The 60,948-nt window shown below is 34.7% G+C and overlaps 5 protein-coding genes across 11 annotated transcripts; 2 read left to right on the forward strand and 3 right to left on the reverse strand.

Moving 5' to 3' along the window:
* Positions 1 to 436: 436 nt before the first annotated feature.
* LOC132044800 (pentatricopeptide repeat-containing protein At3g04760, chloroplastic) lies at positions 437 to 2,845 on the forward strand. Its single transcript, XM_059435323.1, has one exon. The coding sequence runs from the start codon at positions 717 to 719 to the stop codon at positions 2,472 to 2,474; it is 1,758 nt and encodes a 585-aa protein (XP_059291306.1). The 5' UTR covers positions 437 to 716; the 3' UTR covers positions 2,475 to 2,845.
* A 1,545-nt stretch (positions 2,846 to 4,390) lies between these two features.
* On the reverse strand, positions 4,391 to 9,772 carry LOC132044799 (pentatricopeptide repeat-containing protein At1g08610). Its single transcript, XM_059435322.1, has 2 exons — positions 9,657 to 9,772; positions 4,391 to 6,771 (listed from the first exon to the last, which is right to left on the reverse strand). The coding sequence occupies exon 2, from the start codon at positions 6,608 to 6,610 to the stop codon at positions 4,877 to 4,879; it is 1,734 nt and encodes a 577-aa protein (XP_059291305.1). The 5' UTR covers positions 6,611 to 6,771; positions 9,657 to 9,772; the 3' UTR covers positions 4,391 to 4,876.
* Positions 9,773 to 11,448: 1,676 nt separating this feature from the next.
* On the reverse strand, positions 11,449 to 17,200 carry LOC132044809 (uncharacterized). Its single transcript, XM_059435335.1, has 4 exons — positions 17,011 to 17,200; positions 14,161 to 14,258; positions 12,310 to 12,406; positions 11,449 to 11,662 (listed from the first exon to the last, which is right to left on the reverse strand). The coding sequence occupies exons 1-4, from the start codon at positions 17,150 to 17,152 to the stop codon at positions 11,616 to 11,618; spliced, it is 384 nt and encodes a 127-aa protein (XP_059291318.1). The 5' UTR covers positions 17,153 to 17,200; the 3' UTR covers positions 11,449 to 11,615.
* Positions 17,201 to 29,043: 11,843 nt separating this feature from the next.
* Positions 29,044 to 45,301, reverse strand: LOC132044795 (uncharacterized). The gene is made up of 6 exons (XM_059435319.1): positions 44,948 to 45,301; positions 42,942 to 43,119; positions 31,216 to 31,313; positions 30,438 to 30,534; positions 29,759 to 29,844; positions 29,044 to 29,523 (listed from the first exon to the last, which is right to left on the reverse strand). The coding sequence occupies exons 1-6, from the start codon at positions 45,185 to 45,187 to the stop codon at positions 29,470 to 29,472; spliced, it is 753 nt and encodes a 250-aa protein (XP_059291302.1). The 5' UTR covers positions 45,188 to 45,301; the 3' UTR covers positions 29,044 to 29,469.
* Positions 45,302 to 49,366: 4,065 nt separating this feature from the next.
* LOC132044793 (lysine-specific demethylase JMJ18) lies at positions 49,367 to 58,023 on the forward strand. 7 transcript variants are annotated; one of them, XM_059435316.1, is made up of 13 exons: positions 49,367 to 49,498; positions 50,507 to 50,549; positions 51,448 to 51,746; positions 51,818 to 51,889; positions 52,233 to 52,310; positions 52,451 to 52,939; positions 53,055 to 53,276; positions 53,901 to 54,062; positions 54,392 to 54,760; positions 55,081 to 56,407; positions 56,493 to 56,596; positions 57,073 to 57,270; positions 57,458 to 58,023. In XM_059435316.1, the coding sequence occupies exons 3-13, from the start codon at positions 51,456 to 51,458 to the stop codon at positions 57,746 to 57,748; spliced, it is 3,603 nt and encodes a 1,200-aa protein (XP_059291299.1). In that variant the 5' UTR covers positions 49,367 to 49,498; positions 50,507 to 50,549; positions 51,448 to 51,455; the 3' UTR covers positions 57,749 to 58,023. The 7 variants fall into 7 exon arrangements, with proteins under 7 accessions (XP_059291299.1, XP_059291297.1, XP_059291298.1 ...); XM_059435314.1 differs by lacking the exon at positions 49,367 to 49,498 and adding an exon at positions 49,670 to 49,889; XM_059435315.1 differs by lacking the exon at positions 49,367 to 49,498 and adding an exon at positions 49,670 to 49,836.
* The last annotated feature ends 2,925 nt before the right edge of the window (positions 58,024 to 60,948 follow it).

Here is a 60,948-nt window from a genome sequence, read left to right on the forward strand (position 1 = left end):
TCTTGCGCCCCTAGCTTCGTCCATCTAATTAGTGGCAGAGCTAAGAGTTTCACCAAGGGAATTTAAAATCAAAGAAGTAAACACAAAAATAACTAAGGAAATTCAACATCTACCATATGAAAAAATAAATTTGATTTTTAATATACAATGTAATTTTGGCAAAGGATGTTTAGATGAACGCCCTTGCACCCCTACTCTGTGTCTAATAATGTGTAACTTTTTACATTATCGGTGCATATAAGTTAAGTCATTTTTTTCCCAATTATTTCAAGAACTAGACCTTATAGTCAACTTCAAAAAGTGCAAGCCACAAACTAGACCGGCCCGGTTTATCCAATGGCTTAACAAGTTAGTAACCTTATCTGAACTATGTTATCCAATAAGAATCTACAACTAGATTTCTGGGATGCACAAAAGAAAAAAGAAAAAAAAATTCCCAACCACTTTAGTTCAACTGCCAACTTTCTAGTACCTCATAATTTCATGGCTCGTGTTACAAACAAGAATAACGGGTACTTCTTTCTATTTTTTTTAATTCAGTTCCAGATGATTTCTCTATTACACTGAGGGATCCGAAAGTCAGTGAGGATTTATATAGCCGACTTCAACTTGTTGGTATTAAGGTGTAGTTGTTGTTGCATTGAGGGGTTGGGAAGTCAGTGAGAATTCGTTTAACCGACCCCAATTTGTTTGAGATTGAGGCGTAGCATTTGTCAATGAACACTGAAATGCTACCTAATACTAACCAAATGACTAGGGCCATCTTTCCTCAATTGCCCTTTTTATCCAATAACTTGAAGCCAACATCTCAATCTCAAAAGCACAATTTTGTTGTTAGATGTAGTAGCAATGGCCACAGTAAAATAAAGCATAGAAATAACCAAAGGGTCAAAGTTTCTACTGAAAATAGACAAGCCCATGTACAGTCCAATGATATGAAAGTTCTAAATTGGTCATGTAAAGTAGGCAAGTATGATGAAACCTTGTATCTTCTTGAATGCAAAATGAAGAGTGGTTATAAACCTGATGTCATTCTCTGTACAAAACTCATTAAGGGATTCTGCAACTCAAAAAAATCGGACAAAGCGGAGAAAGTTATGCAGATTTTGGAGAAATCTGGTGAACCAGATGTGTTTGCATATAATGCACTTATAAGTGGATTCTGCAAAATGAACAAAATTGAAGCAGCTAATAAGGTGTTGAATCGGATGAAAGCCCGAGGCTTTCCTCTGGATGCTGTTACTTATAATATCTTGATAGGTAGTCTTTGTGATAGAGGGAAACTAGGATCAGCATTGAAGTTGTTGGATCAGTTAAAAGAAGAAAACAATTGTAAGCCTACGGTTATTACATACACAATCTTGATAGAGGCAACGATTCTTGAAGGTGGGATTCATGAAGCAATGAAACTTCTCGATGAGATGTTATCGAGAGGGCTTCAACCCGATATGTACACTTATAACGCGATTATCAGGGGAATGTGCAGAGAAAAAATGATGGATCAAGCCCACGAGTTTGTTAGGAGCTTGCCATCCAAGGGTTGCAGACCGGACGTGATTTCTTATAATATTTTGTTAAGGGCATTATTGCATAAGGGGAAATGGAGTGATGGAGAGAAGCTAGTGAATGAGATGTTTTCCGCGGGATGTGAACCAAATGTGGTTACTTATAGTATCTTGATGAGTGCTTTATGTAGAGATGGGAAATTAGATGAAGCGATCAACTTGTTGAAGATAATGATGGATAAGGGATTAACACCGGATACATTCACTTATGATCCTTTAATATCTGCATTTTGCAAAGGAGGGAGATTAGATTTGGCTATTAAGTTCTTGGATTATATGATTTCCAACGGTTGCTTGCCTGATATAGTGAACTACAACACTATACTTTCTACAATGTGTAAGAAGGGTAAAGCCGATGAGGCCATGGAAGTATTTGAGAAGCTCGGGGAAATAGGTTGTCCTCCGGATGTGAGTACTTACAATACATTGATGAGCGCGTTATGGAATAATGGAGGGAGAGCTCGGGCTTTGAGATTGGTTTCGGAGATGATAGAAAAAGGGATTGATCCTGATGAGATTACTTATAATTCATTGATATCATGTTTATGTAGAGATGGGATGGTGGATGAGGCACTTGATTTGTTAGGAGATATGGAGGATAATGGTTTTCCACCTACTGTTATCACTTATAACATTCTCCTTCTTGGATTATGCAAAGCTCATAGAGTTGATGAGGCAATTGAAGTGCTAGGTGAAATGGTTAAAAAGGGGCGTCAACCAAATGAAACGACTTATATTCTACTAATCGAAGGTATTGGTTTTTCGGGATGGAGAGTTCAAGCAATGGAGCTGGCTAGTGCAATTTATCAAAAGAATGCTATCTCGAAAGAATCACTTCAACGTTTGAGAAAAACATTTCCTGTACCTGATGTTTATAAAGATATTACTCTCTCAGAAACCAGTAAGTAGCTTCCTGAATCTGTTACTGATATTTATAAGAAGCCATTTGTTCTTTAAGATCAGAAGTTTCAGTTATCCTTGTGTCTTTTGTGGTGGAAGTCTTCTGGTCAAGTACTCAAGACTTTGCGTTCAACAAAATCTGGAAAGAAGTTTTGTAACTCAGGTACCATAGGGCAGATTATATGATCTGCTAGTTTAAGAAGTAGTGGGAAGACATTTAGCGGTTTCATATACTTTTCTCTGTATCGTTCAAATTTTATCAGAAGTCCATAGAGGGACAGGTTTTATATCAATGTTCAATACTTGTACTTTACTGACAGTCCAAGCAATGTTCAATACTTGTACATGAATGACAGTAATAAAGATCTCACGCTTCTGTATGTGCACACTTTACATTGTATTCCTAGACTAACAACTATGTATTCTTGAAATCCCGCTCAACAAATTGCATCGCCAACCTGATTGTCTTCTTTTCATTTTCTGTTGGGATACATTTGGTATTGAATATATTGATGTTAGCAAACCGTGGTTTACTGTTGGGTGCCCTTTCAATGGCCAATGACAAAATTGAAATCTCAAAATACGTGTTAAGTAGTTTAAGAGGTAGTCGCATCAGGTGTTTATATCAAACCAATGATTGTAAGACATGTGTTGCATATATACTTTTAAACACTTGACCATGATTAAGTGATATGCATCTCACTTTGATTTGTTGACTCTTAAGATTAATTGTTTAATTAGGTGCAAAACCCGGATAAGTATTTACTGTTTTAATATCTATCTCCAAAAGAAAAAGGCCCTCATATACATGCGTGCCAAAATTCTTGTGTTCTTTGACAACAATCATAGCATCTATTGTAACCAATATTGCTTGATCATCTATTCTGGAAGTTGGCAGCATAAAACAAACTTTATTATCAAATATGGTTTTGCTTGGACGGATGATGAAACCTTTGCTCAACTTTTTTTTTCTTCTGTTCTAACCAAATTGGTAGAAGATGAAGCAGCCGCATTGAAGTTCCCCCCTCCTGTTTGAAGCAGCCGCATTGAAGTTCCCCCCTCCTGTTTCTTTCCCAATTGATAACATTGATCACTCCAAAATACTCAAAAGTTCACAGCCAATTGTATCTGTAACGTAGTAGAAAAGTTTGAACTTCAAACAATGAAAATATCGCACAAGCTGTGTGTTAGAGAGATAGAATAAATTACACAGGTATCTTTCATTTCCAAGTTAAAAATCTTAAACAGTACGCGTTCTTGCCATCTAGCAAATGAGATCTTCTTGATGCATTAGCACAAAACTGCTCCCAAGTTTAAACAAGCATTGACGAAAATCATAAGAATAACAACAAATACTACTACGCCTAAATCCCAAAAAAAATGGAATCAGTTATAAGCATCCCCACTTCTTCATTTAAGCTTGTTACAACAAAACTCAAGCTAGAATATAGTGCTAAAACAGTCCACACAGGCCTTTATCTGTGTCAGAGATGAATGAGTTGAACCGCAAATTTCTACTTGTACTCCAGTTTGGTATATGTGGAACAAGGCAGTCAGTGAACATCCAAGTTTCTCATAAGCAAAATTAGTCGAAACCATCTTCTCTACATTACAAAATTATATATAAGATAATTAACCGTCCTCCAACGAATCAAACTCTCTGGAAAATAAATGCAGGCTTCTTGTGCATTGTGTGAAAAGAAGTTAGCTGGACAAAGGCATGGTGAGTGAAAATCATGTAAGGGTCCAGCATCAAGAATTCATGAAAACAGATATAAGCTTAAGAAATGCATAGGTATATCAACCTAATATGGGCGGTCACGATGGAATTAAGACAACGAATAAAGCTACACGACTAAAAAGCAAGAGATAGAAACTTTGGAATTAAAGATGTTTGAAGAATATAAATCCATATAATAACATGGTTATTGGGAAATTTCACAAGGGCAATGGACTAAAACCCATGGACACCTGGATATATTCATGGCACATGATAAAATCTGCCTTATATGCACTGAACCACAGCTACATCTTTTTCAGTAGAGTCAGGAACAATGTTGCAACTAAAAAGTCTTCATATGAATTAGAATACAGATGCTAGCCAAAACTTTGTGAAGAAGGTACGACGGTCAAAACTTTTACCAAGCACAATATAGAACAGACAATGGACATGGAAAGAAACCTAATAAAGGAGTAAATTTCCATTTGCGCTGAGGTGATATGTCCAATGATTTAACGGCCTGCGTTAAGGATACTCTCTGTTCAATCTGAAAATCTCTATTCCTCAAGCTTTTCATTCCCTCAACTTTTTCCGTGTTGCTGTTACTGCTTTGTTCATATCTGCACCAGCTATCCCTCCAATTACAATAACTGAGTTAAGGATACTGTCTAACTGGAATTGGAAAAAAAGTCTATTCCTTCAGAATTTTCCATTCCCTCAACTTTTCCCGCAATTCCATAGCTTCTTCATTCATACCTGCGCCAGCTATACCTGCAATTATATTTGAATACACGGTTGACTTAAGCTTGTGGCAACTTGATATCATCATTTTCAGAACTTGTTTTGCAGAGTCGAGTTTGCTGTTTTGACATAACCTGTGAATAATAAACTTGTAACAATTATCTCTGACCCTACTTCTGCTGTTACCCATCTCTTTTAGTAAATCCACAGCTTCTTCAATAAGATCAGCTCGACAGAATCCCCAAATTAAACATCTATATGTAACATCATCAGGACTTGTCCCATGCTTTTCCATTTGATGGTATAATTCCATAGCTTTCTCCATAAAGCCCTGCTTTGCAAGGCCATCAATAACTATGTTGTAAGTGATTATACTAGGAGATTCCGAACAACTGCTATCACTTAAACAATGAACAACTTGGACTGCCTCGTCCACCATTGCCTCATTACAAAGAGCACGTAAAAGTGTATTATAGGTGATTATGTCAGGTGAACAGTTTTCCAAGACCATCTGAGTAAAAAAGTCGATTGCACGATCCAAAAGCCCGTGCTTGCACAAACCATTGATTAAAATATTGTAAGTGACAACACTAGGAGGATGTGAAGTTTCATTCATGACGGAAAGCATCCCATCTACTCCGTCCCAACATCCATAGGTAGAAAAGGAATGGAGAAAAGTATTGTAAGTCACAGCATTAGGCTCAAGGCCATGCGATAGGAGATTATAGATTAGTAAAGCTGAATCTTCAAAGTTCCCTTGCTTACAAGCAAAATTTACCATGGAATTATAGGTCACGAGATCTGGAGAACATCCCTCAACTGCCAAGTCCTCCATTACCTCAATGGCACGTATAACACCACAATGTTTGCAGACTAATTCAACGAGAATTGTACTGGTGATCACATAAGGAGGACATCCTTTTCTTAATCGATCCTTCCAAAACTGAATTCCTTGATCATATTTACTACGGTCAAACATCGCACGCAGTATAGTATTATAAGTGATAACATCGGGAAGGCAACCACTCAAGCTCATGTAGTCCAAAAAATCAATGGCAGAGTATAAAAGCCCTTTTCTACAGAGACCACTGATTAACATATTATATGTGATGATATCTGGAGTCCCACCAGACATAACCATGACTTGTAGAACATTTGCTGCTTTTCCTGTCTGTCCCAAATTAACGAGGCCCCTAATCAAGTTTATGCAGGAAGGATAATCTGGAATTTGGTTTCGACGAGTCATCAGGTCAACTAATTTCGAAGCTTCAAGCAATTTTCCGTGACTGCAAAAACTTCTAAGGACTTTGTTGTTAGTTATCTCATCATTTTCAACCAATGGTCCATCTAAAGTCAACCTTGAGGAACTAGAAAGTTTCTTTAACTGTTGCTCATTTGAACTCTTCTCAACATCTCTATTTAAGCTCCCATTAGTACTCTCTTTAACTCTATCAAGGAAGACACTTCCCTGCTTGTTACAGGGTAAAATCGAACCAGTTTTTCCTGAACCAAGAACTCCGTGGCATTGACAAAAAGATTGACTACTAAAGTTACCCCTGAATGAATGTCTTAACAGAACTGCTGGAGTTTTTATTAGCAACGATTTACTGCTTCCGGTTTGGAGGTCTATTTGGCTGGAGCTTGAGCTCTGTATGTGCAGTTTCGGGACAAGTGTATAAGCCATTGCTTTCTTCACGATAACACCAACCTTCAAGAGAAAAAGAGCATTTCTTCAGAAACTACTGTGTTCTTCCTGTATGTGCCAGAACTTGAATAGCATGAGGTGAGGTGCAATCTTAGACAAGCTGGAAAAAAGAGATGCACCACTGATCCCGGTCTTGTCAACTGAAAAAGGTAAGAAGGTGGGATGGAAGGATGTAAGAGGACAAATGTCTTCTGAATAAAAACTATTAAGATAGAACAGCAAATGCAAGGCAACTTTTTGGTAGAAAAGGTCGAAACTTGACATCTTTATCTTCAACATCTTTTATCAGGAAAAACATCTGATAATACATAAATCTGTATCTGAAAGAGAGCATCAAAGAACTCTGCTGTCAAAACCAGAAACTCTACACTCAGAAAAAAGAACTTCATATTCAAATTTGACTTGATTCAAAACACACTTTTTTTGAAAAAAAAAATGAGTATCAGCTAAGCAAATCCATGAGATTCATCCATCGCTGCTATGGGAGTCAAAATGCACTACAGTAACATCACTCAATCAACTTACATGTCAATTCCTAACTAGGTAGAGCCGGCTATACAAATCCTATTTAACCATTCAGCTCTATGTGAGGCCATATCATTCAAAATGCAAAACAGCAACATTACTCACAAAAACATTTGCTCACACGGATACACGGAATGGCAATGGAATCACACTTTTAATCATTCTGCTCTATTCAAGGCCATCTTGTTCAAAATTCAATGCAGCAACATATCTGACAACAACACTTGCTCACATGGGAACACAAAAGGGCAATGAAATCACATATTTAATCTAGTAACTCTTTACTTTAATTGTGTATGCACTGGGAATCAAACAAATGCTTTTTTCACCGACAAAGCAAGTCAATTTATCCCACATTGTTGCTTATATTAACCAAAAATTAAGAACGTGACCTCATATACGTAGCCCTAGAGTTAAGCAAATCTTGCATTACTATCATATATAACCACATAAATAAGGAAACTAATTCCATCAGCATAAAACTTAATGGTGAAAATACGAATTCTCACAACTCTCATTTTGAGTAATCAATTTATTGCTTGGACAGTTGTTATAATGTCTTATTTATTACATCTTTCATCCTTAATCAAACCTTTGATTGCTTCAATACCCCCTGTATTTTACTAACTTTTCTTTGAAATGCAAACCAAATTAACTAATTATACTACTTCCTCCGTTTCATTTTTTGTGGCATTATTTCCTTATTAATCCGTTCAGAAAAGAATGACACTTTTCTTTATTTGGAAATAGTTTAACTTTAAACTTCGCATTTTTTTTATAAAGGTAACAGTTAAACTTCCCATTTTACCCTTAATAATAGTATACTATGCTAGCCATAGAAATCTCATCGCATGTTTAAGACCACGAGTTCCAAAAACCTTCCTTTCTTTCTTTCATGAACTTCATGCCAATTAACAAAGAAACACTAAAAAACATCAACTTGTTCACCTTTTACTACAGATTTTAGCTAAGCTGCAGCAGTTACGTCTGATATACTAAACCATAAGTCCATAACTAAGCTTGTGAAAAAATGAGAACAAAACTAACCCCACAAAGAAACACTTAAGTAACATCAATTTATTCACCTTTTACAACAAATTTTAGCTCAAAGTTCAAAATATCTGATATGCTAACCCATAACTGAGCTTGTAAAAAAAAGGGGGGGGGGGGGGGGAAAAAACTAACCCCTCAAAGAAAAACTTAAGTAACATCAACTTATTCATCTTTTACTAAATTTTTTAGCTAAAAGGTCAATTGTTTTATCTGACATGTTAAAACATAAATAAGCCTGTGAAAAAATGAGAAAAGAACTAACCACACAAAGTTTCACCTTTTACTACAAATTTAGCTAAAATTCAACAATAATATCCTGATATCAGAAACCATAACTAACCTTGTGAAAAAATGAGAGGAAAAAAAAACTAACCCCACAAAAAGAAACATTCAAGTGACATCAATTTGTTCACCTTACAACAAACTTTAGCTAAAAATTCAACAGTAATATCTGACATGCTAAACCATAACTAAGCTTGTGAAAAAATGAGAAAAAAACCAACCCCACAAAGAAACACTAAAGTAATATCAACTTGTTCACCTTTTACTACAAATTTTAGCTAAAATTTCAACAGTAATATCTGAAACCATAACTACGCTTTTGAAAAAAATGAGGGAAAGAAAAAGCTAGCCCCACAAAGAAACATTAAATTAACATCACCTTGTTAGCCTTTTACAACATAGTTTAGCTAAAAATTGAACAGTAATATCTGATATGCTAAACCATAACTAAGCTTTTTCACCATAAAGTTTCAACTTTTACAATAAATTTAGCTAAAATTCAACAGTAATATCCGAAACCATAACTAAGCTTGTGAAAAAATGAGGAAAAGAAAAAACTAACCCCACAAAGAAACACTTAAGTAACATCAAATTGTTCACCTTTTACTACAAATTTTGGCTAACAATTAAACACTAAAACTATATGATAAGCTAAACTATAATCTTGAAAAAAAAAAAAAAAAAAAAAAAAGAACCAACCCCCCACAAAGTTTCAACTTTTAACCATAACTAAGCTTGTGAAAAAATGAGGAAAAAATAACTAACCCCCACAAAAAGAAACACTTAAGTAACATCAACTTGTTCACCTTTTACTACAAATTTTGGCTAACAATCAAACACTAATATATGATATGCTAAACCATATTCTTGGAAAAATGAGAAAGAACTAACCCCCCCAAAGTTTCAACTTTTAACCATAACTAAGCATGTGAAAAAATGAGGAAAAAAAAAAAAAAACAACCCCACAGAGAAACACTTAAATAACATCAAATTTGTTCACCTTTTACTACAACTTTTAGTTAACAATTAAGCACTAATACTACATGATATACTAAACCATAATCTTGAAAAAAAAAAAAAAAGAAAAAGAAAGAGAAAGAACCAACCCCCACCCATGTAAACACAAAAAGAGAAAGTATAAGAAAACAATAAGACATGAACATACCTGCAGTATTTCTTTGTGGTTAAGTATTTGGAATTGATTTTGGACTTGAAAAAACAAAGAAGATGCAGTATCTGGGGGTAAAATTATGAATATAAGGATTAAGGGGGTTTATTGGTTATAAAGTGGATTGTGAGACGTTAATAACTAGGCACTAGGGTTGAATTTCATAAAAATTTGCATATCACTTCTCTTTCCAACTTAATATGTGATTTGGTACCTAAAAGTAAAAAAATAAATAATAAGTTTGAAGGACATGAAAGAAATAGGCAAAATTAATTATGATAATGTAACTTGAAAAAAGACTTGAAGAATAAAAAAAATAGTAGCATTCGGTATATTGAAAAAAATGAATAAATTTCTATGTGGCTGATTGGCTTAGCTGAAATTAAACCAAATGCTGAAAATTACTTTTAAGTGGTGGAACTAATTTTATAATTAAGCACTTACGTGTTTGGATATAATTAACTCAATTTCCTTGTGCGCATCTTCCGGCTTCCAAAATTAACAAATTAAGAGCCTATTTGGATTGGCTTATTTTTTGTGCTTTTAAGCCAAAATAACTCTTAAGCTTTGTAGTGTTTGAGTAAAAACAAAAAAGTACTTTTAAGCACTTATTTTTAAGTCAAAATAATAAAAATAAGCCAAAAGTCATAAGTTCCTTCAAACGGTCTCTTATTTGCGTGTGGGGGCTTCGTTCGTCAGAAATCTGCACATTTTTTTTGCCTCCCTGTAAATAAAAGAGGATGTCGCTGAATGTCATCCTCGTTGATGATTTTGACGGAAAATATCGCATAGTATCTTTTTAATCATACTTTACCATTATAATTTTCAGTGATTGAGTATTAGAATTTAGAAATAATCCTTCAAAATACAATGCTTAAAAATTATGCTATAATTCACATGCTACAATATTTATTTTTGGATGGACATTTTTTCATGTGGCTCTGCACTGCTAAGAACCTGTGCTTAACAGTAATTGAGATTTGAGAAAATATCCTTTTCATATTGGAATGATTGAGCATATTCATATTGTAAATATTGGCGTTTCAAGTTTCTTTGGATGAATTTTTAAGCTTAATGTATTTGTGCTTCATGAACTTTCAAAAAGGTTTTCCGTTAATTGTATCAATATATTTAGGGAATTTAACCCCAAATTTTAATTTCTGAGACTCTTATTGGAGATATGATATACTTCTTTCCCAATTGAATATTGGGAAACTGAAACTTACTCCGCATTAGGACTTAAGAGTACATCACATTAAGCGGACCGAAACAACGGCAAGTAGAAGTGAATTTGGAACCACAAAATATGTTCATAGAAAAAATGTAGTAATATAGAAGTCTAACCCAACCCCACTTTATGGGACTACACTGCGTGTGTTGTTGTTGTAGACACAATGCAAGTAGCGCACATGAAAGACAATGAGAGAAGGTCGGTTGAAAAGGACGTAACGCAAACCAATGCACATAATGAGGCAAACCTACAATCATATTTCACTAAATTCACTTTACCACCACATTCTTTTTTTTTCACAATATTTATTTAAGAAATAATAAATGAAGTGCATATTTTACCAATGTGCCCATATTAATTAGTGCATATTTTTATTGGATTTGAAAACAGATTTGAAGTGAGTAATTAATATTATAGGTAAAACAAAAAAAATAATTTTTTTTCTCTTGATATGCTAAAAGTGACAAGTAAACGTTTTGTAAGACAATCACTCTCCTATGAATTGCGCATTGTGGGATTCTACTGGGTATGATGTTGTTGTTGTAACGTAACAAAATGGAAGCAAAGGGACCACAACTAAGATTAAAACTTTAATCATCCTCAGTAAACCCACACTAGGTTAGATATTTACTGACACATTAATGAACGTATGTAACTTCAGATATCTTGTAAAACCCAAGTTTCCAAAACAACTAGTTTTTCCCAATACACCAATCCATGGCTTGCTAATTACTCTTGCGAAGTTGAATCGGCCGGTTTCCAACATACTTCCCTGAAAAGAGCATGAATTACCACATTAGGCATCTGAGTATAATATTACACCAATTCAATAACTAAAACTACTTCCTCTTCTACTTCCTCTTCAGACATTCATGTTACGAAATTCTCGCATACAAGTTTGATTGATGTTGTTCTTTTCTTACTGATTTTTTCTGCACTTAAACTGACTTCAAAAGCAGTCGTAAATGTTGTTTTCAGCACAGAGTTCTGTTACTTGTTTCGTTCACTATTCCTTTTTCGTGGAGAGGGGAGGGGGAGGGGACAGGGATTGCACGTTCAAATAAAAAAACCAAGTGGCCTAATAGAGGGCACTCTTTATATCAATGTGAATCATTTGAAATAAAGATATCAAAGTGGCATCAAACAGATGGTATATCAAGGAAACTGTCAATTCCAACTGAAAGCTACCATCCCTTTCATTTATGAGTGGTCGGTCTTCAAGAAGGTAAAGCTGATCACATAACTGTGACAGACCCACTACATCAAGTTCTGTTTTTTTTTTTTTTTTTTTTTTGGGTGTGTGTGTGTGGGGGGGGGGGATCAAGTTCTGTCAGTTAATACATTCGATTATGCTGCTGGTAAACTTAAGCACAATAAGAGACTAAACATTCCATAATACTTGATTAACAGATAACTTACCATGCATTTCTTCAAGTGCCGCAGCTTGGTCTAACGGGTTGGAAAAACTCACAAATCCATATCCCCTGGTCTTACCAGTCCGCTTGTCTCTCACAACCTGTCAACATGAATTGTAGAACCCCTTTGTTACTGAAACATGTAAGCTACAACATACAATTATACAATAAAGTTCGAAGAGAACAAGGCGAATATAAAATGCCTTTTTTTTTTTTCTTTTTTCTTTTCAGGTCTAATAACATCAGCCTGATGGATCTTGAAATATAACTAAGCTACACTTTTTTTTCTTCATCAGGTAACTAAGCTACAGTACTATATAACACATTACTACTGCAATTTTGGGCAATAAACAAATTACAAGTAGACTATGTCCAAAGGAAGAGGTAAGGTATCACCACCATTACAATCTGCTCAATTAGATGCCACCAATCTAGAATCTTGATTAGATGCTCACTGCTTTAGACATCCAAAACTGGCAATATCTCACACCCTTTCCATTGGTTTATTTCTTCAGTTTATGCAAATAAACGGGAACATACAGAACTAAGTCAACATGCATGTCTGCAGTGCACCCCAGTGTTTTGGACAGCGAGAAGCGGAAAAAAGCGACGAGGCCTTGCTTCACAGAAGCAAAAAGCGTCAAGGGAAGCGCGCTTTTTTCATGTGAATTGCAATTCAATACAAAAATAAAAAATATTAAATAGGCATAGATAAATAACCAAGAATTCAATAAAAATAACATATTAAGCAAATCGGTCAATTCTTAAATTAAGAAGTAAATAATAGATACTAGAACTAGATAGTCAATAATCCTTATATGTCATAACATATTAAGCAAATACAAAACCAAATCACAAAGGGATCAACATCCTATTCTTCAACAAGATCTCCAAACCCCCCCCCCCCCCCCCCCAAAAAAAAAAAAGAAAAAAAAGAAGAACAGTGAAAACAGAGAAACAATTGCAGAACAGTCAACAGCGATAAAAAAACAGAGCAGAACAAAGAAAAACATTACAAAATAGAGAAAAAATTGATCAACAGAGACAAAAAATAAAGCAGAACAGTGAAAGAAATTACAAAACAGAAAAGAATTGCAGAACAGAAAAAATCGGGGCAGAACATAGAAACTAACTGCAGCAAGTCAAAGAACTGAAAAAAGTAGACAAAGAAGTGAAGTCGAGTAGAAGCAGGTAAAATAGAGAAAAGAAGAAGAGGAAGAGAAGGAGAAGAAGAAGAAGAAGAAGGAGAAAAGAAATTGCAACAGTCGAGAAGGCTTGCAGCAATCGCTAAGAGTGTATTTACAAAATTTTAAAATTAAACCCTAGGCAGCTGTTGACCTCGCTCAAGCGAGCTTTTCTCGCTCGCCCCGCTTCTCGCTTAAAGCGCAGAAGCGCTCGCTTTTAATAACATTGGTGTACCCCACCCCAGAAAACAAGGAAAAGAACACACACACGCATGCGCGCGCAAACATACAACCTGACGAATACAATTTTTGAAACTACGATGATACTACTAAGATGTTCTCTTTAATTTTGATCACTCAAAATAATTGAACTCCAATTTGAAAGCAGTAAAAAGTGAGGAGAAGTCTTTCAAAACTAGATGCATGCATACCACTATTGATGTACCCAGACTATCCCTAGATGTATATGCATTTAGAAGGATTTTTCTGAAGATTCATGAATGTTCAGGATGTAGAAATATGATGTAAGAAAAGAAAGAAAAGAATTAACCTACTAGAGGACAAAAAATCTCTCCCTTCATGACCAGAAATACCAGTTCTCATCATGTATACCAATCAAAAACATAAAAATGTAAAATTATTGGACAATTAAATGATCTAATAGAACATACCTTAGCCATATTAAATGTTGGAAACCTTGAAAAGGCTTTTGATAGGACATCATCAGTCACCTCATTCCCAAGATTAGCACACATTAGACGATAATTATCTGTGACATCATCCAAATATAACTTAGTTATTCCACTGCACTAGGATTTGCACCAATTCTAACAGCACAGGCATAAATAAGTGAATAACCATGGGAAATAGGTGCAAAAAGCCAGAACCAACAGTGGATACTATCACTGCAAACCATAATCCATGAAAGCGGAGCAATAAAGCATAATACAAACATCTTAGCAGCAAAAAGGATATTACTCAAACATGTGAGATCTGATAGATTACTTAGCAGAGTTTGTCTCCTGCACATTCTTTTTTCTAAATACCTCCGGAGAAAGCAGTAAAGGAAGTAAATGCATTTAGAACGAGAAGACACAAAACTCCCCATTACTTAACTAACACAAATTCCTATAGTAGATCTATTTTCTATTCAAGCATCTATTATCCAGGTAAGAGAGATTTATAAATTATAGTACTGTGAGATAGATAGATAAAACGAGTTGGGGATAGGATAATTGCATTAAGGCCAGTATGGGAAAAGGAGACAATCAATGTTATTAGTGCCTGTGCTCCACAAATAGATTAGATGCAAAGCTAAGCATGTCAATGAAGAGCTGTTATTCTTGTGTATAAAGTATAGTACTAATAGTGATACTTGTCCAAAATAGTCCTAGTTTTTACAAAATAAACTAATAGCAGCAATAAGGGGCCAAAGTTATTTCTCCCTAGATGAATGCACAAGCAACTAATTCAAAAATTACCACTGCTTCCTGAAGTTGTTTATATAACGCAAAACACTCTGGGTGCAGAATGTCAAAATATTAGGCCTACTTTGCTCCCCACTGTAGCATCAAAACAATCATTAGCTATGATCACCGTGTCTGTCTCCCTCTAACAAAGGCAGCCCCATACAAGATCAGCATTTCAAAAAAGGAAAGAGATAATCAGGGGCGGATCTATTAAGGTTCGTGAGGATGCCACGCCACCCGCAAGCTTTGGTCGAAAGCCTATGTATGTAGGAGTATATATATAAGAAATCGTATAAATAGCATACTTGCCACCCTGAAAAACAAAAGTAGCTATAGTGCCAGTGGCATTGAGTAGAAGGTGTCTCCCTAGTGGCGAGGGTTCAAATCCGTCTAGCCGCATAATTTCTAGCTGTTTTTGTTTTGCACATGTGAATATATGCTTTTCCTTCTTTTTCCCTCTTTCCTTTTGACCTGCTTTATCTAATTCATTAATTATTGTTGACTAGCTTCATTTATTTGTTAATCTCTGGATTATTTATTTTTTGACTATTTTCTTGTCTTTTATTTATTTGATTAAGTTCATAAAGTTAAAATTAAGAATAACATGAGCTTCTTCTTCCAAAAGTCCTTTTTGCAAGTTTTATGATTTGCACCATGTTGTCATAATTAGAGCCTGTTTGGATTGGATTATTTTAGGTGTTTTTAAGCCAAAATAGCTTTTAACTACTTTTGTAGTGTTTGACTAAAATAAAATAAAACTGATTTTAAGAACTTGTTTTTAAGCCAAAACCCATAAGCTAGAATTCCTAACTTATAGCTTTTGGCTTATAAGTCAAAAGCAATAAGCACATCCAAACGGGCTCTATTACTCCTATTTCTCCGTTCGTTCGATTTGTTTATGTAAACGGTATAAGACGAATAACCCGATCCGAAAGCGAAAGTTGATCAAATTGGCTAGTGTGGCACCCGGAACCTCCAAATCCTGCATCCGCCTCTGGAGATAATGATAAAAACCACACGAAGTATCACTTTTTTGCTAGTTTCCTACAAGAACTATCACCAATAATTTATCAAAACACACCTGAACTATCAAGTGTTTGCGTTTCCTACGTGAACTATCACCAACTATTTATCAAAACACACCTCGACTGGTATTTGATTGTGCCGGAACCTCTCAAAAAAATGATACCTCAGGTGTGTTTTGACCATTATCTCTTAATTTTTTTTTAAAAAACATTCAACGAATTCCTATAATTATCCATGTGGAGTGCCATTTGGCACTATTTTTAAACAAAAAAAGAGACTAATTCAGGTAGGAAACTCGCAAAAAAAGTGATACTTCTTCAGGTGTGTTTTCGACCATTAGCAAAAATAAAAGCAGTGCCACATAAACACGAGAAGAACAAATAAACAGATTTGAACCCCATGAGGCACAGCCAGTCAAGGAAAAATTATTACTCTCTCTGTCTCAATTTATGTGATACAATTTTCTTTTTAGTCCGCCCTAAAAAGAATGATATTACTACTATACATATAAAAGAGGATCTCAAAGTTTTGTAGTCCTCACATGAATTTTATTATCTCTTTTTACCCTTGATTAAGGTTTTAATGACTTTATAAGTCCTCACACATTTTGGTAAAATTGAAGAACTTTCTCTTCCTGAAATAATTTGCAACGACACAAATATGTCTGAGTTTCAAAAGTTTTTCATCGTTTCTTAAGAGCCCGTTTGGATTGGCTTATAAGTTGGCTTATTATTTGTTTTAAACTTTTTTTGAGTGTTTGGTGGCCAGAACTTGAAAAAGTCATTTTGTGTCTTAAAATATTTCAAAAAAATAATTGGACCCATTTAACTTAGCTTTATCTAAAGCAGTTTATAAGTTGAAAACAAATGTGCCAAAAAAAAAAATAAGTTGACTACCCCAACTTATTTTTTTTTATTTTTGAACAAAGTTTTAAGCTATAAGCCAATCCAAACGGGCTCTAAATTCCGTGTCTAGTCAAACTATATCACATAAATTGAGACGGAATGAGTAGGAAATTAGGGTTACCCGGTCGCCACTCTGCGAGAGTAGGTTCTTCCCAGCTTTGAATCCCATGAAACACAGCTTTCTTCTTCTTCTTCTTCTTAACCTCAGCTTTCTTCTTGGGCTCAATTTCGCTGCTCCCAAAATTTGAAGGCACGTCTGACATTGCGCCAATTAGGGTTTACTGGTTGCTAAATTAGGGAGACGATTTTCGGAATTATGTAAACTTTTTCACTTTTGCAACAGCAGGCACAAAATATCTGTGTTTTAAAAGGCAGAATCGCCCGCACTGGCAAAACGAGGCTTACGCGCACTTAATTTCTTGATGACCCTCATAATTTTTTAATAAATAAATGACATTTAATAGTTTTTCATCTATATAAATAAAAAAATTGAAAAAGGGCCAAAATTATCTCTGAACTTTGAAAAATAGTTCATTCATACCCTTCGTTATATTATTATCTTGCCAATTATATCCTTATTGTTATCTTATGAGATCAATTATCTTTTATGTATAATGATTATTGTCTTTAAGCGTCAATCGGACCAACCCTTCAAAAAAAATTCCCCTCAAACGCAATTTTTTTTTATCCTATTAAAATAACTCAACATTCCTTTGATCAGAGGTAGAAATTACTTTTTCCACCCAAACTAATACGGACCAACCCATTCACTAAAAACTATTTCCCCCCAAACGCACACTCTCTCTCTATCTCAATTGATGTGAAGACCCCGGAATCGTAGTAATTTACTATTCATCAGGTTTTTAGCCTTTATGCATCGCAACAATGTAAATTACACAGCATTCACTTTGGTCAGAGGTAGAGTCATTTTTTTTTTGGTTAAGAACCCTGTACAAATAAGATTTCAGACCGAAAAAAAAAAAAGTAAAATAAAATGTACCATGGTAGAGATACTTGTAAGATCCTTATTATAGCATTTGGATTGATCTATTGCTTCATTCAGATGTGAAGTTTTAATATGAAGGCTGGCATTTACTTTTGAAGTCATTTAATTGGATGTCAGCACAGATCCACATAATGTTAATCAAATAAGGAGGAGAGAAGAATGCAGTTGGACTATCGTTGATGAAGAGGAGCCATCTTAGAACTTAACAGACAGATGCCTACTACGAGGCGCAGGAGTACCTTGTCTGGTCTTGTGATGCGCTTAGTTGTGTTACGAGAATGAAATTATGCCTTGGCTTGACTTTAGACCAAAATTTCTTACCGCTTGCACCAATAGTGGGCAAAAGAGTTCTCTTTTGATAAAATTGGATACCTGAAGTCACTCATTCTTAATAAAATTTCTCGCTTGCATGTTGATCAATTAGTTATCAAATTTCTAAAACTTTGTCTGCAAAATATAATTTTGGCAGATGGAAGTTACGATTAATTGTAATATCATTCAAATGAAGTTGAAGTTGAAGTCGTCGACGATTTAGTTTGAGATAGAGAGAGAGTGTGCGTTTGGGGGGGAAATAGTTTTTAGGGAATGGGTTGGTCCGTATTAGTTTGGATGGAAAAATAATTTCGGGTCAGGTTGGGTTGAGTTATTTTAATAGGTAAAAAAAATTTTGAGGGGAAAATTTTTTGACGGGTTGGGATGATGCCATGTGGCAACCTTTACACATAAGGGTATAATTGATCCCATATTATAACGGTAAGGGTATAATTGGCCCTATAGTATAACGAAGGGTATGGATGAACTATTTTTCAAAGTTCAGGGGTAATTTTGGCCCTTTTTCGTAAAAAAATTGGATGTAACTCAAATAACAAGTTGTAGTATTGTATATTTACTATTTGAGAACATACAATTAATATTTTTTTTAAAAATACATAGCCGATTTGTACATTTTCACTTGTCATTGGTCTTTTGTCTTTACGTATCAAAATTATCATATTTTATTATTTTGCTATTTGAAAGTAATTTTAATTTTATTCATGAAGGTGTTACGTTTTAATTATAATACTAATAAAATTTATTGATATAAAATGAACAGTATGACAGTAATATTGTTTTAAGAAATTGTGATTTTTTCATTGTTTGAAAGTTAAGATGTTAGAGTTAATTTGTATTCCATAATAGCTTTTATTTCATTGTATTGTTTATACTTGTAAAATTATGTCATATATAATTACAAGTTGTAAGCAGCGGTGGCTAGAGGGTGAGGCTAATAAAAGTTTTGTTTTAGGCCCCCAAACTTTTGAGGCGCCAAAAACTTTTAGCGATGAATTTTATGATTTAAGTTTCTCTTAGATAATATTGAAGATTGTAAAAAGAAGTTTAAAATATATATAACAAAAGAAAACAAAAACACTATCTATGTTTTAAGAGCAAATTTTAAAACTTTGAACTAAACTACGCAAATCTTCATATTATTAAATAAAGTTTTTACAACAACATCCTAGATAATGTCTTTAAAACACATGGTTAATAACTTATTGACTTAAATTGATCCTCACTAATATAAATACTAATGTAACTATATGAAGTAAAATACAACAAGTATGAAAAATGAAAAGGGCAACACTAAATCTTTTGTATATGTGTCTATACTTAAGCTCTCGTATTTAAATTTAGCTTTATTGTGAGGATCAAGCATATATATATATATATATGTCATTTAACAGTTTTTTAATGTAATTTTACCTATATAAAAATATCTATTGTAATTATATTATTTTATGAAATACTAAAAATTAAATACCCATGGGGCTTACGCCTCGCCGAGGCAAATGTAAAACGCCCTACCTTACGCCCCCTCCTTTTAAAACACTGCAAAATATCAGGACAATTCAACAAGTAATATCACACAACACAACACTGAAAATGTCACCAAGAATCTCAAAAGCTAACACAAAAATTCAGCATATTATACACACGTTGCTCAGCTTATACACATCAGCTTATACCCTCCCTCCAACTCCAACTCCATGTTGCTAATCAACCTGCAATGAAGAATAAAGAGCTGGAGAAAATCCCTAGTTGGAGAAAAACCCTAAAAAAAAACTGCTGATTGTTGTTATTTCTCGCCTTCGTTACGGCCTTCCTCACTTTAGCGGTAGTCTTTCCAATCAGATATGGACACCTTGGCTTGTGTGCCAAAAGGTCTCCTTCTGCAATAACCGCTGCTCCACATCGTTTAGGGCAAAAAACAAAACTGAAAATCCTCATGATTATCAGCAACATGCTTCTCCAATTTTGTTTTGTCACTGAAAGCGGAAGGACATCCGTCACATTTAAAGGCACTTCTAGCCAATTTCTTCTCCAGAGAACGTGAACCTGTCATGTTTAAAATCGCAGCTTGGATTTGGGAATGATCGAGAAAGTGAGAACCAAGTATGATCGAGAAATAGGTGGAGTGAGTGTGCTAGTGTTATGTTAGTGTTAAGTGTCCGTGTTTGTCTTTTTTTCTAAACTAGTCTCTATGAATGTGCGTTGCTCATTATTTCCTGTCAATCATGAGAGAAAAAAAATATTATGTTAAGTTATTTGTAACCAGATATCATTTTTGTTACGCGTTCTTCTATCCATGTTGGAAATATTCAACAAAAAAAATAATCTAACTGGCCATATTTTTAATTTATCGTCATTACAAAAATAAAAGTATTGAAAACATTACTGAACAAAACTAAAATATAGGTCATTTTTTTGCACAAAAATTCAAGGTTTGATGAGAAATACGTTTAATAGCCTGTTGATCCATCAAAGTTTCACAAAATTATAGGGGCTCGGCTTTTTGCCTAAGCCTAGATGGAGCTATATAAGCTATTTTAATTAGCAAACAAAAGAGAATAGCTAAGCAGGGAAGAAACAACTCAAGTGCTACATTTAGCTTAAGTTGGAATCTGGTGCATTAGCTTTACCCAAAGGCTAATTTTTTTACGGAAAAGGCTAAAATATGCTATTGAACTATCGAAAATGACTCATTTATCCCCCACACACACACACACACACACACACACACACACACACACACACACACACACACACACACACACACACACACACACACACACACACACACACACACACACACACCACACACACACACACACACACACACACACACACACACACACACACACACACACACACACACACACACACACACACACACACACACACACACACACACACACACACACACACACACACACACACACACACACACACACACACACACACACACACACACACACACACACACACACACACACATCACACACACACAAAATGGCTCATCCATGTCAGCGCCAATACTAAAATGGTTCATTCATGTCATTTTTCATTAACGTCAGTTTTACAATATCAGATATGACACAGGGCCTCCAATTAGAGGTCCACGTTATTTAATTAAACCAACCCAATTTTTAGTCCCAAATTAATTAAAAATCTGACCCATTTTGTAGCGGCGATGGCATAAATGAGCCATTTGTAACGTCAATGGCATAAATGAGCCATTTCCAATACTTCGATGACATATTTTAGCCTTTTTCCAATTTTTTTATTCAAATGCATAAGGGAAAAGGACATATATTTTCGGTGAAACTAATTCCACCGGTGGCATAGTTTTCTACCCAAATTGTACCTAAATTAATCCCATCCATCAAAAACTTATTTTTTTATTCAAATGCATAAGGGAATATAGGACATATACCATCGGGTGAAACTAATTCCAAACCGTATAAATAAAAAACCGACATTTGGTTTGGTTTTGGTTTATAAATTGAAAACCGATAATATTTGGTAATGGTTATAGTAAAAAATAACCAAAACTTAATTAAGACGATAATTATTACATAAAATTTAAATTATTTATATATAATAAATTTCATAAATAATTAAAGATATTTTATTTTTAATTATATAATAATTTTGTGTCGTATTTTTGTGTATAAAAAATATGTGTAACAATCAAGTCCAACGTATATATGTAATGTATATCTCTTTTCATTTTACATTTGATGCACGCATGACTTTGGGCCCTATAAAGTATGAATCAGTCCTTTATAAGAAATTTGAAGAATGTAGAGAGAGAGTATGTATCATTTTTGTATATAATATTCCATTTGGTTATTATTTTCATTTGTATATATATTGAAATGGTTAACTTATTTAACCAATAAGACCCAAACCGAACCATGAACACCCCTAATTGTACCCACTAAATTAAGATCCATTGCCAAAAAATTGACAACTTTCATTGAAAACCCAAATACAAAAATGTTTGAGGCGATTTTTATATATAATATGTATCATTTTTGTATAAAAAGTGTATATGTAATTAAAACCTATATAAAGTATGAATCACTAAGGTATGTATATATAATATGTATCATTTGTATATAAAGTGTACCATACGTATAGAAAAAAATGTATCATTTTTGTATATAATATGTATCATTTTTGTATTATGGTATACAATAATGTATCACTATTGTATATGTACAACAAAAAAAAAATATATACAATATATCACTATGTATTGTAAAAAAAAAAATATAATATCATTATAATAATATGTATAATAAATGTATAATTATGTATAATAAATGTATGATTAATTCCAAGCATATGTATATAAACCGTATAATTCTTATATATAAAGTGTATATATAATTCCAACATATGTATATATATCTTTTGTGCAAATTATTTTTGCTTGCAACTATTTATTTTATTTAGTGGCGTTTGCTATTTTTTGTTGTGGCGACTAAGTCTTTTTTGTTTTTTGTTTTTTTGTTTTTTGTTTTTTAAGCGCGCAGGATGTTGGGCATTTAATGTAAATTTTACGTATATATATATATATATTTTGGGCCGATCGGCCATTTTTTGGCATTAATTTGCATCACCGACCGGACACCTAGTGAGATTAAACCCAAACAGTGGTTAAATGTGGGATTAGTTTGGCTGAGTGGACACACAGTGTCCTTTTCCCAATGCATAAACTATATTGTTTTCTTATATCTTTGTAACTTAAACAAACAGGACGTTTAATTGGTAATTGGTACTATTAGTCCATGCAAAAGGACTTGCTACAAATCAGCAGCTGAGATTTTATAGCTAAAGATGCATAATGTTGTAGTGATCTCTATCAAAATGCCGTATTTTCCTACTTAAAGTTATATTGATATTTATTACTTAATTATTCCATTTGTTTCAATTTATGTCTTACTAGTTACTATTTGGAATGTAAAAAAAAATACTTTCTATGACCTTGATATTTGCATATGCTTTTTTAATATTTTGAATTGTTGACTATTATGATCTATAGTACACTTTATGTGGTCTCTAACTTATTTCAAAAAGATTTAAGATTCTATATCAAATTCACATAAAAAATTAATTAGTTTGACTTTCGTATTCTGAATCAGGACTCAAATTCACAAATGACGACCACAATCGAAAGATAGGGAAGAGTACAAGGAATATCCCAAAACTTAAATTACATAACTTTGCATTGAATATCCCAAAACTTAAATTACATAACTTTGCATTGAGTCAAGATGTTGCATTACTTCATAAAGTTTTTAAAACTAAAAATATATGAATTCCATAAAAAGCAATATACTTTAGTAACTTTTACTGCAAAACCAGAATGCAAATGCAAATCAAAAAAAAAAAAAAAAAAACCTTGTACTAGCTAAGTGCATGATTCTAAATCCTCTAATCACTAGTAGGTTTACCAGCATATGCTACTTATTTTGGTTCCCTGAAGATTGTTAACGTATATATATATACTACTCACATCATACATTAGGAAACAGGGCATGGTCCAACTTATTTAACCTGGAAAATAGAAGAGCTCTAAATCTTTGATCTTTTCTATTACTATTAGCAGCATGCAGATCTGGAAATCAGAGGGCAACCTGTTTACATCAAAGTGCTCCTCCAAGGTAACCTGTTTTGGGTGTATAGCTGTAAATGGTGCATGTTTAACTCTAAATAATTTAATGAAGAGAAGTCTTTCCATTCATAATAGATGCTACCTGAAGTCAGGATTGACTCTTAGCATCACATTAGGTCAATGTAGGATAAACAATCAAGTAAAGGAGAAAGAAGCAAGATAGGACGAGAAAAGCAACTGGCTAGACATCAATTTTTTTATTTGGTGAAGTAAAGATTTTATTGAAGGCAGAAGATGCAACATAGTACAAGGATTCAGCTTACAAACAAAAGGATAACACTGAGCTCCAAAAGCTGAGGTTACCCTACATCTAGTGAGCTTACAAAATCCAAGAACTGGCGAGGTTGTTGGAGCTACATAAACTTTTTTTAAAAACTATTACAAAACAATCTCGGCTATGGTGAATTTACTATTTTTCTCAAATTCTTATTTAATTATTTATTTTTGGAATCCTATATTTCCTTTGGCAAATATACCATAATTAAACTTATGGAAAATTTCCTTTGCCTAAGGTCCTTTTCCTTTGCCTAAACCTAAACATATGCGGGACTAAACAACTAAACATACACCGACTCTTGATCAACCCAAGAAAAAGTCCTATAGCTGCAAATTATTTTTGCTTGGCAACTATTTTCTCTTAAATTGTTATAGTTCTTCTTACCTTCTTTCACTGCAAATTGTATTTGCTTGACATTTATTTTATGTTGAATTGTTCGCAATTTCTTCTTCAATTCTGATGTTGTTTGCTTTATTTTGCAGCCAAAAAAAGTGGAGGCAAAAGTAAGTAAAGTTGTTTTTCCTTTTTGATCTGCGCTAGGTGACTTGAGCATTAAGTTTAAAGTTATTTATTCAATTCTAATGCCTCTATCTGGATCATCTAGGTTAGTAACCTTATTTAGTATATTGATATTATCAGTTGTTTAGATTTTGCATCCCTATCAATTGGAAATTGGTCCATTTTTCACACATATTCAGTATTTAATGTAAATTTTGCAGATATATATATATATATATATCTAAGTTTCGACTAATTGTATAAATTTTATGTAATTCTGATACCAGTCATTCTTCTATTTGAAGTTTTAGATTTAAATTCATTCGAATTTCATGCACCACTATGCTGCATCACAAACAAGATATCATTCTTCTACCGGTATTTGACTTACTTTCATCACATGAATTGTCTATTGAAAATTAATTCTATTTATCTTAATCAAAAATAATTATGGGTAACTTATGTATTTTTTATTTATTGTTGTATGTATAGTAGTTAATGATGGTTATGCTTTGGGGTAATCAGGTAATGAGGGGTAGAGTGTTTTGTTGTTGTTTGTAAATGGGCCTTTCTCAGTCAAGTAATGCTTTTAGTGCTTTGGGATAATAATGGCTAATTGGCTAATTTATTGGTATTTCGGCTAAATACTTGTTGGCCTCACCTGAGAAAATTTTGTAATTTTCAACCAGAAGCTGAGGAAATGGTAAACATATGACAGGACAGAAAAATTAGGTTGGATTTTGTTTTACTCATAAATTTATATAGACGGAAGACCTTACTGGAAGTCATATGATGAATACAAAGCAGAAGTACGAAGGGCCTCAGAAATGTTGATTGAACTTTTTGCTCTTCATTAAAAGACACTCTACAATAGATAAAAGTGTCATTTACTATTTTTCTAATATTTAAGAGTTTTAAATCAAGTCAACTATAGTTCTCTAAAAATAAGTTTATTTGGGTTAATTGTAGAGTCCAAGTTACAGAAGACTTTGACGGCAAAAAAGTTACGTTCTACTTTCAGAGTCCCAATTAAAATATAATATCAAAATTTAAGAAACCTACTATATTTATACCTTTCCAATACTATATATTTAGAAATTAGATTGTTCTTTGGGTCACCAAGAGGCATGATTTTACTTGTATGAGCATTGTCTTTCATATCTGGCAGCCAAGCAAATTAATGTTATTGTTTTATTCTATTGGCTTGAACCTTTTCTTAATTGTTTAGGTTACTGCTTGTTTGGTTGTTCATTTTAGCCCTTTAATTTAATTTGTGAGAGTACAATTTAAACAAATAATGTTCATTCTTATTTTTGTAGCATTGAGAAATATGTAAACAGTCAGAAAAAATTAGTAAGTTTTCTCATTATTTTTCAAATTTGTTTTTGAATTGGTTGATTTGTGGATTAATTGTGTTGAATTATATATCGATTTTAGTTGTTCTGGGGGTTATCTTTAATTATTTTAGCTTGAAATGAAATTCTTATTTCATGTTTGTTGTTAACTTGCAAAACATGAATCCTTTATTAGAGATGGATTATTTTGTTTAATGGAGTTTTGCAAACACTTTGCATCGGAGCAGTAAGGTAATGCAATGGCCTTTAGTTTTTGAGCAGTAAGTAAATTATGTTATTGTTGCGAGACACTTCCCCCGTATTTTGTCACTAACAGTTTTCTAAGTTGTATTGGTTATGGTAGAAATTGGTAAGATTTTCTATATATAAGAAAACACGAAGCTTCTTTGCGGAATATTGATCAATTTTTCACCTTTTAAAAATATAGTACATATTGAATAAAATAACTATTAAATTATTTCCTAATATTTAGGTTTTATTATCAACTAAATTGTTTGTATTAAATTCTTACTTATTTGAACGGTGTAATATAATAATAATAATAACAACAACAACAACAACAACGAATTAAACATTATCTTGTAGAATTCTTTTATTGCCAATATTAATTACTGTTATAAGTTTAAGATTCTTTTATTACCTATGTTGTGTCTTTTTCTTTGTTTAGTTTTAGAATTCAGTTTAGGTTAAAACCAAAACAATTTCCAATAACGAGGAGCTAGCCATTTCTATATTATCGACATTTGCTTGTGATTTTAGATAAGCTTTCTAACTTATAGTTTATTCTTGAAGTTATATGATATTAAAGGTTCGTCCATTTTTTTAAAAATTGCAGATTTTAAGGTTCTCCATTATGATTTTTGTTTACAATATCTTATTTACGATCATCAGTTTAACATCGACTTATTTTCAAATTTTGCACACGTATTTGAATCATTGCATTCGTAATGGAAAATTAGTTTCCAGTTTCTCTTTCTGTGAGCAAAAACAATTTATATTAGTATTATTTTATGTCTGAATTTTTGCTTTATCTTCATATATTTTACATAGACGTAATCAAGAAAATCTCCATAGAAAAGCATCACCAGGAATTCAATATGGGTTTTCATGCCTTTTTATCGAAGTGTAAATAAGAAAAATATCATTGGCGAAAGAAACTAGAAATAAAGCAAAATCGATTATAGTATAATGTCAAACGTTGAATTGCTAAAATACAAAGTTGAAGTAACAAGGATGAAATAGTAGAAAATAAACATATTATAAATAGATTGTCATTATTTTTTTGTTACACTCATTCTAAAAAATGAAAACTCTCAATATTATTTTATATATTAAGTTATTTCACTACTAAATAAACATGAATTATCGACGGAAAGTTAAACAGTAAAATTTGTCGCTAATTCTTTTTAGCGATGGATTAGTAACGAATTATCAAAAAAATTCTTAGCTACGAGCAATTTAGCGGCGAGGTACGAAGTTTTATAGTGTTTGTTGTCAAATGATGTACACACTTTGGTCATGCGTATACTGGGGTTATGATGGGAGGGTGGGGGTGAATAGAGTGGTGGTAAAAATTATCCATACTAAATTACCTCTTAATGATATTAAAACTTTATTCAAGATCTTAATGATTAAGACCTATTTAGACCAAACAAGTGCTTACTCATATTAGGTAAAGATTTTACTAATTCAAGTTTGTTTATGCCCTATATTTTTTAATTATCGCTTCAGGCTTAGAATTCTTTTAGTACTAATCAATATTACTTACATTGTGACTATCAATATTTCTTAAATTATGACCTTTTATATAGGTTTAGAATTCATTTTAGGCTTAGGCTTAGGCTTAGACTTAGGACTCATTTATCAAAATTACTTAGGTTAGCATTTAGAATTTTAAAGTTAAAATTGTTAAGAAAGAAATTATAGGTTGAATAATATAACAATATATCCAAAAGTTTATAAGGACAACTAATCATTATCGAATTCAGATGCATGTATGATTACTATGGTTGAATAGAATAGGGTCATCGAATTTAGGTGCACGTGTGATTACTATGGCGGAATAGAATAGGGTCACAAATTTTAGCACCCTTGTAAAATGAGTAAAATCACTAATATATATATATATATATATAGGAATTAGCGACTCAAAAATTCTATGGATAGAAAATAAATTCTGCCCCCTAAATTCAATTTTACTCTTTTTCAAATTCCTCACATTAGTAAATATATTTTTTAAATTATTAAAATTCTTAAGTATGTAGATTGGTTAAGTAAGAAAACTATTAGTGGTGAAAAAAATTAGTAATAAAGCAAATTCGATTATAATATAATGTTAAATGTCAAATTGATAAAATGCAAATTTTAAGTGACAGGGATGAAATAGTATTAAATAATATATATTTTATATGAATTGTCATTATTTTTTGTTACACTTATTTTAACAAATGAAAACTCTCAATATCCTTTTACATATTAAGTTATTTCGTTACTAAATAAACATGACTTATCAACGGAAAGTTAAACAGTAAAATTCATTGCTAGCTATTAATTGTCCTTCGTGCACTTTTAAGGTTTTCCATCGATCGTATCGACATATTTCGAGAATTTAGCCCCAAATTTAATTTCAAAGACCCTAATTATGATATACCTTTTTCCCCTTAAACATTAGGAAAATGTAACATATTTCCATAGAAAGAGTACACCACGTGAAATGTACGTGAAAGTGACTACGTTCTATAAACAGTTGTGAACCGGCAATATTGTATAGAATTAGGACCACAATAATCCAGAAGATGGGTTCATACAAAACTTATATGTTAATATGGAAGTTTAAAATGATAAGTTGAGACACATAAAGCGTAAATATTACACATGGAAGATAAATGAGTGAAGGTCGACTGAAAAAGTTCAGCTATGTTCAACGCAAATCAATGCATATTGATTAGTGTCAAAACATGATAAGGCAAGCTTACAATCACATAAACGAAAGTTGCCTTAAAATAACCCCAATCTTTACGGAAGCAAAGGGAACCACCAAGTAAGATTAAAACTTAATCATCATCAGTACACCTACATTAGGTTTAATATTTAACCGATCCATTAATGGAAGTATGAAACTGCAAATATCTTGTCAACGAACCAAAGTTTCCAAATCACAACTAGTTTCTCCCCATCCACCAATATATTGTTGCTTAAAGGATTTATTATCCACAACTCTTACTGCGCTTAAAAGGAGGAAGAAATACGTTAACCAGCAAATGATGGATATAGCAATGTGAATAACAAATTGCGGAGGTAGAAATAATACTAGCTCTGTATCTTGGCAATGTCGTTCGTCCCTGCTTTCCAAACAGCGGCGATGGTGAAGAAATTGATTAATACACATTTAAAATACATCTCAAGTATCTTGCTGTTAGAGCCAATATCATGATTGGTGCTCATTTGTGAAATATACCCTTCTTTGCTGTCTTTGGTTTCTTATGTGACCGGTTCTGCCACAAGATCCAACATCCAAAAAAAAATAGTCAGTCAATGTCATATTTTGAAAAGAAGTAGGTTAATGCCAACTAATAAGAGATGTAAAGGGTGTTTAGATGGCCTTATTTTGAGTGTTTATAGGCTTTTAAGCTCTTTTGTAGTTTAATATCATATAAGTTTTTTTTTTGATAGGGTAAGGTCCAGATGTAATATTATATAAGTAGGCCAATCACCATGCAAAATCCCTACCTTGTGACTTTCCAGAGCTTCAACGTCAATCCTCTCTTGCCACTTGCTCTTGCGGAGTTTAATCGGCCGGTTTCCAACATACTTCCCTGAAAACAACATGGATTACTAGCTCATTAGGCATCTGGGAATAATATTACACCAATTCAATAACTAAAACTACTGCCAATTTAGACATTCATGTACTTCCCACTTTGCTAACTCCACAAGACACCAGACTCGTGAAATTCTCTCATACAAGTTTGGTTGATGTTATTCTTTTCCTTACTTATTTTTCCTTTACCTAAACCAACTTCAAAAGCAGTCCTAATAATTGTTTCCTTCACTATTCCTTCTTTTTTATGGACAAACGCGGGGGTGGGGTGGAGAGATTACACATTCAAGTAAAGGAACCAGGGGCCTAAAAGAGAGCACTCTTTCCATCAAAGGGAAGACATCAAAGAAGGGGGGCCAAGAAATCCACACATGGCATTAACCAAAAATTATATCAAGGAAACTGTTAGATCCAACTGAAAGCTACCATCCATCATTTATGAGCGGTGATCTTCAACAAGGTAAAAGCTGATCACATAACTGCGACAGACCCGCTATATCAAGTTGTACCACTTAATATATTGATTATGCTGTACCTTAAGCACAGTAAGAGACTACACATTCATATATTGATTAACAGATAACTTACCATTCATTTCTTTAAGTGCCGCAGCAAGGTCTAATGGGTTGGAAAAACTCACAAATCCATATCCCTTGGTCTTACCAGTCCGCTTGTCTCTCACAACCTGTGAACATGCATTGCAGAAACCCTTTGTAACTGAACCTTGTAAGCCATAACATACAATTATACAATAAAGTTCGAAGAGAGCAAGGCGAATATAAGATACTACTAAATTCTTTTGTATTCTTTTTTCCGGGTCAACGCATGAATTAGTAATACTAATAACATCAGCATGATGGATCTTGAAATATAACTAAGCTATACTTCCTTATAACACATTATTACTACTGCACTTTTGGACAATAAATAAATTACGAGCAGGCTATGTTCTAAGGAAGAGGTAAGGTATCACCGCGCACTCATACATACAACCTGAGGAATACATTTTTTGATCCTACAATGATACTACTACAATTTTCTATTTAATTTTTGATAATTAGAAGTTACTGAACTCCAATTTGAAAGCAGTAAAAAGTGAGAAGTCTCTCTCAAAACTAGATGCACGTATATCACTATCAATGTACCCAGACTATCAATAGATGTCTATGCATTTAGAAGGATTTCTAGCTTTCTGATGATTCAATCATCAGGACGTACGAATGTGATGAAAGAAAAAGAAAGAAAAGAATTAAAAGTTTAGGGGACAGAAATCTCTCCCTTCATGGCCAGAATACCAGTGCTCATGTATACCAATCAAACAGATAAAAATGTAAAATTATTGGAAAACATAAATGATCTAACATACCTTAGCCATATTAAAGGTGGGAAACCTTGAAAAGGCTTTTGATAGGACATCATCATTCACCTCATTCCCAAGATCACCACAGAATAGACGATAATCATCTGTGACACCACCCAAACAGTAACTTAGTTATTCCACTGTATAAGGATTTGCAACCATTCTAACAGCAAAGGAACAAATAAGTGAATCCATGTGAAACAGGTGCACACAGCCATCACAGAAGAAAGTGACTGGACAACCAACAGCAAAAGAATAATTGGGTAAGAAAAATGGTCATCAGCGAATACAATCACTTGCGACACTATAATCCATAAAAGTGGACCAATAAAGCATACGTAAACATCTTATTTAAAAAAAAAAAAAATAAAAATTAAAAAAATTAAAAAAAAACCTTAATACTCAAAACATGTCAGATCTGATAAATTACTTTGCAGAGTTCGTCCCCTGCACATTCTTTTTCTAAACACCTCCAGAAAATGCAGAAAAAGAAGTGCATTTGGAAAGACAAGACACAAATTCCTCATAACTTAAATAGGAATGAGTAGGAATTATTGCAACCGGCTTAAAGATAAAGTTGTAGAGGTAAAACGAGTTGAGGATACAATTATTGCATTAAGGCTGGTACGGGAAAGGAGACAGTAAATGCTGTTAGTGCCTATGCTCCACAAATAGGATTATATGCAAAAGCTAAAGCTAAGTTTTGAGAGATTATGGACATCTTGGTTCAAGGGATTCCAAGAGACGAACAAATCTTTGTAAGGGGGAACTAAATAGTCGAGTAAGTAAAGATAACGACAGTTTCAAACAAGTAAATGGGGGCTGAGGTTGCGGTACTAGGAATAACGAAGGGAACAATATCTTGGCCCACTTAGCTCAGCTAACACATTTTATAAAGAGAGATTCTCACCTAATAACATATAAGAGTGGGGGTAACCACAGTCAAATAGACTTTATGCTTACAAGACAATGTCGTTAACGCCCCACTTACACTATATATCTACTTTGGCCCTTGCTTCAGTTCTAAAGTGAATGGATAAACTGAGAACAGACTTTCTCTGGCAAGGGAACTCAGAAGCAAAGCACGTTTTTCATGTTAACCAGAAAAATGTCATCAAAGGAAAGAAATGTCGAGGCCTTGCCATAAAGAATCTCAAATGCCACAATGAAAGTCTTTTGATGAAATGGCATTGGAGATTCAATAAGGAGGTAAATGCTCTTTGGAGGAGATTTTTAGCTGATAGGTTCACTTTGGATGGTCCCTGGAACACTGAGGTCTCAAATGCTTCGCATGGTTCTGGAGATTGGAAAAAAATACAATCACTGAGCAAGTTTGAATTGAACGTTGGTTTCTCTGTTGGGGGTGGTAGAAAGATCAGCTTATGGGAAGATGCATTGATTGGACATTCACCCCCAAAAAAGGATCTTTCTCAATACATCTACAACATTTCCTCACTACACAAGGCTTCTATAGCTGACTTCTCTGATGCTCAAAGATGGAATCTATTTCTAAGAAGGAATTTAAATGATGGGAAATTGCAAGATCTTGTTCTTTGTTACAGTCCCTTAGCAACATCATCCTGAATCCACACAACGATCATTCTATAATATGGAGGTACCATTCTGGTGGTATCTTCTCTCTTAAGTCTTGCTACATGTATTAACTTCTTCCAATGCTGATCTTTGGCCTTGTAGGAAGATTTGGCACAGCAAAGCACCTGTGAAGGTTTCTTGTTTTTGTGGCTTGTGAAGAGAACCTCAAAGATGCTCGTCATCTTTTCCTACACTTTAAAATCATTTATCAGGTTTGAGCATGTTTTTTGCCATTTTGGACCTGTCTTGGGCATGCCTCACTCCATTTTGGATTTCTTACATAGTTGGAGAAGAGACGGCCTCAATAGGAAGGCACACAACGGCCTCAATAGGAAGGCACACAAGCTTTAGAATACTATTCCCGTTGTCATTTCGTGGACAATTTGAATGGAAAGAAACGAGAATTTTTTAAGGCAAACATAGCAACATACCGTTAGAGTAGTGGTACAATTACAGGGGAAACTCTTGCAAAATTTCCGTAGAAATTCCAAAGGACTTTGAGGACCCACAGCTGGGCGCTGACCATGCTGTGAACCTCTGGGTATCTGACCCCATGAACATGTATCTGACATGACATGACATACTCAGGTATTGTATGTGAAAGGGTGCTTAGCCAGTTCGATATACGCTGCAGCGGCTGGTATCGAACCCGCGACCTTGCAGTCACTTTTGTTCTCCCTAAGGAGACGTCTCTTACCAATTGAGCTGCAGCTCAATTGGTAAGAGGCGATTCCCTCTGGGGAATGTAAAGGAGCCAGAGGTTCCGCGTTCGATACCCCGTAGCGCTGCAGCGTGAAGAGGGATAATGGGGCAAGCCCCTGTGCGGACGGGCAGTACCCTGGCAAAGACAATACCTGAGTAGTGGGTCCCCAGAGGTGGGTCGTCACAATAGCACTTTTGTCACGACCCAGCTAGGGGCCGTGACGGGTACCCGGGGCTAGCCACCGAGCACCACTCGCTCTAATACTCATCTTACTCAATTAATGCTCTTTTACCAATTTTATACACGAATTGTAGGAAAATCATATTTTATATAAACATAAATACTTATATACATTTGCCTCTCGGCATCAAAATAATATATACATAATAATAACATCTTGAGAGACCATCTGACCCACACTGTGTATCTACGAGCCTCTACTGACATACTAAACATAGACAGAACAAGACTCCGTCGTGCCCAAAATAAGAATCATAAGCACCTCCGGACAATGGAGTGCTCTCCAATCACCGACACTACTAAGTGGTCCGGACCAAGCTCACTCCCTCACGTCTCACTGTGGGCGTGAACACGGCGTCCAAAGAAAAACGGACGTCGACGAACATGTACCGAGTATGAGAGGCATAAACAATGAAGAAAACGGGATAATATAATGTGAATATCAATATGAAACATCCGAATCCGAATGACAATCATAAAAGAAGTAATGCGTCTTTGTCTTACCATACTCATCATAATCTCATAAATGCATAATATGTGTTCGCCCGTCCGTATCCTGGACGGTATGATAATCGATAACATTAGCCCGCGTCCGTGCCGCCCGCGTCCGGGTACCATCTCATGCCGCCCACTGGTGGTGTCGCCCATGCCAAAAGGGTGGTGGGTGTATCCGAGCCGGCCGCCGCTCGCGGTGATTGCCCCGACCAACTAGGCGCGGTGTAATATGATCATGACATGCTCATAAAAAATACTTGTAATAATATGATTATCATAATATGCTTATCATAGTACATGCCTAAGGCTCTAGATCAACTATACTCTATCGGGGTGACGTAAGGTCGTGATCCCCGATTTCATTATGGAGCAATTATTGACATTCTGCCTCACCTTGAAGGAATTAGTACATAAGGTGAGTGTAAGAAATAAATAGCATCATTATCAATATGGCATCATCATATCATATCTCTTATCTTATATAGACATTTATGGACTTAGGTTTCTAGCTTTCCGAAAAATAGGACCTCATGAAGAGGAAAAGAACTTATGTTATAGGATTCATGCCATTAGAAAGAAAGGACTAGCCTCACATACCTTTGTCGTTTAGCTAAGTTATCGTTCACTTGCTCTCCCCCAATGTCACGTCGTTACCTTCACGGAGAATTCATATTAACATTAGTTAATCGATTATAAGAACGCGTCGTAAATTCTAGAAAATTGGCGCATTTTCCCTATAAACTTAACAATCCTCGAAATTCCAACTTAGCCAAACGTCAATCAAAATACCAACAACAACAATACCAATAATTTCATATCAAACTAGACTTAAATCCATTCTTAAATTACTCCCAAAACAGCCCAATATACATTCGGATGCCAATGCTTGCATACACTTCTTTATTTTCGTATATCCATAATATAACAATAACAACTACAGCCAATCCCCCGATATTCCAGCCCACAAAACAGTCCATAACGATCATAAAACAGTCCTCAAAATATCATCGCAAAACAGCCACAAATATCGGCACAAAACAGTCCGGTATACGCTTTGTATACAATATCTTTATACATTTTATTCTCCCAATTCAAGAACAACAACTTATCAACAACATCAACAACAATATCAACAATTATTATACATCATAACTCAGCTAATTCCATCCATTTAATCCACCTAAAACAGCCCCTTAATCCATAAATCCCAACAAAACAACAAACGAGTTTATAATGCTATTTTCTCCGTTCTAATCCGTTAAAACTCTAAATCAACTTGTTAACCATGAAAAATAGTACTTAATCTTACCTTAAGTATGCAGCAACCACTTCCACCCTCTCCTTCTTAGCTGATTTTTAGCTCAAATTGAAGGCAACGCGACGTACAACACTTTTCTCTCCATGAGCTTCGCGATTCGGGGCTTAGATTGTGGTCAAAATTTGGTTTCTTTCTCTATCTCTCCTCTCTCTCTCTATCTCTGAAATTTTCTGGGTTTGTTGAGGTCTGAAAATGAAGGAGAAGACCGAAATTTTTCATTAAATGGCAAAGAAAATGGGCCTGACCCGACTTGGAATCGGGTTGGGCCGAATTCATTGCCCAGCTTGACCTTTCGCATTAAAATATCCATATCTCCTTATCCCGATGTCACATGAAGACCCACAACCTATGGTTGGAAAGCTATTTCAATTATCTACAACTTCTATCTCTTGGTATTTTTCCAAATTCCAAACTTATAATACCATTTTTTCCCCTCGAAGTCAGGTCACCCGAAAACATTTTCTTAAAAATATTCGTTTGGAGGGCTTCCACTTTGATTTGGCCCAAGGGTCCTTCATGAGTTGTGTTTAACTTTAAATATGTGATTCATATGACTTTTCAGATGTTCCAAAAAAAAATCTCGATGTGTGGGTCCCACCTCAGCAAATAATCCGACGTTCAAAAATACGGGATACAACACTATCAACGTGAGTTTAAATTATGTCACAACAACATGATTGTCAATTTTTTGAGGAAGCACGTGTCACACTCATGCTCTGAAAATGCGGGATATAACATCCTCCCCCCCTTTGGAACATTCGTCCTCGAATGTTAAACTATGCGGGAATTTTACAAAAATTTCGCGCAGTTTCCCCTGTAATATGGCACTACCATCCTGTCACAACAACCCATAGTAACTGTGCCTCATAGGGCCATAATACAATAGAACTATAAATTGGCCCCATACGACCAAAAGCATGAAAGAAAGCACACAAAGGCTAATAGGGTTATGACCTCCCGAAATCAAATCACCCGAAAACGTATCTTAAATATGTTATTTTGGAGGGCTTTCACTTTGATTTGGCTCAAGGGTCCTTCTTGGGTTGTGTTTAACTTCGCATATATTACTCATATAACTTGTCATATGTTCTAAAAAAAAATCTCGACATGTGGACCCCACCTCAGCTTATGAATAATTCATCGTACGAAAATACGGGATAAGGAGATATGGATATTTTAATGCAGAAAGGTCAAGCTGGGCAATGAATTCGGCCCAACCCGATTCCAAGTCGGGTCAGGCCCATTTTCTTTGCCATTTAATGAAAAAATTTCTTAACTTCTCCTTCATTTTCGGACCTCAACAAACCCGGAAAATTTCGAGATAGAGAGAGAGAGAGAGATAGAGAAAGAAACCAAATTTTGACCACAATCTAAGCCCCGAATCGCGAAGCTCATGAGAGAAAAGTGTTGTACGTCGCGTTGCCTTGATTTTGAGCTAAAAATCGGCATAGAAGGAGAGGGTGGAAGTGGTTGCTGCATACTTAAGGTAAGATTAAGTACTATTTTTCATGGTTAACAAGTTTATTTAGAGTTTTAACGGATTAGAACGGAGAAAATAGCATTATAAACTCGTTTGATGTTTTGTTGGGATTTATGGATTAAGGGGCTGTTTTAGGTGGATTAAATGGATGGAATTAGCTGAGTTATGATGTATAATAATTGTTGATATTGTTGTTGATGTTGTTGATAAGTTGTTGTTCTTGAATTGGGAGAATAAAGTGTATAAAGATATTGTATACAAAGCGTATACCGGACTGTTTTGTGCCGATATTTGGGGCTGTTTTATGTAATTTTCGTGGCTGTTTTATGACAGTATTTTGGGGCTGTTTTATGTAATTTTTGTGGCTGTTTTGCGATGATATTTTGAGGACTGTTTTATGATCGTTATGGACTGTTTTGTGGGCTGGAATATCGGGGATTGGCTGTAGTTGTTATTGTTATATTATGGATATACGAAAATAAAGAAGTGTATGCAAGCATTGGCATCCGAATGTATATTGGGCTGTTTTGGGAGTAATTTAAGAATGGATTTAAGTCTAGTTTGATATGAAATTATTGGTATTGTTGTTGTTGGTATTTTGATTGACGTTTGGCTAAGTTGGAATTTCGAGGATTGTTAAGTTTATAGGGAAAATGCTGCCCAATTTTCTCTAGAATTTACGACGCGTTCTTATAATCGATTAACTAATGTTAATATGAATTCTCCCGTGAAGGTAACGACGTGACATTGGGGGAGAGCAAGTGAACGATAACTTAGCTAAACGACAAAGGTATGTGAGGCTAGTCCTTTCTTTCTAATGGCATGAATCCTATAACATAAGTTCTTTTCTCTTCGAGGTCCTATTTTTCGGAAAGCTAGAAACCTAAGTCCATAAATGTCTATATAAGATAAGAGATATGATATGATGATGCCATATTGATAATGATGTTATTTATTTCTTACACTCACCTTATGTACTAATTCCTTCAAGGTGAGGCGTAATAATGTCAATAATTGCTCCATAATGAAATCGGGGGATCACGACCTTACGTCACCCCGATAGAGTATAGTTGATCTAGAGCCTTAGGCATGTACTATGATAAGCATATTATGATAATCATATTATTACAAGTATTTTTTATGAGCATGTCATGATCATATTACACCGCGCGCCTAGTCGTCGGCAATTATCGCTAAGCAAGGGCGGCTATACTGACACACCATGACCTTGGCATGGGCGCACACTGTGGCGCGGCAAGAGATGGTACCTTGGACGCGGGCGGCCCGGACGCGGGCTAATGTTATTGATTATCATACCGTTCCGATACGGACGGGCCTCGTACATATTATGCATTTATGAGATTATGATGAGTATGAGTAAGACAGCATGCATTACTTCTTTTATGATTGTCATTCAGATTCAGATGTTTCATATTGATATTCACATTATATTATCACTGTCTTTCTTCATTGTTTATGCCTCTCATACTCAGTACAATGTTTGTACTGACGTCCGTTTTCTTTGGACGTTGTGTTCATGCCCACGTGTAGACAAGTGGGGTGAGCTTGGTCCGGACTTAGTGTTTGTCACCGATTGAGAGCACTCATTGTCCGAGGTGCTTATGATTCTTATTTTGGTATATATGTATATTTTGGGCACGACGGAGTCTTGTTCCGTCTATATGTTTAGTATGTCAAGAGAGGCTCGTAGATACGCGGGTGGGTACGATGGTCTCACAAGATATTATTATTATGTATATATATTATTTTGGCCGAGAGGCAAATGTATATAAGTATTTATGTTTATATAAAATATGATTTTCCTACAATTCGTGTATAAAATTGGTAAAAGAGCATTAAATGAGTAAGATGAGTATTAGAGCGAGTGGTGCTCCGTGGCTTGGAAAAGGGTCGTCACGGCCCCTAGTCACGTCGTGACAAAAGTAACATTCGAGGAAGAATGTTCCTAAAGGGGGAGGAATGTTACACCTCGCAGTTTGGTACATTAAGGTTCGCTAGGTATTAGTCGTTCCAACATGGACCCGGGGTTATTGTTCGAAGATATGTAGGATTGTATATGCTATCATAAGATTATGAGGGTTTAAGTTCATGTAATAGATCGTGAAAGGGTTGGAGAAGTAAATCAGGGAGATTAAGTTTTCGGAGCCTCGGAGGAAAGTTAGATAAGATTTGGTAAGATAACTTGGTCAAACTTTGAGAAATAATATCTTTTAGTATATGAGAAGTTTTGAAGCAAAGCAAAAGCCTAAAATGAAGTTCGCCGAGTCTAGTTTCCAGCGCAACAAACCGCTCGACGATACGACATCGGAGCGGAGAATTAGCGGACGTTACAAGTTAGGCCGACGGAGCAAACGCGTGCTACAAGCCGCTACAAGACCGAACCGACTTTGGAACCATATAAAAGGGGTTTTACCCCTCATTTTTCATCCAAAAACACCTCTCAAAATATAAAATCATAAGCTTGGAGCGTTTAAACATAAAATCATCATCATCATCATAATCATTATACAAACATACCCATCGTTGTTGTCATCAGGACTTACAGAATAATAAATCTCTAACTTGGAGAATAAAGACATTTTGGAAAACATTTCTGGATTATCAGGAAAGGAGTCATGCCTTTGGAAAAAAAGGGCTAGCCTTAACATACCTGTTCGGTCTCCTACTACCTATGCTTATCCGCCCAAGCTTGTAAGTCTACATTCAAGAGGATTCACACTATCGTTAGACTCATCGTCGAATACTTGTGTTAAGAGTTCCAATTAAACTATTCTATATCCGGACGAAAATCGGACAGCATCTCCCCTGTTTATATGCCTAGCCCGAAATCATAATCCAGCAACCAACAACAATACCAACATCAACCACAATATTATAAATACCAATATATTCCATAAAATATCCCACACGACATTTGTCCAATTTTTTCACCAACAAATCCACTATACAATAATTCAACAACTCTACTTCCGTAAATAAACTTATATCCATATCAGTAAAGAGAGATTCATACCTTACTCTCGCTAGCACCGCGATATCTCCAATATTTGCCTTGAATTCCAACCAAGATTTACCGCAATACGATAGTATAATCGCAATTACGCGATGTCCGAACTTAATTCCGGAGATTATACTTAATTGCGTTAAAATTTTGTGGAGGAGAGGTTGGGAGAATTTTCTAGAGAGTTTTGGATATTTTAAGAGGTATTTTTGGATGAAAAATGAGGGGTAAAACCCCTTTTATAAGGTTCTAAAGTCGGTTCGATACGTATGCTTGATCCGTAGCAGGTACAATGAGTACTGTGGGCAGCTACGGTAGCACGTGGGCCACCGTAGCACGCGTTCTTTCTGTCGGCCTCTAACTTGTAGCGCCCATAATTCTCTGATTCCGATGTTGTCGACGAGCGGTTGTTGCGTTGGAAACCAAACTCGACGAACTTCTTTTTTTTTTTTTTTTTTTGAGATGGTGACGGTTAGTCTATATCCACGTGTTTACTACATCCAAAGTGTAGTCCCCCTCAAAAGTGTTGTTACAACTTACATTGCCCTGACTATTACATTATATCATAACCAATTTAAAACCGAATAAATATCTACCTGCCCTAAATATCAGACTCGCTTACACCAAAAAGTAGTATAATCCTAGGCAATTTAACTTCAATCTCTGCATGCTACTGTTTGTCTTCAAAGCATCTGTGATTTCTCTCCTTCCAACCGTCCACCATATACTTGTTTCGGGACAATCTTCCATCTCTCCTTCTTTTGTCGCATTTCCATCTCCGTTCCAACACTTCATCACCTCTTTTATGGTACCCGGCTTCACCCATTTAATTTTCCTCTCATCTTGACAAAGATCCGCCAAAGCTGGTCGCGTCCACTTGCAATGTAAAAAAAGATGGTTGATCGTCTCTGCTTGTTCGCATAGGTAACACCTAGAGCATAGTTGAAGCCTCGCTTGTTCAAATTCTCCCAGTCGAATCGCCTCCTTTGCTAATAACCATGAGAAACAGTTTACCTTGTAAGGTGCTTTTGTTCTCCAAATCATCCTCCAAGGCCACCCTTCCACCTCGACGAACTTCATTTTAGGCTTTTGCTTTGCTTCAAAACTTCTCATATACTAAAAGATATTCTTGCTTTGCTTCAAAACTTCTCATATACTAAAAGATATTCTTTCTCAAAGTTTGACCAAGTTATCTTACCAAATCTTATCTAACTTTCCTCCAAGGCTCCGAAAACTTAATCTCCCTGATTTACTTGTTCTCCAACCCTTCCACGACCTATTACAAACAAAATTGTATTTTTTTGCTAGCTATTTGGTGCATCATGACCATTGTAACTGATGTAGATTCCATGCTAGATATGATCAGGGAGCTTTACACACTTCATAATTTTTAAAGCACCATCTTAGTGCTGTTTTACCATTTATAAAATATCAATACTTACTAAAAAAAAGGTGTGATAGAACTGCTGTAATGACTGTAAGGTTATTTCACGAGGAGGGTAGAGTGAGAAAGGAGACGACTTACAAACAACCGTGGATTAGGTAGTGGTCATTATTGGGACTTATAGAGAAGGAGGCAACCTACCCTGACCCAAATATCAGTGGTTGATTCCACAACTCGAACCCGTAACACCTACTAGGAACCTATTATGTTATACAAAAACAACTTTATCGTTGCTCCAAGACTCCCTCTTTCAAATGCACCGTTTTTATCCTACAAAATTCTACACACCAAATCTGGATAGTGAAACTGGGAATACTCTCGGCAAAAACAATACAGGTGCCGGTGATCACTTTTAACAAGCAGAGCACTTTCAAAATATACTTGCCAGCTCCACACAATCTCAACTGCTTATCATTCCAATCACTTCATCTGTAAATCAGCATTGCCTATCAGTTTCTAAACTAGCAAAATCTAAACCAACTTCTAGATCTAGCCTTAGGATTGGGGTCAAGCGTAATCAGGTTCTCCTTTTTCTTAGGGGTGGAAATTGATCTTCAATAAAAATAAGTAGGAAAATCCATATAGTGAAAACCTAAATATAGGAGCAAAACAGTCCTCCAAAAATTGTGATAGTGACACAAGGGACACAATTGAGATTGAAGTGAAATGCTTCCGGTTTTTGCATCAACTCAAGAAGTGTCCCAACTTTAATTGTGCAGTGTACAAACTGATAGCAAATTCTTGTGCAGCACAAACAATTTGAATTTCCAATCATACCCCCACATTGTTGCAAGCACGTCAACGAAGAGCTGCTATTCTTGTTTATGAAGTCTAGTCCTAAATCCTACTAGTAATACTTCTCCAAAATAGTCCTAGTTTTCACAAAAATAACTGATAACAATAAGCAGCTAAAGTAATTTCTCCCAAGATCAATGCACAAGCAACTAATTCAACAATTAAACCAGGTACAAAATGTCAGGTCGCTTTACACCCCATTCTAGCATCAAGACAATCATTAGCTATGATCATAGTGTGTGTCTCCCTCTAACAAAGGCATTCCTATATAAGATTCCCATTTCTTTTTACGAAGTATAGGATTACCAATTTAAAAAAAGGCGTTCTTATTACCTTTATCCTTTCTTTTTGAGTTTTTGCAATAATCTTAAACACTTTACCCTAAGTTAATAGATCTGAAGTCTTCGAATTCTTCCAAAAATTCCAAATTGTACGAGTATTTGGACGCTATGCCCAAACCCTTCAACACAAAACACTGTACTAGTGCCCATTTCAATCGATGCCTAAAACTATCAAAGACTATAAGGAGAGAAAACTAGAGCAATCCCCACAACACCAGGAGAACAGATAAACAGATTCAACACCATGAAGCAAAGTCAGTCAAGAAGAGGAAAAAAGAAAGATATAGGAAATTAGACTTACTCTCTGGCCACTCCGCAAGAGTAGCGTCTTCCCAACTATGTCCTGCTGCCTTACGAGGTATAGCTTTCTTCTTGGCCTCAGCTTTGTGCTCAATTTCGCTGCTCGCAAGTGCAGCTTTCACATTTTCAAGTGCTTCAGGTGTGATTGTTTGCGCATCTCTTTGGAATAACTGCTGAGCCTGTCCATAACAATTACCTACATTACAAACATGACAAAATATACCTTCTTTTTTCAAAACAAGCTCACTTGCTTAACATTACAAAGCTACATATCACAAAAGCCTTGTGCAGATACTTCTATGGAGATTTTCTTCTGCTCTCGTAAAAGGAAACTAACAGGCTTATAATCGGTGTCATCATGATTTTTTTAAAAGCGGTGTCGAGGTTCGAAAGCTCGACTAGTTCCACGGGTATACCCAACCCACTTCATTGACCACTAGGCCACACCCTTGGGTGCACATCAAGATATTTTATCATGAACATACAGACAAATAGATGCAGATATACTCTCAACAAGCAAGCAAGAAACAATCTCAACAACTTCACAAAAGAAAGTCTTACAAAAGTACAGGCCAAATTCTCAACCAAAAAAAAAAAAAAAAAAAAATCAACTACAGAAGAGAGCAATAACGGGAAAATTGCTTACATAATTACATATAACCTATTAATCAATTAAAACTTTAGGACATTAGCATGACTAACGCAATCAAAATGTAAGGATTGAAAATCAATTGCAATTTTGCCATTTTTAGATTAAACACAAAGCAAAATTCAGATATAAAAGTTTATAATTAACATATCTTTCCCCTTTCCTTTTTTTTGCCATCAATATTTGATGATATTTAAAAATGCTTACTCTTTTAATTTTGTCGCCTACATATACACGCACATATAGAAGCAGATATAATCTCAATAAGCAACACAATTTCACAGGAAATTTAACAAAACTACCTGCCAAATTCTCAAAACTTTACCAAAATCAACAAGAAAAGCCAGCAACAAAAACAAATTACTTGCATAATTGCATATACGAAACTCTTTTAGATGGGAAAAAAAGCTAACGTTACATATAAGTAAGCTTTCTATGGATATTAGCCTGACTCTAAGGTAGCATTTGGCCATAGATTTTGGATCAAATTTTGAAAAAAAATCTTCAAACTGTTTGGTCATGAAATTTGATCAGATTTTGAAAATTTATATTCAAAATATTTTTAAATTCCAAAAACTGTCCTAGGAGAAATTTCACTTCCAGTCACAAAACTCAAGAATTTACCAAGTAAAATGCATGCCCAAACACAACTTCAAAGTTCCGAAAATACCAACTTCAAAAAACTCAAATTTTCAAGTTTCAACTTCAAAATCTATGGCCAAACAGGAGCTAACGCAATAAATTGCATCTTTTCCCGTTGCTAGAATAGACACAAAGTAAAATTCAGATATAAAAGCTTATAATTTCCATATAGTTTTTCCTTTTTTTTTTTTTTTTTCTTTTCTCGCCATCAATATTTGCTGATACTTAAAATTGCTTACTTGTTGAAACCGACGGGCAGTATAAGCACCGACAACAGGACGAGCAGCAGCAACAGACAAAAGTACTTACATGATTACATATAAGCTATTAATCAATTAAACTTTTTTTTTATGACATGGGAACCCGCAGCCGCTAGCCGTTGGGTGCGCACAGGATAAACACAGCTCCAGCTCCTGTGCAATAGCTCACAAACCACATAGGAAAGGTAACCCGCACTAGGCAAGCCCCGTGCGACGACCTCGACCCAGAAGACAAATCCCTTGTTGTCGTATGAAAGCCCAGCGCTAACCAGCTGAGCCACCCTTGCAGGTTATTAATCAATTAAACTTTCTACGGTCATTAGCATGAGTAACGAAATCAAAACGTAAGGATTGAAAATCAACTACAATTTCGCCCATTATTAGAACACACAGAAAGCAAAATTCAGATATAAAAGTTTATTATCTCGTTTTTTGCGATATTTAAAATTTGCTTACTTGTTGAAATTGAGGCAAAGTATAAACCCCTGGAATAGGAGTCGGAGCAGGATAAACAGAAGGAGCAGAAAGTTGCTGCACGGGCGGCGGCGGCGGAGCAGCACCTATGTAAGGCTGTTGTTGTTGTTGTTGGAGATGAAACGGCGTCGGAAAGTATGTGCCGTTAGAGTAAGTATACTGTGACGATGACGATGACGATGACGATGATGACGATGTTGAAGGAGGTACGTTATTTGACATTGCAATACACGGCGAAATTAGGGTTTGAGGATTGCTAGATTTAGGGATTATTGTGATTTTGATTTGGGGAAAAGAGGAGAGAAATTGGAGGATTAGGAAATATATATACGTATTGGTCCGAAGTCCCGAATATGGTAGAAGAAATTACCTTCAAATGGGCTAAAGCCCGGAACAAAGAAAAACAAGTGTTTTTTTAACTAACAGGACGAGTAGCCTTTCTTAGGATCGCTATTTATTTAAAGAATAGCCATATTTTATAAAATTTTACAATTTTAGCTACCTTAAAACTTTCTAAGGACATTAGTGTGACTCTTAACGCAATCAAAATTGCAACTTTTCTCGTATTTAGAAGGCAAAACTCATCGACAGACACATGTGGTAGTTCACTTCTTTCACTTGAACACATCAAGTGCCCCTTGTTCCATTTAGACACTTGAGGTAGGGCTAGACTGTGTCATTTAGGCACTTTTTGCCGAATCGGTCAAATATATACAGTGAGTGTAACACACTCGCCGATGAGGTGTCAAAACGACGAATTGAATGAAGACATGTGGCATATATACCAAAAATAATTATTAAAAAATAAATTTTGAGTAGGAAGTTTATTTTAAAACTATTTAGTTAAATAAAAAAAGCAGCAAAAAAGAAAAAAGAAAAAACCTATTTTCAAAGCCCCTCTCACCCACCCACCCTCTTCTTCTTCCCGATAAATTCCCACTCCAGCCCTTCGACTCTTCTTCATCTCCATTGTTGAACCGAATTTGGCTAATTTGTTCTCCATCTCCTTCCTTGAATAACTTTTTCCCTAAAAATGGTTGGATTAAATAACGAGATTGGTGAAAAGTTTAGCCACAATTAGTAAATGTACACAAGAATCTTTTGTTCTTTGTTCTCTTGTTAATGGAGATTTCAAAGATTCAAGTAAAGGGGAAAAGTTGGGAGAAGGGAGAGACAAAGCGGGTTCCAAAGAACTAAAAAAATAACAAGAACAAAGAATCTTATGTTCTTCTTTTTCTTGTTAATGAAGATTTCTTCGCATAGTCTTTAGATTTCTCACAATTGCACTTAGTGACATGAATCATAGCTTCAAATTCCTCCCATAGATTCTTAATCCTTGAATAGTATGTGGCTACTGATGTAGTTCCTTGACTCAAAGTAGCAACTTCCTTGTGTAAACTATAGGTTCTTGACCCATCAGTTCTATCAAACTTTTTCTTTAAATTTTCCCATACACTTTGAGCATTAGTTGCCAATAAACACCACCACGAAGACTCTTAGAAATAGAATTGACACGCTCCCATTGATAATGCAACTCATCAGGAAAACTTTCTTTTGGTGCAGAACCATCTAGTAGACTTAATTTGTTCCTACTTCCTACCAAAAAGTGCTAATCTCATAGATCTATACCAATATGCATAGTTTTCACATCCAGTCAATTGAAATGAAATTATCGATATGCCACTTATATCTGTTGCATTCAAGAAAAGAGGGTGATTGTGATCGATACCAGTAATAGTTCCTTGATTTTGACTGTTCTGATTGGTAATGTCGTTCGTCGGAGTCTAATTGTTGTTCAAGTGTAACATCGGAGCAGCTTGTTCTTCATTGGTACCCATTTTTAATTCTTGCTTAGAACCAATTGAATGCTTTTACCCATAAATTAAAATCTTGATTTATTTATGGAATTGAACTTTAGATCGACACCAATCTAGTGTGCTCTGATACCATGTTGTTTATTGAATTTGAGTATGCATAGATCTTAATCAACTCATATGGAATAAGAAAACAGTAGATGAAGATTAGAAAGATGATGAACAGCAATGGAAGATAAACGTAGAGAGAGAAATATTGATTACTTGTCTATTTTCTCATATGCTAAATGATATAAAATCTAGTATATATATACATGTATTGATCATCAATACTTAACTTCATCATTAGGATAAACGGTCGATATTAGTCTAACTAACTAACTAAGCGTTTAGTTGGTTATTAACTAATAACTGGACTATCTCTAAAATGATAGTGATGCCCTTCTAGTTTATCTTTAATATTACAACTAAATTATAATGATAGCAATAAAGATAAGACAGAATTGAAATTGGAAAATCCGGCTCATGGACGTTATGGATGGCGCCTTTGTCTTCGTAAAGTAGATTTTCAGTCATTGCTACCGGTGCAAATAGCAAAGTGACGTTCTACTCCCAAGATACAATGAACCACTCAGGAATCTTCTAATGTGCACTCAAATAGAAGTTTCGGAGAACTCTTTTAATCTCTCGACTGCTTTAGTAGAAAGGAAGAGGCACGAATGTAGAATTTTATGTCGCGGGAATTTTTTCTAAGTCTGATTTTTTTTAATTTTTTTTATAAGTGCTGAAAATCTATAGCAAACCTACTATTTAAAAGGTGTTGAATAACCTAATACACATTTTCAATGAAAAGATGCAACCCATGAGAATAGAAGACACCTATTCACACTAGGAATTTTGAATCACCCTAAAAATAATTAACATTGTTTCAGAAAATTTGGCAGATGACTCTAACTTTTCAATATGCAATAAATGGTGGGCTTTTAAGATATTTGGCTGCTTCGTCAAAAGTAATTTTAGCTGCTAGCCAATATACAAAAAATACATATTAATTATGTTTAAAATTTGTACATTTTTGTATATTAATTATAATGTACAAAATATATATATTTACCGACTATTCTTTTGATACACTGTAAAAACCAATAAAAGTAACGTAAAAATGACACCAAACAGCCACTTTTTTAGCACCCATATTTAAAACAAAAGTAGCTTGTAAAACTACTCAAAGTCTAGGAATTTAGTTAGTTTTTGACACAGTTTAGACCACTCCTACTGCGCTACTGCTTCTTATTCTTTAGACCTCTTGGTCTTGAATTTCTGTGTTGAAAAAGCTAAAATCAAAAGGTTAGACCTTAGACCCGAAAGTTCTTTGCACGGTTTTGTCCTTCAAATGGGTTGGTCTTCAATTGTCTCCCAAACTTATGTCTAGGGACTAGGGGGCAAGTTTCAACCTCGTATTTTTAAAAGATTCAATTGAAAGTATACCAAATACCGAACTTTCAAACTTCGGTTCTTGACTGAGAATCGGTAAATCAAATTTCGGTTCAGACGGATTCGGTAATACCATTTTTTTGCAAAGAAAGCGCATTGGCAACCAAATAAGATCCGCTTAAATAAGGCTCGAAGTGAAAATTGGACATCAAATTGATTTAAGGCTTTGTCATCATAAACCAACAATAGCTTCAACATTATTTCTACTTTCTTTCCACAAGATGGACATCAAATTGATTTAAGGTCAAACAATTTGATCAATGATAAATATTTGACACATAGAAGGTATTGTAGAAGTTGAAATGAAATGACAATATATTATGCTTTATAAAGAATTCAAGCGTAACTTGAAAAGATTGTGAAACGAATGGACTTGAAATGTTTGCATTCGGACTTCAAAATGTTTGCCGACATCGGACCTCCGAAATGTTTTAGCCCTTTACTCCGTACACGTATTGGTATTAATTTAGATTCGTATTTACCGAATATTTTAACAAGTATAATTGTAAATACCGAAAATCGAAATCGAATTATTAAATTTTATATTTTAGTACCGAAGCCGACTACCGAATACCGAAATAGTTTAAGAATTTTTTCGTATTTTGGCGCCCATTTCAGGCATAAGTTCCATTTGAGGGGAAAAAAAAAAATTAAAGACAAGCACAAAATAGGGACAAAAGTGCAAATGACCGGATGAAGTTTGAAGCCTAAATTCAGACCGAACAGTCTGAAGTTTGACACTTTAGGCCCCTAATTAAAACTTCTGACAAAAAATTATAAGGCGACTAAGTTTAGAAATTTTAATTATTCTTTAATTAACGATCATAAAGTCAATTACTTGTGCACACCACCCAAAAGAAACTTGGTGCAATGAACTTTTTCTTTGATTCTCCACTATGTGAAGAATACTTAGAATAGTTCAACGGATTTTCATTTTCAAAGCAAGCTCAACTGCTCAAATACCAAGTTGAATTGGGCTTAAGCCCAGACCCAATTTTGACTTTGTAAAAATTGTCCTATAAAAGTTCTCATCATCATCTTTAAACAAACATTGCCCACTTCAAGGAGATATTTACAAATAAGGAATATATCCACATGGCACATAGTATGCAATATTATGCTTTTTATAAAACTTACAAACAAAGGTTCTAAAAAAGCATACGACTCTCTCTCTCTCTCTCTCTCTCAAAGCAGAAAATAAACAAACAAAAGCAGATAACTACCGGTAAGAAATAAATTCTTTATTTTTTTATTATAAACATTTTTAATGATATTAATTTATTTTCTAATAACTGATGTTGGTCAAAGGACAATTCGGGAAAAAAATAAATAAATTTTACACCTATAAAATACGCAAGGTAAGTTATTACTCAATTCAAATCTCAACCAAATCCTTCTGGCCTTTTTCTTTTTACCCTCTCTTCTATTGGTCTACAAAATAAAAATAATTGTACTAGGAATACCAAACTTTTTAATATAAATTAGACAAAACAAATTAAAAAAAACGTTTCATTAATGGAGTACTTAAGAATTGGGCACGTTATAACACGCGTCAATTTCAAGGTGGAAATTTGCCCATAGATTATAGAACACAAGAAACACATTATTATACAAAAGTAACAATTTTTATTTTTTTTTTTTCTATCTATAGTGCTAGGGTTCTTTCATTATTGTTACAACAGTTATTATTATTCACAATTTTTTTATTTACTTCTCTAAGGTAAATCAAAAAGTAATTCTTTCAATCGATGTACCTTTATCCGATCTTTATCTGAATTTGCCTTACCCAATTAAGCAAACAAAAGGAAACATTAAAAAGGTTTAATTATATATCTGTATTAGGTTGCAATTTAATTTTCAACCATCTATGACCAAATATTTGTTACACTTTTTTTTTATTTGTCTAAAAATTAGGGTTTGGTATTTTTGGTGACAAATTGAAAGCAAATTACTAGTGGGTTATCTAGTCAAAAAAAAAAAATTAGGGATTGTATTTTGTTAATTATTTTGGTTAATTACATGACCAGATAAGGTGAGCTAGGTTTTTTTTTTTTTTTTTTTTTTTTTTTTAGTTTATATATAGGATTAAGCTTAGATCTGTTGAATCTGATTATAAATATTAGGTTTTGATATGTTTTTACTGTTTAAAATTTGTGTATTTATTTATTTGAGCTGTTTTTGTGATTTGATTTGATTTATTTGGTATTGAATTGTTTTTTTTTAATGGATGTAGTGAATTGGAGTTGAAGTTTGTTAGATCAGTGGATCAATTATATGTAAGTTCATATTTATTTGTTGTTGAAGCTTTGAATTTGTATGGAAGGGTATTTTGGTAAATTGATTAGTTTTGTGCATGTTTGTTTTGAATAATTGGGGATTTTTTTGGTGAGTTGATTGATTATCGTGAAATTGATCGTAGTTTTGATTAGGGTTTTATTGTTTAATGTAAGTAAAGCTATTACTGAGTAATGAATTTGTGTTAAATTCCTTTAGAAAAATATGTTATAGAGTGAATTTACTGCTAATTCCATTATAAGGTATGTTGATCGGATCTGTGTCAGATCGTCCAAATATGCATAGTTTTTGGGGGATCTGACACACCGCTGACAATTTTTTTGAAGAGTCTGAGCAATATTTATTTATGAATGTGGGTCGATTCTAACCCTAATCCTATGAGTTTTTACTATTGATTTTTTTGACGATCGACTACTAGCTTGTACCCACATTGTTCAGGTCAGATGCACAACATTATATTTTTAAGGTCATGCCTTCATGTTGTTGAATTTTGCAGTTTTCGTAGATCTATACTGTTTTGGGAATCTATGTCTAGTAATGTGGATGGACTGTTTCAAGAGTTGTTCTGTGAATTTGTTTGTATATATTTGTACACAAGAAGCAATTGCTCTTGAAAGATTATCATATGTTTGGTTGTTGTCCTTGCGTTGATTTTTAGCTTCTTGTAGAAGAATTCCTATTATGAATATATTCTCAGAGAACAATCATAATTAACAGTTTGTGCATTCAGCCCGGACTCACTGATTTTTGCGACAAGTAGCTATATGTGCTTCTTGAGTCTCAATAAAAACCTTTGGTTCTCTTCCATATGTTATGAAGGATACTTGAGAGTGCAGTGTTCTTGCTTTGATTTCTCACATGTATATTGATTGCTTGCAGTGTGGAGGATGGGGACTGAACTTGTGAGACATTGCATCAAAGAAGAAGATATGGACATTTCATCAATTCCGCCTGGTTTTGAGTCACTTGCACCCTTCACCCTAAAAAAGGTGGAAAATCATCGACTTATGATAAATCAGTCATCCTCAGTGAGTGTGTCAAAATCGCATAAAAGTCAGGTAGTAACAGATATTGAAGGTAGTGACGATGGAAAACCGATTAAGTCACTTAGGCGTAAACCTGGGGTGAACTATGGGAAATATGAGAAAAGCTCAGAAGATGAATCCTGTTCCGATCAGGTTGAGTAGCTAGTCTATTACTTGCAAAAAATTTACCTCTGCACCTTTCTTATCCTCTTCCTTTTGTGCAGAATCCCTCCGTAAGGTCTTCACTTCCAAAAGGGGTCTTCCGTGGATGTGAAGGGTGCCTCACTTGCCAAAGGGTCAGTACATGAACTGAACTTTTTTTTTTTTTGTTTGTTTTTTTGTTGTGTTCTATTTTATCAGCCTATTATGGCTATGATGCAACACACTTATCTTCTAGGAAGGTACCTATAAATAATTGCACTTACAAATAACGATTTCTTCATGGCAGCCAGTTCGGATAATTTAAGAGTTCTGGTAATTAAGATTAGGGCAGCACTTAGCACTCTTATCACAAGAAATGTTTAGCTGTCAATGGAGTTGAATTCACAAATATAAAGCGAAAGGAGATGTAAGCCAACATAGAAAGTTGTAGGTCTTATCACATGTATATGCTGTTTTAAGGTTTCAAATTTGGAACAGGTAACTGCGAGATGGCGGCCAGAGGAAGCATGTAGGCCCGATCTTGGGGATGCTCCGGTGTTCTATCCAACTGAAGAGGTCCTATTTTAATTGTCTAATGAACTCCTTTCAGTATCCCTACCTGACCCATCCTCTTTTGTTGTTCATAATTACTTTGGGAGGATGTTTTATGAGCCTTGCCTGGTCATGTTTTCTCAATAACCTTTTTCAATCTCCAGGAATTTGAAGATACCTTGACATATATGGCTAGCATACGCACCAAAGCAGAGGCATATGGAATTTGTCGCATAGTCCCACCTGCTTCGTGGAAACCTCCATGCCCTCTGAAGGAAAAACTTAAATGGGAAAACACCAAATTTGCTACCCGTATACAGAGGATTGACAAGCTTCAGAAACGAGATTCGATGAGAAGGTTGTTGGAAGCTAATATTCATAAGAAGAAGAAAAGAAGAAGATGCTTAAAAACTGGAGTAGACCTGGGTAATGGTAGTGTTGATATTAGGAAACCTGGTGAAGCTGCTATCTGTGATGCTGAGTGGTTTGGATTTGAACCTGGTCCAGAGTTTAGTCTGGATGCATTTCAGAAATATGCTGATGATTTTAAGGCTCAGTACTTCAGGAAAAATGAAGGACAGTGTGAGCCCTCATTGGAGAACATTGAGGGTGAATATTGGCGGATGGTCGAGAAACCCACCGAACAGATTGAGGTGGCATTCTTTGCTGATTATCTTTTTTTCTTTTCTTCTTTTCTTCTTTTGCAAACCCGTCTAGGATGTATAACACTCTCTTCCTTTCTGTCATTCCTTTGTCATCATTTCGTAGGTGCTTTATGGGGCTGACTTGGAAACTGGAGTATTTGGAAGTGGGTTCCCTAAACACAGCCATCAAGTTGGCTCTTCTGATACGAAGTATATAAACTCAGGGTGGAACTTGAATAATTTTCCTAGGCTTCCAGGTTCTGTTCTTACATATGAGAGCAGCGATATATCTGGTGTTTTGGTGCCTTGGCTGTATATAGGAATGTGCTTTTCATCATTCTGTTGGGTAAGGAATATAGTTTCCCTCAATTGCTTCATGATGTACTATGATAAACTGAAATTTGTTGGGCGCAATTGCCTCAGCAAGTCTTTTATTGACTGTAGCTCTGTAGGTGCCTATTTCTCTTTGCAAATAGGGATGCTCTCATATGTTGAAATATAATTGGCACATACCTTTTTTCATATGCTTTGTTACATTTTTTTTTTTTTTGAGCCGTAAGTTTCTTTTGCTACAAATTTTTCTTCTTCTGCTAAAGAACTTATAATTTTTCTTTCAAAAATAACTTCATAAATGTTGTTCAAGTAAGCTCCTGATCTTGTTTATTCGAACTATTAATGGGTGGTATTAGTGATTGCTTGGTTGAGATAATTTCTTTCTCTTGCACTGTGGAGGAGCTTCTTGACAGTAGTCTTTTTGAGGTCATATATTTGGAAAATAAGAAGCAATAGTTGTTATTGGGTCAGCTCTTGATAATCCTATTCTTTTGAATTGGATAGCAGTGTAATTTAGTTTGCTTGAAATATATGATCTGGATGATCATTCTTTTCTTTAATAACCTGAAAACATAACAGCCCTTGTGCTTCTGTCTTATTTACTTACCAATTCTTTTTTCTATATTTTGCTCAACAGCATGTTGAAGATCACCATTTATACTCATTAAATTTCATGCATTTCGGGGCTCCAAAGATGTGGTATGGTGTGCCTGGAGCAGATGCATTGAAGTTGGAGGCTGCGATGAGGAAACACTTGCCTGATCTCTTTGCAGAGCAGCCTGACCTGCTTCACAAGCTGGTGAGCCCAATCTTCAGTTTATCAAAAAAGTAATTGAATGCTATTGACACGTCTCTTTGTTGGTAGTCCCTATTCAAGAATGACATTTTTCTAAAAAACCTGTTCTACTACTGTGTCTTTTTAGGGTTGTGAGATATAGGTAGTATATGTTCCATTTATATTGTTGCAATGCTGTAGCGTTCTCGTCAATTGAAATGTGAACAATAAACTGTCTTGCTGTAAATCTTACTCTTCTTATGGATAATCTGTCTGCTGTTTCATTTGCTAGATTATTCTTATAGGTGATTTGATTTTTTTTCTTTTTAAAACAATAACATATTTTTATGCAGGTCACACAACTATCTCCCTCCATATTGAAGTCTGAGGGAGTCCCAGTTTATCGGTGTGTCCAAAATCCTGGAGAGTTTGTTTTGACCTTCCCACGAGCATATCATGCTGGTTTCAATAGTGGCTTCAATTGTGCTGAAGCAGTAAATGTTGCTCCTGTTGACTGGTTACCCCACGGACAGAATGCAATTGAGCTTTACCGTGAGCAAGGGCGGAAAACTTCCATATCCCATGATAAACTATTACTTGGGGCAGCTCGAGATGCAGTCAAAGCGCATTGGGAACTTAATTTACTGAGGAAGAATACCTCAAATAATTTACGATGGAAAGATGTTTGTGGAAAAGATGGAATTTTGTCAAAAGCATTAAAGGTACGAATTTATTCGAATAATATAATTCTTAGGTGGATGTCACATAACAACACTAATATTCTATCGATGGATGGTCCTTAATCTCCATTTCCATTTTCCTCTGATTTTTCTTCTGTTGCATCGAGGTTATATTTTCCTTTTTTTTTTTTTTTTTTTGTTTTCCTTTCTGAAAAAGAGGGGTGTGAGGTGTTTGGGGTTAAACTGATACTTATAGAGTTGGTCACACTGATACCACATTTAAGTTGTACAATCGTATAAATTATGCTACTAAGCCTAGTACCTCTTAATTCAACTTCACTGCTGAGTCATGTTTTGTGCAGAACCGTGTTGAGATGGAGAGAGTCAGGAGGGAGTTTCTTTGCAATTCTTCACAATCACTAAAGATGGAGAGCACTTTTGATGCTACTAATGAGAGGGAATGTAGTGTATGTTTTTTCGATCTACACCTGTCCGCAGCCGGCTGTCACCATTGTTCGCCAGATAAATACGCATGCTTGAACCATGCAAAACAACTGTGTACTTGTTCCTGGGGTGCCAAATTTTTCCTCTTCCGTTATGACATCACCGAGTTAAACGTACTAGTTGACGCTTTAGAAGGGAAATTGAGTTCAATTTATCGATGGGCAAGACAAGATCTTGGATTGGCTTTGAGTTCTTATGTAAATAAAGAGAGGCAAGTTGCAGGGCTTGCTGGTAAATTATCCTGTAAACCTGAGGAACCAGTGCTAAAAGAGACAAGCACAGGACCCCCTATAGCTTCCGTGAAAAAGGAAAAAGATGATGGAAATGCAAGACTCCTGACAAAGGCCAGCAGCAGTGCTGTTTCATTGCATAAAGATAAACAAGCATCCTCTATGCCTGACAACACTTCTCATGGAATTGAGAGGGCAAAGAATGTCTTTCAGAGCAAAAGTGATGAATCCATAAAGTTGGTTCCTGCTTATAGAACTCCGGTTACTCAGCTGTCCATTGAGGGTGGGTCATGTAGTAAGAAATTATCAACAGATAAGCCTGAAGTGAAGGGCAGTTCAGGTCTTGGTGATGGTGATGTGATCCTACTGCTCAGTGATGATGAGGGAGACGAGATGAACAACTCAATTCCTTCGAAAGATACTGTGGAAAAGCACACAGTGAGCATGAGTAACAGTGATAAACCTGTCTCAACAACATCCATTGATAATGCAAGAGTCACTGCAGATGGAAATAATGGTTCACCTAGTTTGAAGAGCATAAAAGTTGACTATAATGCAAAAGACGAAATACATCGTAGACCTAATCAAGAAACTCACACCTTCATTGGAGGTTCGTCTGTAAATATGGATATTGATAAACATGCCCAGGGCTCGCAGGTTACAGAAGGCACTTCTGGCTGTAATATCAGGGATGCAGATACTTGTCCCCAGCCCCTGCAATCATTTGACTGTAAACCAAATAAAGAAGATAGCCGAAATAAGGAAATGGAGTGTGCACAACCTTTATCAAGTGATTCTCCCGTCTTTCAAAACAATTTGGACAGATATTTTCGCCAGAAAGGTCCTCGTATTGCAAAAGTTGTGAGGAGAATTAATTGCAACGTGGAACCTCTCGATTATGGAGTTATCCAGCCTGGCAAGTTATGGTGTGACAACCGGGCTATTTACCCCAAGGGTATAATACATGTGAAATACTTGTATTTTTTTTACTCAACTTTTGGAAGTAATGATTGACAACCCTGTTTTTTTGTTAAATGCAGGATTCAGGAGCAGGGTCAAATACATTGATGTTTTAGATCCAACAAATAAGTGCCACTATGTGTCTGAAGTTCTAGATGCAGGACGAGATGGCCCATTGTTTATGGTATTTGATATTCTTTTTGTATGGAACTGTTTGTTCGATTTTTTTTTTGTGTGCTTGCGTTCTGTGCCATCGGTATTCTTAGTTTTGGATATTGTGGTGACTTAATGCTGCCACTGTTTCTTCCTTGTTTCTTCTGCATTAAGTTTTCGATGTAGAGTTGAGCCGCGCTTCATTTCTACTAAACATTTATCATCAAGAGGTTTCTCCATGAAGCTTGATTATCTTAGAAAACTTTTCCAGCGGTCTTTATTAGCTAAATGGATGTGTCTTGTATCACATTCACAGCCTACATCATCGAGGGTTACTTCACAGTATTTCCCTTCTTGCCCTTTTTTGATTTTCCTTCATGTGACAGCTGAGTTGGCATTTCTATAGCTATGTATTATTTGGTTATTCATTCCATTTTGGTTTCATCCTGTTATATTATTTCCTGCCATTTTAGTATCCTCTTTTTAAGCAGATAATTGGATTTGCAGGTTTCGTTAGAGCATTGTCCAAATGAAGTGTTTGTTCACTTATCCGCTGTCAAATGCTGGGATATGGTCCGGGAGAGAGTGAACCAAGAAATATCAAAGAAACATAAGCTGGGAATACCAAGGCTTCCTCCTTTGCAGCCACCTGGAAGTCTTGATGGCATGGAAATGTTTGGTTTTTCTTCACCAGCAATTATACAGGTCCTTTCACATATGTTCTTGAAATTGATGTTAGATCTAGGAATTTTTAGCGCAGACGCGCTAATCTGGAGAAGGATTTCAATTGCCTATTATCTTATAGATAAAAAAGATGTGGAACAAAATGAAAGTTGAAGGGAAGTCTAAAAGATCTCGTCTTGACATTTATCTTTTAATTTCATCGATGCAGGGTATTCAAGCTATGGACCAAAGCCGGGTATGTTCCGAATACTGGAAATCTCGACCATTCATGCAGATAGCACCATCTTCCTTAGGTGTGGGCAGTTCGAAACTCAATATAAAATCCGAGATCTCAAATGATCCTACCGGAGCTGATACAGTTCTGAGTGGCCTAATTAAGAAGGCAAACTGTGAAGAACTTCATGCATTGATCAATCTTCTCAAAACCAATAAGTTGACCCCTAATCAAGGTTTAGTGACTCATCTTCTTAATGAGGAGATCAATAAGCGAGGTAGATGATTTGGATTTTCAGCCTCGTCGAGGCTTGGACTTCTCATAAGGAGTTAACCCTGTAAATGCTCAGTCACATTCTAGTTTTAGGTTAGATTTCATTAGGTTGACCCCCATTTCTTGAAATTTTGCACTGGCTGTTAGCAGAAAAAAAAAAAAAAAAAAAAAAAAAAAAAGGCCGGCACATAGTTACTTTTGGACTTTGGTTCTTGGCATTCTTTGAGAAGGTTAGAAATTCATTTTTCAATCTTTCTATAGAAAATTCCGAAATTTATACTTGGAAATGTGAGTTCGAAACCTGCATTCTGAAACAAGCATTTAACGAGTGAATGCATATGGTTGAAAAAAGCGACAGGTATTCCTTATTATAGATACAGGAAAAAAAGATTTATCTTTCGTCGAGGTTATTTTTGCACAAATACCTTAAATGGAGACAAAAGTGAATACTGGACATTAAATGATCCTATTTCTGCAAATCACTAAGTTAGTTTGCTAAGCATTTCATCAAGGATAAAGCCAACAACCTTTTTCTTTTTTGTGGTAATAAACGGTGAAAGGATTACCATATAAGCCAACAACTTTGCAACCTATAAAGAAGCCCAATTTTCCTCATTTAGGTTGTATTGGCCCAACTTCTTGGCTTGTGCAAGGCGACAACATCTTGGATGATTTAAGGAATCACTGTTTGGAATGGTTCAAGTCATTTTTCATGGAAAATATTTTTTCGAAAAACATTATCTGGAATTTACTTGGCGGATAATATTTTTGAAAAACATAGTATATGAGAGATGAATAGTGATATTAGTTGATTGGGGTGCTTTGATGAAGTTTTTGAGTACTAACGATTAATAATGAGTTATTACTTATTAAGCGTTGCAAGTAATATGAAACTAAACTAAGATAGTTGTAAGAAAAGTGATTTTTCGGCACATAAGTAAGAGTCTAGTTACGGGAGGCCCATGCTTCTGAATATAAAAATAGTAAATTTCATTAAATAAGTATAATATGTGTCATATTTTGTTTACCATATAATTGATTTAATGTAATTGCAACTAAATCATATCTTATTGATAAGTTTTTATAATCATTAATGTTTCTCCGTCATATAATTGGATAGTTTTCAAAGAAAATTATACTTATGAGGAAGAAACTAAAGTAGGAAAATTAGCAAATTCCAAATGGACACAAGTGATTCGATATTCTATAAACTAACATGATTTAGTATGATAATTAACAACTTGGCGAAGATCATAGATTGAAAAATATTTTCGTACTTTTATGAATTTGTGAGCGTGTGATTTTTATTTAAATATAAAATAGATTTCTTTTGATGTTTACTAATTTCACTCATTATTTTATGTGTCTAGAATTTGTGCTAGTTAAGTGTAATTTTTAATCTCAGTTTTAGACGAAATTCAAGAAATAACCTTTATTCATTAAAATGTACCTCATGAATCAATGTAATTTAGTTTTTTGTATATACTTTATTATTTAAAAAATAATTTTAGCTAATCAAACAAGAGATTTTGAAGACAATCCGAGCATGACTAATAACATTATTTTTGTTTTCTTAAGATATGACACCATTCAACAATTTTTATTTTTAATATTTGTAAGACATTATAGATATTTCAAAGGCGACATATAAAATGTCCCTACATTTTTTATTGTTCAATTCAGAAAAAGATAGTTAGAATAAAAGAACTAATTATATAAGAATCATTCTTGGTTCATAATGAAAATATAATCCGTAGAATCACCAAATTTCTGGAAGGTTTTAACCTCACCTCTTCTCATTTTTCCTCTTCTTTATCCCAAATATAATTGAAAGAATTTAAAATAAAACTTAAAAGTTCTTGTCTTCTTTTTTCAAAAGATGCTTATTTTATTAATTATTGAAGTATTCTATACACTCTAAGTTAATCTACTAAAAGTCGTTGTACTAACCTTTTCATAGGGAAAAAAGTTTAATACAAATTCTACGAAAAGAAAGAATTTTTGTTTGGGAAAATGGCCAAATGAGCCCCCAATATTTGACCGATATTTTAACTACACACCAAACCTCTCATGGGAGTCCTATTACCCACCTGAGAATTTTAAAAGTGAAATATTCTCACCCTTAAAAGTTGACTTGTCCAAGAAGGTGACTACACCGCTTGGAGGTGCGTTAAGGCATAACAAAAAACTCCCCAACGTTAAAAAAATATCTACGTGGCAGTCCAACTCAGAAAAATAACATTTATTAATGAAAAATATCCTAAGTAATTTCAACTATGTACTAATTTTTTTATTAGACCGATAAAAGAGTAGATTTTGATCTTTAAAGAAATCCCTAATATAAGGTACATAAAAAAATTAGTGGTATATAAAATACACACTTCAAAACATATAAAGTAACAATCTCACATAATAATTAAAATTTCAGATAAGTATATATGTTTCCCATATATGAAATGAAAACTTCATTTTACTCTTTTAATATTTTAACTCTCACGGTTTATGGAATTATTACTTCAAACTCATTTATGTTTATCTTGAACACATTTAAGATTTTAAAATTGTATTTTATTTTCACATGTATTAGCAAAAGATTCATATTTTCATCTTCTAGAATCAATTTAAATAAGGGAAAAGTATTCAAAACACATAAATAAAAATTGCCATAACACACCTCAACTTTCGGTAACTATGAGCCCGACTTATTTTTTTGTGTATTATTTTCGCTTTTCGCACCGTGACAAAGTCATCCATTTCGTTGTATGAAGCTCCATAAAATTAAAATCGACGGGTCATTTTCATATTTTGGTTTCCAAAATTTGAAATCCAAAATTCTCTCTCACCTTCCACTCGTTAAGGGCCATATTAATCACTCAAATACCATTTTAAGCGCAAATAATAATTTAAATTTTCTAATAAATTAACAAAATATTGGATTTTGACCCGAAATAATTCGATTGATCGGATATAAGCGTTTAGTGATCGAAAAAATAAAAGTAAGATTTGTACGCATAAAGTTTATTTTTTTCCATATTATATAGGATTTATGGAATTGTCGTATGAATTTCATGGTTGTTAAAAAATTATGGGTTTTTCCTAGTTTAAATGTAAAGCATGACCTAATAAATGTAATCTTATGTTGGAAAAAAATATTGGCGTCCAATTTATTTTCACCCCAAAATGTGACCAAAATGTGGAGGAAATAGTCCAAG

The sequence above is a fragment of the Lycium ferocissimum genome, unplaced genomic scaffold (assembly GCF_029784015.1).
Source record: "Lycium ferocissimum isolate CSIRO_LF1 unplaced genomic scaffold, AGI_CSIRO_Lferr_CH_V1 ctg525, whole genome shotgun sequence".
Classification (NCBI taxonomy): domain Eukaryota; kingdom Viridiplantae; phylum Streptophyta; class Magnoliopsida; order Solanales; family Solanaceae; genus Lycium; species Lycium ferocissimum.

Excerpts from the sequence above, each read along its gene's own strand:
- LOC132044800 (XM_059435323.1), top strand. The coding sequence starts at position 717 with ATGAACACTGAAATGCTACCTAATACTAACCAAATGACTAGGGCCATC.
- LOC132044799 (XM_059435322.1), bottom strand. The coding sequence starts at position 6,610 with ATGGCTTATACACTTGTCCCGAAACTGCACATACAGAGCTCAAGCTCC.
- LOC132044809 (XM_059435335.1), bottom strand. The coding sequence starts at position 17,152 with ATGTCAGACGTGCCTTCAAATTTTGGGAGCAGCGAAATTGAGCCCAAG. Across the intron at positions 14,259-17,010 it reads TCTCGCAGAGTGGCGACCGG|ATAATTATCGTCTAATGTGT; the intron begins GTAACCCTAATT and ends ATGATGTCACAG. Across the intron at positions 12,407-14,160 it reads CAACATTTAATATGGCTAAG|GTTGTGAGAGACAAGCGGAC; the intron begins GTATGTTCTATT and ends TCATGTTGACAG.
- LOC132044795 (XM_059435319.1), bottom strand. The coding sequence starts at position 45,187 with ATGTCAAATAACGTACCTCCTTCAACATCGTCATCATCGTCATCGTCA. Across the intron at positions 43,120-44,947 it reads CTTTGCCTCAATTTCAACAA|GCTCAGCAGTTATTCCAAAG; the intron begins GTAAGCAAATTT and ends TGTTATGGACAG. Across the intron at positions 30,535-31,215 it reads CCACCTTTAATATGGCTAAG|GTTGTGAGAGACAAGCGGAC; the intron begins GTATGTTAGATC and ends GCATGTTCACAG.
- LOC132044793 (XM_059435311.1), top strand. Across the intron at positions 54,063-54,391 it reads CTGACCTGCTTCACAAGCTG|GTCACACAACTATCTCCCTC; the intron begins GTGAGCCCAATC and ends ATTTTTATGCAG. Across the intron at positions 56,408-56,492 it reads CCGGGCTATTTACCCCAAGG|GATTCAGGAGCAGGGTCAAA; the intron begins GTATAATACATG and ends TGTTAAATGCAG.